A 72,089-nucleotide genomic window follows, 5' to 3' on the forward strand; every position below is an offset into this window, starting at 1 on the left:
CTGACAGAGTATTAGCTGTAATGCCCGTGTGAACCATGTGTTCTTAAATAAAGTACCTTAATCTCAGGACTTAACCATGATAAGCAGCTCTCTCTTTATCCAGTCTGAAATATAGGCCGGTGCTTTATTAAAGAGATCAGTTCTCAGAGTTGATCTTTCTCAGTCTCTTGCTCACACCTTGCATGCTGCAATATTTGGAGAGGATGGAATCCTGGCTGTTGCTGGGGTAGCAGCTTAACTTTTCAGCTCACGAGCTGATTTCCTCAGCTACAGGAGCCAGTGTGTTGCAACTGCATCTCTTTTACTATGAAGACGACCTGATTAGACCTGGACAGTGGTGAGGTCTACTAATACGGAGCTGGGAAGAGGCTGGAGGAGGGAGCAAAGTTTAAAGAAAAATCTAAATGAACTACACTCTAAATACAGGGTAGTGTTTGAGGTACTTCCAATGGTCTCAGTACCCCAGAGGAAGGGAATTGAAAAGGTCTCGCTGTTTCTGATAGCAGTGTCTGCTGCTGGAAAATGCGTGTGGTTGTCAGGTGAGAATTGGATTGTACTCAGCTGTGATGCCATCCACGGTCAAATGGAATCATACAGCAAAGAAGGAGGCCATTCGGCCCATCATGCCTGTGTCGGCTCTTTGAAAGAGCTAACCAATTGGTCCCACTCCTGCTCTGTGCAAAAAGATTTCTCCTGCTCTCAGTCCTAAATCTTTTAAATTTAATCTCATCCACGTCCCTTCATTCTAGACCCATCAACCACTGGAAACGGCCGCGAAAGATGTCAGGAAAAACTTCTTCATACAAAGAACAATCGATATTTGATTGGTAGGGTATCAGAAGCAAAAGTCACTGATTCATTCAAGATCAAATTTGATGATGTGATGGGGTGACTGGGGCCCTAAATTTCCTTGGACCTTTTGCCATCGTAATTTTCTCGATTTCCACCCCATTTCCAACGACGCTACAGTAGCAGAGCAGCAGAAAGACCGAGGAAATTCAGGGCCTGAGTTTTTTTATTCTGGAGGAATCAGCTAATACGGCCCAACCATTATCTTGACTTATCTATTGATACGATCTGTGAAAATTGCTGATTAAGCCAAGGTGGCAGGAAGCAGTCAAGATCAAAATACTAAGTTGTTTGGAAACTACTATTGTGCAGTTAAGTGAAACCAGTTTCATATGTTGTAGCTTCTTTAGGACAGGCACAATGGGCCAAATGGCCACCTTCTGTGCTGTAACATTCTATGATATTGGTCTTGTTTAAATTTCTTTCATTCATTGACTCTATACCCTTGAATATAAAAGATTAAGGGGTGAGCTAATTGAGGTGTTTATGATGATTAAATGATTTGATAGGGTAGATAGAGAGAAACTATTTCCTCTGGTGGGGGGAGCCCAGAACAAGGGGGCATAATCTTAAAATTAGAGCTCGGCCGTTCAGGGGTGATGTCAGGAATCACTTCTTCACACAAAGGATAATGGAAATCTGGAACTCTCTCCCCCAAAAAGCTGTTGAAGCTGGATCAATTGAAAAATTTAAAAACTGAAATTGATATATTTTTGTTAGGCAAGGGAACTAAGGGTTACGGAACCAAAGCAGGTTGATGGAGTTAAGACACAGATCAGCTATGATCTAATTGAATGGCAGAACAAGCTCGTGGGGCTGAATGGCCTACTCCTGTTCCTATGTTCTTAAGATAAGAAATGTTGTCGACATTACACACACAAAAGAACATAAACCTAAGTATAGCATTCATGTCCTATTGGAGGCATTTTGTACAAGCTGAAGGTAATTATTCTCCATACGTTCAGTGGAGTCATGAAATACCGGACAACTGCCGTCACAGCTAGATATATCAACAGACACATGGCATAACTAGATAGATATCTTTGTTGAAACATTTTATATATATATATGTGTGTGTGTGTGTGTACTTGAAGTCGCATTTTACTTAACGTTCACAATATTTTCCAATCACTTTGCGGTACAGCTTTTACAGCATCTTATACTGTTTGTACTGATAGAAATGCTGTGACTTTTCTTTCAACACTCACTCTATCACTTACTGAGAAAGATGTTTAAGCCCCAAGCAGTGAAGGCATCCAAATGAAGATGTCCAGAGTTCCTGAGTTAGTATTGGTGAACAAGTATTGATGGTGTGACAGCACGCTCCTCGTTTCTCATGCCTACCTTCATAGCTAGGGGAAAGCATTCATGTAACAATCTTCCTCTTTTTATTGGCATTATGCATAGCTGCATAGCAGTCGATAAACCAGCTCACGAGAACCTGACCGCAATCTATATATCATTATATAATAAACAGTAATGAGCTAGCAGGTATCCATTGTGTCATAGCTGAAATTTTGGCTTCAGAAATGTCACAAAATTATGATTGGCTCAAACAGCTACTTATCCAAACATTAGATTGATAAAATATGAATCAATCAAAGGCAGCAAGAAGTACCAATGAGTTACAAGTGAAAACCAAGCTATCAAATCTCTTTTCATCATCGTTACCATTTACTAAACCAGAAAATGCCATAAAGCTGACCAATCGAATTACTCAAATGCACTCTTTTCATCCACCATTTTTTGTCTCACTCAGCTGAGTTTTTCAAGCTAGAATTATATTTTCGAACATAATAAATGATTCAATTATTATTGAAAAATAAACTTACCCATGGAATTGGTGTAATAAATGCCTACAAGATGTCCCCCCCACCCCACCGCCACAACCCCCACACATGCTTGCCCTTCTATCTGGAGTCCGACTCCTCCTGGTACCACAAAAATAAGTTTTAAACTTCCCTGAGAGGGCCTTCACTGGGTTCTCCGTCAGATTCTACTGCAGTGGACGTTCCACTCCGTAGGCAGTCAACATTGCATTGGGGTCCTAATGACATCATAGAACCCTGAATTACATGTATTCATGAGGCTCCTGCCTGAGTCAGGCAAGTACCTCAGCCACCCATGAAAACAGTGGCGTTAAAATGGACACGGGGTGGGAAATGAGTGGTTGGGTTTTGGACCAGGAGCCCATTTTCCGTCCGGGGGAGGGAGTTAAAATTTGCCCTATTGTGTTGCCCTAACTGTGTACAGTTCTGGTCACCCTATTATAGAAAGGATATTATTAAACTAGAAAGAGTGCAGAAAAGATTTACTAGGATGCTACCGGGACTTGATGGTTTGACTTATAGGGAGAGGTTAGACAAACTGGGACTTTTTTCCCTGGAGAGTAGGAGGTTAAGGGGTGATCTTATAGAAGTCTATAAAATAATGAGGGGCATAGATAAGGTAGATAGTCAAAATCTTTTCCCAAATGTAGGGGAGTCTATAACGAGGGGACATAGATTTAAGGTGAGAGGGGAGAGATACAAAAGGGTCCAGAGGGGCAATTTTTTCACTCAAAGGGTGGTGAGTGTCTGGAACGAGCTGCCAGAGGCAGTAGTAGAGGCGGGTACAATTTTGTCTTTTAAAAAGCATTTGGACAGTTACATGGGTAAGATGGGTATAGAGGGATATGGGCCAAGTGCAGGCAATTGGGACTAGCTTAGTGGTATAAACTGGGCGACATGGACATGTTGGGCCGAAGGGCCTGTTTCCATGTTGTAAACTTCTATGACTCTATCAGTAAATGTGCTGTATTCCAGTAATGGATGATCTATTGTCACAGTTGGGCTGAAGTGCATTCCAGGTCCCTGATTACCAATGAGCAAAGTCACATAAAAACATAGGAATGTGCAGGGCTGGAAAAAGACCTTTACAGTCTATCTGCCTGGTCCCAGCATCTCGGAAATATCCCATCCCTTGATACTTCTTAAACCCCTCCATCAAAAATTTGGCTGAAGTATTTGAGAGTCAGAGGGACCAGATGTATATTTATTTGGCAAAGTTCCCAGTAATATGATCATTCTGACACTCCAGTTGATTCTGCAATCTTTGGGTACATTACTGCTCAGATAAAGAAAGTCAGAAAGTGCCTTACAACCTAACACTTCATCAGCTGTTAGAGTAAGGTATGACAGTACTGGGCTGGCTAGGCATCCACTTTCATGATGCTTGTCTTGTTTGCATCAATCATTACTGTGCTACTTTAGTTCCAATGGGTGATTGCCTGCAGATCTCCCTATGCACTTGGTAGACGCGTTCAATCATTGAGATAGCCCAGCCATCTCAATCAGTTGGCAGGATAGCACCAGCTCTGCTGTCACTCTGTTTACAAAGCCTGCCTCTGGTATCCAAGTCAATAGTGGCTTGAAAGAGTACTAGTGGAAGATTTGTCAGACACTGAAGAAATAAAAATTGTTCCAACTGCCTGAGATGATGTACAGGAAAACTATTGCTTAGACAATCAAGAAAGTTAAGACAAATAAGCTTCCAGCTAACAATAACTTGAGCAGAACATCACTAAGTGCAAGAGATGCAATAGTTAAAAAAGGGATGAATCTCATTTCCTATTTTGCCTGACAACAATGAGTAAAAGGAAATGCCATCATTCTATTAAGAAAAATGGTATCGTCCCAAAAAGTGAGGGCATTACTCTTACAGTCCCCGTGGCTACCAGCTTCACCTTTGGGAAAACAATTTCTTGTAAGGGAAGGACCTCAGGGAGCAGGTGAATCAAGCATTTGGTGTAAGGGACAGATGAATGAGACTCCTGTCAGACTATGTCAGGAGACTTTAGAGTTTATTTTCATCTCTTTGAATTCGTTCAAAGGGATGGCCATATATAGTAGTACAGAATCTCCAACAGGGTCTTAAATATTTGGAATTTTCTACCCCAGAAGACTGTGGATGCTCAGTCGTTCAGTATATTCAAGACTGAGATAGATGGATTTTTGGACACTAAGGGAATCAAGGGATATGAGGATAGGTTAGGAAAGTGGAGTTGAAGAGCAGCCATGATCTTATTGAATGGTGGAGCAGGCTCGAGGGGCCATATGGCCTACTCCTGCTCCTATTTCTTATGTTCTTATGTTTTTATGTAACACCACCACATAGCCCAACCACTGCTAATCCCAAATGCCCACAACATGCTGAAAAACTAAACACATCAACCTGCCTTTTGCACTAACAGCAGGTTTTCATCAAGTGATAACAGAGTGTAGAGAACACAGTCTCTGGGGTAGAGAATTCCCAAGATTCACAACCCTCTGAGTGAAGAAATTTTTCATCATCTCGGTCCTAAATGGCTGACCCCTTATCCTGAGACTATGCCCCCTAGTTCTGGACTCTCCAGCCAGGAGAAACAACCTCTCAGCATCAATCCTGTCAAGCCCTCTAAGGATTTTATACATTTCAATGAGATCACCTCTCATTCTTCCAAGAGAGTATAGGCCCATTTTACTCAATCTCTCCTCATAGGACAACCCTCTCATCCCAGGAATCAATCTAGTGAACCTTCATTGCACCCCCTCTAAGGCAAGTATATCCTTCCTTAGATAAGGAGACTAAAACTGTACACAGTATTCCGGATGGGGTCTCACCAGAGCCCCGTATAATTGCAGCAAGACTTCCTTACTCTTATACTCCAACCCCCTTGCAATAAAGGCTAAAATACCATTTGCCTTCCTAATTGCAAATCCCTCTCACTACCAACATTTCTTAGTCTCTCACCTTTTAAAAAATATTCTGCTTTTCTATTCTTCTTATCAAAGTGGATAATTTCACATTTCCCCACATTATACTCCATCTGCCACCTTCTCATTTAATCTGTCTATATACGTTTGCAGTCTTTTTTTGTCCTCCTCACAGCTTACTTTCCCATCTAGCTTTGTATTGTCAGCTAACTTGGATACATTACACTCGGTCCCCTCATTTAAGTCAATAATATAGATTGTAACCGCTGAGGCCCAAGCACTGATCCTTGAGGCACCCCACTGGTTACAACCTGCCAACCTGAAAATGACCCGTTTATTCCTACTCTCTGTTTTCTGTCCGTTAACCAATCCTCTATCCATGCTAATATATTACTCCCAATCCCATGAGCCCTAATCTTGTGTAACAACCTCTTGTGTGGCACCTTATTGAATGCCTTTTGAAAATCCAAATATACTACATCCGCTGATTCCTCCTTATCTATCCTGTTAGTTACACCTTCCAAAAACCCTAATAGATTTGTCAAACACGATTTCCCTTTCATAAAACCATTTTGATTCTGCCTAACCATACTATGATTTTCTAAGTGCCCTGTTACTACGTCCTTAATAATAGATTCTAGCATTTTCCCTGCTACTGATGTCAGGCTAACTGTCCTATGGTTCCCTGTTTTCTCTTTCCCTCCTTTCTTGAAGAGCGGGGTTACATTTGCTACCTTCCAATCCACAGGACCTTTTTAGAATCTAGGGAATTCTGGAAGATCAAACCCAATGCATCCACTATCTCTGCAGCCATCTCTTTTAAAACTGTAGGATGTAGGCCATCAGGTCCAGTGGATTTGTTGGCTTTTCATCCCATTAATTTCTCCAGTACTTTTTCTTTACTAATCTTAATTACTTTAAGTTCCTCACTCTCATTAGACCCTTGGTTCCCCACTATTTCCGGTATGGTTTTTGTGAAGATAGGTACAAAGGGGTAAATTTTAACATACCAGCAGGAACTCAGCGAGGGGGGTTAATATATCCGTGGGAAACCCGGAAATTTTTTTCCTGCTTTTTTTTGAGCGATCCTGTCTCAACTGAAGGCCCTTAATGTGATTTCTGGGTTTTGTGTCTCCAAGCTGTGCAGCAGGTGTACTGTGCATCTGAATGACATACTGAGACCTGGATTATTTAAAGGGCCAATGCTGCCATGGATTTTGAGGGAGAAAGGAGAAATCTGAAGATATGGAGCAGCAAAGGACGAGGTCAGCACCCTGGTTCAATAATTCCTCGTTGGAGTTGCAGTTAAGCAGTGTTAGGAGCAGGTGGGAAACATTGTCCCTGGCTGACAGGAGGAAATGCCCTGCCTCTGCCACGGAGATGTGCCTCCTCCTCAGAGGTACTGTTGAATAAATCCATTACGCCCCCAATCACCCTGATGTTGTCAGTTTGAGGGGCTCCAAAAAGTAGGTAAATATTTGTGAACACAAGAATTCTGAGTGTGAACAAAGAAATCTCAGTCTCAACACAAAGAACTCCCAGCCAAAGGTTTGTCTGAGAGAACTGATTGCCCTGCTGCAAAAACTCACCTTTTATTCACACGTGTCAATCACTGGTTTAAAGGTCCAAATAAGGGTTGGCTACAACTCGCCTGCGTTTCCATGGCGTCTTTCAGAGGCCATGGGAGACATGTTCAGAACCAGTTAAAATGGCTTGTATAGGTCAAACCACAAAAATTTAATATCTTTAAGTACCTCAATTAGCCCTTTAAATCCGGCAGGACTTCTGTGTGTCTGAAGCGCACGCACCCAGGCACGTCTGGGTCAAACCTAGAAGTCGCACGTTACAGCCGGGATGCAGTCCCGCTCCGAAATCGGAGAATTTTCACTGCCCCCCACCCGCCCCAACCCACCCATTCTTCGGAGTTAAAATTTCCCCAAAACATTTGTTTAACGTCTCTGCCATTTCCTTATTCCCCATTATAATTTCTCATATCTCTGCCTCTAAGGGACCCACGTTTACTTTCGCTAATCTCTTCCGTTTTACATATTTGTACAGGCGACCAGTTGAGCTCCTTAGGACTTCTCTTGTTTGGAAACAGCAGGAGATTATAAGAAATCTCTTCCCAAGAACTGCGCGAGTTACCTTGACTTTGTTTGCTTATGTCTGCTAATCTGGTAATGGATCTGTTTGCTTGTGGGTGAAAAATAGTGCATCCAGAACAGCATTTAAACCTAAATCTTTTTTATAAACATGAGATCCGTTCCAGTGTACAGGCAATTATACTGTGCCTTAGCAGATGCTCCTTTTAACTGAACAGTTCCATTAATATTACTGTGCTGCATTGCCTTAAACCACACTTTGGATTTTAATTTCTTTCTTACATTCAGTATCACTTCTACTGCTGATGCCAATTAAATGTGTGCAAGTGACGGTGATCTGTGGAATTTTTTAATGGCCCAGAATTTGCTGTCAAAATAATGGTGAGGATAACGGCACTCACCGTTATTTATGCACAAATCGAACAGGCGAGGGCAGATGCGTGGTTAAACGCTGTCCGAGATACGCTGCTCGGCCGTTAACGGCATCTCGTTGTCTGTCTCACCATTCAAATGCATTGAATGGCGTGAAGTTCCTGTACTTTCACGGTAGATAGGAACTAAACTCATCACGAAAAGTTAGGGCTTGTCCATTTCAGTTTAAGGACCTTTTTAATGGCGTGCTAAGTGTTAATTATTGCCAAACAAACTCTCTGGCACTGAAAATTAACTATCACAAGTGTGGAGATCAAGGATCGGGCAGGACAGTGGCGTTGAGGTCGAAGATCAGCCATGATCTTATTGAATGGCGGAGCAGGCTCGAGGGGCCGTACGGCCTACTCCTGCTCCTATTTCTTATGTTCTTATGTTCTTTCATGTTAAAAATTTATATTACATTTTTGTTTGCTTTTTCTTTCTGTCTCTTTTTTTCTCTCTCTCTTAATCTAATCTTTCTTTCCCTCTCTTTATTTCTCTTTCTGTACCTGATTTGTTATTGGATTCACTATTCTAACTTACACTTCCTGGTTCAGACTCTGCGCTGTTCATTTCACAATCCTTCGCTCTGACTGCTTAAGGAGATACACAGTTGTTTGTCCTATTCACTCAGATCCCAAATACCCTGTAGAAGGCAATGTGCTGTTTCCATCTCCAGCAACGTCTAGTGTATGGTCTCATAGAGATTAAATGGGCAAGAGCAAGTCTAACTAACCGGATACAGTAAATTCTAGCCCAATGTCTTTTACATAGCTAATGATGAGCTCATGAACCAAATTGAGAGTTCAAAAGGGTAAATTTTCCAATTGGTTACGTCTGATTAATGGACTTAAAGTAACCAATCGGAAAAAAGTTCAAAGATGAGTTACATCAGATATCTGCACATTTAATGTTCCATACCAATTTTCTGGTTTCATCTTAGACTGGGACCAGAAATGTCTGTTAGTTTGCCGTTAATTTTATTAAAATGATGATGGGATTCATACTTCCACACAAAGTCCCGTGTTTGAGCTGGAATAATACTCAGTCACATACCTGCTTCAAAGAAATAGATGGCAAAATAGATCAGATTGCACCAGAGATGGACTGCACCCACACACCGGAGCCTTCCCACCAATATTTACAGGCAAAGACGTACCTACCAGGCAATGACCATGCGTAACTGGTTGCCCATTAGCATTCTTTCCTCTGAGTCAGAAGATTCACCATTGGCACCCGTGCCTTCAGCTACACTCTGGAATTCCTTCTCTAAACCTCTCCACATCTCTACTGCCCTCTCCTCCTTTTAGACACTCCTTAAAACCTGCCTCTTTGACCAAGCTTTTAGTCACCTGTCCTAATATTCCCACATGTGGCTCGGTGTCAAATTTTGTTTGATAATCGCTGCTGTGAAGCGTTTTGGGACTTTTTACTACATTAAAGGCGTTATATAAATGCAATTATTGTTGTTGTTGACTGTGGGTTCAAAGTCTTACTGCAGGCCTTGAGCATACAATGCAGGCTGACACTCCAATGCAGTACTGAGGGAGTGCTGCAGTGTTGGAGGCGCTGTTTTTTGAGACCCCCCTCCCCCCGCCAAATTTGCCTGCTCAAGTGGACATAAAAGATCCCACGGCACTTTCGCAAAGCGTTCTCCCATTCATCAGCATTCGCCCACCAGCCAACCCCACCAAAAAGCACATTAACTGGTCATTCGTCCCACTGCAGTTTGTGGGGCCTTGCTGTGCGCAAACATGCTTGCAGTGTTTGCCTACAAAAAAAACTGTGACTACATTTCAAAAGTAATTTTTTGGCTGTGGAGCAACTTTGTGACCATTGTGAGGACGTGAAAGATGCTACATAATGCAAGTTCTTTCTGTACCTTGGCTTCGCGTCAGCAGGCACTCAGAAGCAGAGTTGTGCCATCTGCTACAAAGACACGTGTAGTTAACGCATACCATAGGCCTACTCCTGCCAGTAGCAGTAACAGTCCTCTTTCACTGCCTGCTCCCATGCAAGCTGTAGTGTTAGCCTTTGTGGAGGTTGCAAGCAGTGGCAAATAAAGCCAACCTCTTCCCTAAAAAAGAAAGAATTTGCATTTATACAGTGCCTTTCACAACCTCAGGACGTCCCAAAGTGCTTTACAGCCAATGAAGTACTTTTGAAAAGTAGCCACTTTGCGCACAACAAAAAGCAATATGATAATGACCAAAGAATCTGATTTAGTGACGTTGGTTAAGGGATAAATATTGGCCAGAACATCAGGGAGCACTCCCATGCTCCTCTTCGAAATAGTGCATGGGATCTTTTACGTTCATCTGAGAGGGCAGACAGGGCCTCGGTTTGACGTCTCATCTGAAAGACGACACCACTGACAGTGCAGCACTCCCTCAGTACAGCACTGGAGCGTTGGCCTGGATTTTGCGCTCAAGTCTTTGCATTGGGACTTGAACTTACAACCTTCTGACTCAGCAATGAGAGTGCTATCTACTACCTCATTTTGCATCACCTGCACTTCGCCAGTCTTCAAACAGGGAGTTGGAGTACTGTGCTGCTCCATTACTTGGCCACAGACTCGGTTTCCTGTTTCTACAATTATTGTGCCAGATTTTGCCAAGGATTTTTGATAAACAAAAAGCCTTTACAAGGACTGAAATGTACATTAGAAATATTAGCAGGCCATCTTTATCTTCATGCACTGACAGTTACATTTAATTGGTTGTGGCCCTTTAAATGTGCCCATTATCCTAAAGTCCAGAAGGGTGTGTTGCCTACCTGGTGCAAAGGTAAAGGATTTCTCAGAGTAACTGGAGAGGAACTTGGAAAAGGTGGGGGAAGATCCAGTTGTCGTGGTCCATGTTGGAACCAATGACATAGCGAAGAAAAGGGAAGAGGTCCTGCTAAGGGAACATCAGCAGGTAGGAACTAAATTAAAAAACAGGACCTTACGGGTGGTAATCTCAGGATTACTACCTGAACCTCATGCTAATTGGCATAGGGATAGGCAGATCAGGAAGGTGAATAGGTGACTAAAAGACTGGTGTGGGAAGGAGAGTTCCATTTCATGGGACATTGGCACCAGTATTGGGACAGGAAGGAGCTGTACAGCTGGGATGGACTCCACCTGAACCGGAATGGGATCAATGTTCTAGCGGAAAGGATAAATAGGGCTGTGGATGGGACTTTAAATTAGTAAGACAGGGGGAAGGACCTGGATAAAATAATATAAGTCTGAAGATAAAAGAAATAGGAGATGAGAGTAATGGTCAGACCAAGGTAAGGAACAAGGATGACATAAACGGTCAGGGAACAAAGATAGTTAGAGAACATGAGTACAAAACGACTGTTAAAAATAAAGTGAGGGGAACAATTACTAAAAACAAATTAAATTGCCTGTAATGCAATGTGCACAGCATCTGAAACAAAATGAGGGAACTGGAGGCAATAGTTTGCAGCGAGGAGCCAGATGTTATAGGGATAACTGAAACATAGCCACGCAAAGAACAGGACTGGCAGTTAAATATTGCAGGATATAATGTATTTAGAAAGGATAGGAAAGGAAGAAGGGGGCTGGGGTAACTGTACTAATTAGAGACAACATAATCATAGAATCATAGAAAGGTTACAGCACGGAAGGAGGCCATTAGGTCCATCGAGTCCGCACCAGCTCTATGCAAGAGCAATCCAGCTAGTCCCACTCCCCCACCCTATCCCTGTAGCCATGCATTTTTTTCATTTCAAGTACTTATCGAGTTCCCTTTAGAAAGCCATAATTGAATCTACCTTCACCGCCTCCTCTGGTAGTGCATTCCAGGTCCTAACCACTCGCTGTGTGTAAAAGTTTTTCCTCATGTCACCTTTGGTTCTTTTGCCAATCACCTTAAATCTATGTCCTCTGGTTCTTGACACTTCCACCAAAGGGAACAGTTTCTCTCTATCTACTCTGTCTAGACCCTGCATGATGTTGAATACCTCTATCAAATCTCCTTGCAACCTTCTCTGTTCCAGGGAGAACAACCCGAGCTTCTCCAGGCTATGCACGTAGCGCAAGTCCTTCATCCCTGAAATCATTCTAATAAATCTCTAAGGCCTTCACATCTTTCCTAAAGTGCAGTGCCCAGAACTGGACAGAATATTGCAGTTGTGGCCGAACCAACGTTTTACAAAGGTTCATCATGACTTCCTTGCTTTTGTATTCTATGCCTCTATTTATAAAGCCCAGGATCCCGTATGCTTTTTTAACAGCTTTCTCAGCCTGCCCTACCTTCGATGATTTTTGTACATATCCCCCCAGATCTCTCTGTTCCTGTACCCAATTTAGAATTGTGCCGTTTAGTTTATATTGCCTTTTCTCATTCTTCGTACCGAAATGTACCACCAAGCATATTTCTGCATTAGATTTCATCTGCCACGTGTCCGCCCATGCCACCAGCCTGCCTGTATCCTCTTGAATATTACTATCCTCCTCCCTGTTCACTACACTTCCAAGCTTTGTGTCATCTGCAAATTTGGAAATTGTGCCCTGTACACCCAAGTCCAAGTCATTAATATATACCAAGAAAAGCAGTGGTCCTAGTACCGAACCCTGGGGAACACCACTGTACACCTCCCTCCAGTCTGAAAAACAACCATTCACCATAATGGCAAAAAAGGGACTTAAGTAACATTAATATAGAAACAGAATCTATATGAATTGAGACAAAGGATAAGAAGGGATTGATCATGTTAATAGGCATATTCTACAGACCACCTAATAGTGGAAGTGAAGTGGAAGAAGAAATATGTAGACAAATCTATGAAATGAGTAAAAAACATTGAATAATAATCATGGGAGATTTCAACTACCCCTAAATAACTGGCAAGAGGTCAGAAAAGGGGAAAGGGGAATGGAGTTTTTGCAGTGTTATCAGGACTGCTTTCTTACTCAGTATGTGAGAAGCCCATCAAGAGAGGAATGACTGATGGATCTAGTAATGGGAAATGAACAGGAGCAAGTAAGAGAAGTAAGCGTAGGGGAACATCTAGGCAATAGCGATCATAACATAATAAGGTTTAAAATAATAATTGAGAAAGACATAAGCAAGTAAGACAATGACCAAAGTAATTGATCAGAAAAAAAGCTGATTTTGAGGGGATGAGAAGGATGGAAAAAAAATGTCGACAGACAAAGAAATAGAACAGCAGTGGGAAATATTTAAGATGGTGATCAATAGAGTTCAGGAAAAATACATTTCTCTAAAAAACAAGAAAACAATAGCCAATAATGAAACACCATGGATAAATAAAGAGATAAGCAATTGAAATTTTAAAAAAGGCATACTGGCATACTCTGTAAGTACATAGACAATGAAGGGGAGGATGACAAAAGAGAATAAGTAGAGGTTAGGAAGGATGTCAAAAAAATCAATTAGTAAAGCAAAGAGGAACTGCAAAATTAAATTCTCAAGAAATAGTAAAGTATTCTACAGACACATGAATAAGAAAAGAAAAGTCAGGTTAGAGATAGGGTCACTAAGGATGCACAAAATAAACTAACAGGTAATGACAGCGAAATGGCAGAAATATTGAATAGTTACTTTGCCTCACTACTTACCAAGGAGATTAATAAGGTGGGCATGACATTAGAAGAACAGAACAAAGAAGGTGTATTGACATTTAAAATAGAAAAGGTGGAGATAATTGATAAACTAATCAAACTTAGAGAGGATAAAGCCCCTGGTCTGAATGGATTGCATCTATGAATATTAAAAGAAGTTAGGGAAGAGATAGCAGAGGCACTATTACATATATATAAAAAATCATTAGAAAAGGGATTAGTGCCATCGGACAGGTGGACAGCTTATGTTATTCCTATATGTAAAAAGGGAGATAGAACAAGTTCAGGGAACTAAACACCAGTTAATTTAACATTGGTGATAAGAAAGATAATGGAATCTTTACTTAAAGACGTAATAGAAAAACATCGAGAAATTGAAAATATAATAAAGAGTAATCAGCTTCGATTTCAGAAGGGAAAGTCATGCTTGACCAAACTTACTGAATTCTTTGGGGAAATAACTGAGAGAGTAGTCAAGGGTAATGTAGTAGATGTAATATATTTGGATTTTTAAAAGGCCTTTGATAAGGTACCACACTGTGGACTCATGACTAAGGTCAGTCAGGGGACAGGTGGCAGAATTGTTACAAACTGGCTAAAACAATACAGAGAATAGGGATTAAGGGTAGCTACTCAGACTGGCACAAGGTGGGAAGTAGTGTTTCACAGGGACTGGTGCTGAGACCACTGTTGTTCACAATTTATATCGATGATTTGGACTCGGGAATCAGAAGAACATTTTTAAAATTTGCGAACGCCACGAAATTGGGGGCTATAGTTAATACAAAGAATTAATGCGTTAAAATCCACAAAGATGTTAATAAACTTGCAGAATGGCAAATGAATTTCAATATAGATAATTGTGAGGTGTTGCATTTTGGTAGGAAGAATAAGGAGGTCACATATTGCTTGGATAATAAGACTCTAAATCATTAAAAGTAGTGATGCAGGTTAATAAAACCATAAAAATGGCAAAGTACTGGGGTTCATTTGCAGAGGGATAGAATTGAAAAGCAAAGAAGTTATGTTAAACTTGTATAAAACCTGGAGTATTGTGCACAGAAGTGGTCTCCATATTATAAAAAGGATATACAGGCATTGGAGAAGGTGCAAAAAAAAAATTCACAAGGATGATACCAGAACTGAGAGGATATATTAATCAGGAAAGACTAAATAGGCTGGGGCTCTTTTCTCTAGGAAAGAGAAGACTGAAGGGTGACCTGATAGAGGTCGTTAAGATAATGAAAGGGTTTGATAAGGTAGATGTTGAGAAAATGTTTCCACTTGTGGGGGAGTCCAAAATTAGATGTCATCAATATAAGATAGTCACTAATAAATCCAATTGGGAATTCAGGAGAAACTTCTTTACCCAAAGAGCGGTAAGAATGTGGAACTCGCTACCGCATGGAGTAGTTGAGGCAAATAGCATAGATGCATTTAAGGGGAAGCTAAATAAGCACATGAGGGAGAAAGGAATAGAAGGGTATCCTGATAGGGTTAGATAAAGTAGGGAGGGAGGAGGCTCATCTGGAGCAAATGTTGGCAAAGACCAGTTGGGCCGAATGGCCTGTTTCTGTGCTGTGGACTGAATGTGATAATACCCCTACAAGCAGCCTTTTAAAGGCTAATTACATGCACTATCTCCTGCCTCCACGGTGAGCACCCAACACCAGGCTAAAACTCACCCACTCTATCTAAATTAAAGTTGACCCACAGGTCCCAGAATGTTGGATCTTCTCTTCCATGAGAAGAGTCGAGGACTGTGAGAGATGGAGCCATTAGGTCCATCATCAATGCTCTTAAGTAACATGCTACAATTAAATAAGAAGAGTCTGGTTAAAGGGCAGTATAAGAAGAGCCCAGTTAAAGGGCAGCACAGGAAGAGCCCAGTTAGAGGTGTCTAGAACAAGCTCAGTTAAAGGATAGTGTCGAAAGAGCCCAATTAGAGCTGTCTAGAACACGTTCAGTTAAAGGGCAGTACAGGGGAGACCAGCTAAAGGGCAGCATAGCAAGAGCCCAGTTAAAAGGCAGTATGGGAAGAGCCTGGTTGTAGAGCAGCAGGCTCCATGTTTGTGGTCGTTGCTGAGGAATGGAAAATGATGCAGAGGGAACCTTTAAAGGGAAGATGGAGAAGTGGGAAATAACATTTTGAAGAAGCAGGTGTTGCTATGTAACAATAGCACCGAGCATTCCCAGATTATTTAAAAAGTGGCCTGAAGCATTGCAATTTGTAGCAGATGGGTGGAAAACTCTCCATATGTTACATTCCACTTGATGCTAAATTTAAACTAGGTACAAATTAATACCACAGCACATTTATGGGGATGGTGATTTAATAGCATGGTGCATGAAGTAAATAGGACACTGTAAATGCTGAGAGATCATATTCAACAGAGATTATCCTAATCCTCTTTGTATGAACCGAATGAGCTTTCCTCCTGTAAAGGATGTACAAGGCTCTTTGTAATATCCAAGATATACTGCGCATTACACCAGGCCAATCTGTAAAGGCAGGACCTTTTCATGTCTTGAGTACATTTTGCTGCACTTAAGGTCTCTGATCAAATGCACCACCCACAAAGTTACACTCGACAGGCCCATCTTCAGCCAACGGGGAGTGGATGTAATGTGGGCTTATTATTGCTTACTTGTACTTTAGGGCTTGGTGTAGTCATTTATTTAATAGATCATTACAGGTTTTAAAAGCCACTGGGTTTTTCAGCTTTAATGTTGCTGGCACAAGTTGGAAGTCCATAGAAGGGAATTTCAAAACATGATTTTCTGATTGTTCAACTTCAAAGGACTGGAAAATCCCAGGTTGGAGTGCAGAAATTCCCAATATTTCCTCCCAGTCTGTGTTAGGAGTGCTGAAGCAGAAAATCCCAATAGGTTTATCTATGTTAGATTTTAAGGACATGTCTACTTTTATGACTATGCTACGGCCTACGCAATACAATGAACTGCGAGCTCATTTCACACCCGACGTCATCGCCCCCTGACCCCGCTTTCATTATCAAGTTCACGAGGTCGATTTTCATAGCCTCTGCCAGGCAACAGCATGGGGTAAACGCTCTGAAAATCCGTCCCATTCCCAATCCACCCACCGCCATTTTGTTTGGGACCTTCATGCAAATCAGGGTCCAATAACTTCTATAGGATCCTCACATAATTATGAGATACCAATGGGTCGAGTGTGCAAGGGACTGCTACAGGCTGCTCAGAAGAACAGGGAAGCTAAGTGTTTGCCAAAAAAAATCTTCTCACCCACTGTTGGCCCCTCCATGTCCTTGTCCCACGATTGAAAAGAAAGACTTGCATTTACATAACGCCTTTCACGATGTCAAGATGTCCCAAAGCACTTTACAACCACTGAAGTACTTTTTGAAGCGTAGTCACTGTTGTTTTTTTTAATTATTCATTCATGGAATGAGGACATCGCTGGCAAGGCCAGCATTTATTGCTCATCTCTAATTGCCTTTGGGAAGGTGGTGGTGAGCCGCCTTCTTGAACCACTGCAGTCCGTGTGATGAAGGTTCTCCCACAGTGCTGTTAGGTAGGGAGTTCCAGGATTTTGACCCAGCAGCTATGAAGGAACGGCGATATATTTCCAAGTCAGGATGGTGTGTGACTTGGAGGGGAACGTGCAAGTGGGGGTGTTTCCATGCGCCTGTTGTTCTTGTCCTTCTAGGTGGTAGAGGTCGCGGGTTTGGGACGTGCTGTCAAAGAAGCCTTGGTGAGTTGCTGCAGTGCATCTTGTTGATGGTACACACTATAGCCATGGAGCGCCGGTGGTGGAGGGATTGAATGTTTAGGGTGGTGGATGGGGTGCCAATCAAGTGGGCTGCTTTGTCCTGGATTGTGTCGAGCTTCTTGAGTGTTGTTGGAGCTGCACTCATCCAGGCAATTGGAGAGTATTCCATCATACTCCTGACTGTAATGTAGGAAATGTGGCAGCTAATTTGCTCACAGCAAGGTTCCACAAACAGCAACATTATAATAACCAGATAATCTGCTTTTAGGTGTTGGTTGATGGATTAATATTGGCCAGGACACCGGGGAGAACTCACCTTCTCTTCTTCAAAATCGTGCCTTGGAATCTTTTAACATATTGCTTCCTGCTGGGACCGCACCTTCTGCCACCCACCCTATGTCCCCCCAAAGTTGAAATCGGTCCACACAGGCCTAATGTGAAGCTAGAGATGTCCGTGTGTAAATATCCAGAATTATGGATCTGTACCTGGAGATTTAGACACAATTCCATGTCCTCACCAGATAGAGTAAATAGGGAGAAACTGTTTCCAGTGACAGGAGGGTTGGTAACCAGATATCTCAGATTTAAGGCAATTGGCAAAAGAACCAGAGACGAGATGAGGAGAATGTTTTTTTTTTGCAGCGAGTTGTTATGATCTGGAATGCACTTCCTGAAAGGGAGGTGGAAGCAAATTCAATAGTAACTTTCAAAAGGGAATTGGATATATACTTGAAGGGGAGAAAATTTGTAGGGTTATGGGGAAGGAGCAGAGGAGTCGGTCCAATGGATAGTTCTTTCAAAGAGCCGGCATGGGCATGATGGGCCGAACGGCCTCCTTCCGTGCTCTATGATTCTATGAACAGCTCACCTCTACAAAGGTGTAAGAAAGAATCAGGTAAATGGGCTGCTGATTCCCTGTCACCCATTTTGAGCTACTGCCCAAGACCAACCCCCCCCACCCCCATAAATATTTAATGTTGCATGCCCAAATACAGGCAGGCATATTGTGATCATGTGGAAACAACATCAAACGGGGCTGAGAGGCCTGTTGCATCGATTTTCATCCCTCCACCCTCCCCTACCACCCCACCCCAAGGTAAGCTCCCTGACATTATAGAGAATTACAATGGGAGCAGGCCAAATTTTATCTTAATGAGCATGACCCCAGGAATTCAGCTGGGGTCAGGGTGGAGGCCAGGGTGGGCAGAAGCTCTGCCTTGCTAAAGTTGCATCACCATTCCACTCAGGAGAGAAATCAGCCCTGCATTGTCCAACTCGGCCTCTTGCTTTATAATTCTGATTCTGAGTTTTGACTTTAATTTTCTTTCTTTCTCTAATTGGAGCTCATTTTAACTTGGGGCGATGGTGTAAAATTGGTGCTATCGAATTGGCCGGGCCATTATGCAGTCCGCCCAATTTTTCTCTTCTGTTGACTGCATATGGTCCGATTTACACCATCACGTAAAGTTAAGATTACCCCCATTGTGCCTCCATTGCATTCTCTATTCATTTGATCTAGGTAGTAGAAGTATGCACATGTTTACTAGGTGCAGTGAGCCATCCTTTCTTAGTAGGTAGGTTGTCTACTGGTAGGCAAGGACGTATTTTGTATGAAATATAATGGGCTCGATTTTAGCACTCGCGATCGGGTGTGTTCCTGGCGGGGGGACAACGAAAATCGGGGATTCCCGGGGCGAGTTGGGAGCCCGGCTCCAACCCGCCCTATTTCCGAGTACCCCACTGACGCGCTGACATGCTTGCGCAGCCCCCGCATGTGGGACTCCCGCCGGCAATTAAAGCCAGCGGGGTGCCACTTAAGGTATTTATTTAGGTATTTCAGGTCGTTTAGAGACCTGATTAACATGATATTTTAGGAGGGTTGGGATTTTGCAAACAACTGGGACTGTTTCCCGTCCTGGAGGAAACACTCCCAGTTCAAATGGACGTGTTGCAGCCATCAGCCTGTGGCAGTTGCAAAGGTCCATTTGACAGGTGTGGGGGGGGAGACCCTCACTCATTGCAGGAGGCCACTCTGTCACTTTGGACAAAGTTTGGCCTCCACCGCCCTGCTTCTAACAAGAAAATTCACCAACTTGCACACTTAACCCGGTGTCCAGACACATGTACCTACCTTGCGGACCCCCTCAGATGTACATCTTCCAGGTGGGGGCTGCCGTAGCTGCAGTCATGACCTCCTCGGAGTGCAAACAGCATCACCTGCCTCGCCGGCCACGCCGTCCACATCTGACACGTGGAGCTCCACAACACAGTGCTGTGACACATCCACCTGCACAGCAGGAGGGAGGGCAACCGCAGAGAGAGATGCGTCGCAGAGGGCACTACCCTCGCCACAGGGTCCAAAGACTGAGGCTCAGCTTCCTGGACCTCTCTGAGCAGCAGTGCACACAGAGGCTCAGGGTCACTCGACATGTAGTCGTGGACATCTGCAGCCTCCTTCATGCCGAGCTGCTCCCAGCTGGCCCGAGCACCATCTTCTTACCTGTCGCTGTCAATGTCACCACTGCCCTCAACAACCTCTCCTCCGCATCCTTCCAGGGTGCCACCAGGGACATTGCCGATGTCTCTCAGTCGTCTGCACAAAAGAGCCCTGTAAATACACCTACACCCATTCTGCAGTGACACAATGGGTGGCAACAGGTGTGGGTCTTCATTGTGATCCTCAGGAAAGGGCATTATTGCACAAACCAGACAAGATTCGCAAAGACGTGGCAGTAGTGGTGCCAATATAATATGTAATGTGAGTTGATCAGAAATTAAATCTAAGTAAAAACCATGACAAACCCTCAAACACCCTTGTGCATCCCCTTCATGCTCACGACACGTTTGCCTTACGCTGCCTACTGCACATATGTGATGCATGCCCTGTGGCTGTAGCACAGGTAGTGGCAGGTTGAGTGAGGCTGGCCATGAAAGAGATGCATGAGAGGGTGAGTATGAGATAGAGCCATGAGATTGTATGAGGATTGGGTTGAGTGGTAGTGGTGGGATGAGTACTGGCGAGGTGAGTAGGTGCAGGTAAGATGAGGATGAGCTTTGAGTGGCTGTGAGTAGTGATGTGACAGAGTAGTGTTGGCTGTGCAGAAGGAGATGTGGGGTGGGGACGGTGATGTGGCAGATGGAGTGTAGGGGAATGAGTAAGTGTACTCACTTTGGCTGACCTACTTAGGTCATTGCAGCGCCTCCTGCACTGTATGCAGGTGCGCGATATGTTGGTGGTGCAGGTGACCTCCTCTGCCACCTCGAGCCAGGCCTTCTTGGTGGCAGAGGCAGGCCGCTTCCTCCCGCCCGCCGGGGGGAAGATCTCTGTTCTCCCCCTCCTCCTCACCCCATCCAATAAGAGCTGGAGTGAGTCATCATTATACCTGGGAGCAGCCTTTCCCCTGGGCTGCTCCATGCTGTAATTGTTCCTATTTCTTGCAGCATCAGTCAGTGGAGGACTGCCCCTTTAAATAGAGCTCCTCCAGTTGACAGACCTTACTGCGCATGCGCAGCCCGCCCGCCGTGCAGCTCAGCAACGGGGAACCCGGAACAACAGGTAAGTGGATCCAATCAGCCTCGATTGCGTGCGGGGCAGACTGATTTCACCGGGCGCGTTACCCACGCGCCCAATCGCCCCCTCGCCGCGAACCCGCCGCCCTGGTAATATCGGGCCCAATATTTCAATCTGGAAACACCTGGATTTTAAAATTCTCATCCTTGTTTTCCAATCTCTACATGGCCTTTCCCCTCCCTATCTCTGTAACCTCCTCCAGCCCAACAACCCTCCGAGATCTCTGCGCTCATCTAACTCTGGCCTCTTGCGTATCCCCGATTTTCATTGCTCCACCATTGGCGGCCGTGCATTCAGCTGCCTCGGCCCTCAGCTCTGCAATTCCCTCCCTAAACCTCTACGACTCTCTCCCTCTCTCTCCTCCTTTAAGCTGCTCCTTAAAACCTACTTCTTTGACCAAGCTTTTGGTCAGCTGTCCTAATATCTCCTTATGTGACTTGGTATCAAATTTTATCTGATAACGCTCCTGTGAAGCACCTTGGGACATTTTAACTATGTTAATGGTGCTATATCAATGCAAGCTGTTAATGTTGTTAGATTTTAATTAATTTATTTCAGTTTTGCTCAGTTCGGTGAATGGTGAAGCCTGCTGAAGTAGGATTATGTAGGGAATTGAAGTGTTATTTGGGCTAAGCACGTGAGCTGAAGACTAGTTGCTGACCTGTTTTCTGTGTCTTAATGAGCCATTTCTGTTTTACTTGCACATGTCCAGCAGTCCTTCCAAAGCTGATAATGAAGAATGAATTTGGCTATTCCCCAAGAGACTCGGGTCGTGAGACGTTAGGACCTCTTTCACATAATGAAATATCATTTCCTTTTCTCACTTTGCTGAGCTTCGAAGCTAATGGATGACTCATGACTGGTGTGGTACACGGACAAACAAATCTTGCCTCAAATCTTAGCCTAAATACAAAAATTGAAGCATCTTTGCTGACACAGACAACTCACTTGTCGATCCCACAATTTGCTCACCCAGGAAATATAAATGCTGCTTTCTGTTTTAATTGTCCCTACGAATCATGAACTTTAAAAGAATTCCACAAATCCTGATACTTGTGAGTGCTGACAGGTGATGTTCAACTTCCCTCTATCTGGTGGTTGCATGGATCCTAAGTAAAAGGTGTTTGGATTGTCTCAATCCTTTTTTTAAATGGCAGTGGGGCTACAACATTATTATGTGTATAATTCAACACTAATTCAAAAGTCTTTGTCAGAAAGACCATAAAGATGACTGTGTGTGCAAGTACAATGTAGTGTGTGAAAGTACAATGCAGTGTGTGAAATTACAATGGTGTGTGTGAAAATACAATGGATCATGTGAAATTACAATGGTGTGTGTGAAATTACAATGGATCATGTGAAATTACAATGGTGTGTGTGAAATTACAATGGATCATGTGAAATTACAATGGTGTGTGTGAAATTACTGTCCTTCTGCTATTAATATTCAGGTATATTGGGGCAACATGCACATATCTGTACATGTCTGTCGAGTTTTACACTGCATCTAACCTGTTCCATACCTAATCTAAAAATGCTTGATGGGTTCAAGCAGGTTAAATATTCTGCTTCCCAATGTTGATGTGACAATCCAAAAATCACAAGAAGAAGCTGTTGGAATTTCTTAAATTCCTACGTTTTCATATTATGATTAGTTCTTATCACTCAATCATTGTTTTGTTGCCGAGAAATCCCAGCTACTAACTAATCTATTTGGCCATGTCACTCCTCTCCCGATTGATTTATTGGAATGGTTCACTCAGTTGCCCAATTGCCATTTGGGGCTCGATTTTAGCGTCGGGTTTCCTGCGGGTTTCCAGCGGGGGGGCCCCCGAAAATCCCGATATCCGGTCACGTGACCGGATCGCGCCGCGATCCCGACCACTTCCGGGTTCCCCGATGACGTGCGGGGCTGCGTGCGTGGCCCCCGCTAGCGCGAATCCCGCAGGCAATTAAAGCTAGCGGGGTTCCACTTGAGTGTACTTACCTTGCTTGTTGAGGTCATTTAATGAGGAAGTGTGGGATTTCACCTTCATCGCAGAGTGTTTCACACACTGGGGGAAACAGTCTCCCTCCAACCGGGCGTGTTGCAGCCAGCAGCCTGTGGCAGGTGCCAAGGTGCACTCCACGGGGGAGAGTCCTCACCCACGCAGGAGGCCACCGCGTCACAAAGGGCAACCCCTGCCCCCCACCACCCCCCGCCAAGCCAGAGGACAGACTGACACGAAACCGCAGCCCCAGTCCGAGGAACCACCCACCTACCCTGCACAACCCCTCAGACCAACACCTGCCAGATGGGTGGTGCGTGGACACCCTCGGAGGACGAACAGCATGACCAGCCCCAGCAGCCTCGCAGTCCACGCGGTCCGCCGCAGAGACGTGGAGCCCCCCAACACGGTGTTGTTGCACACCCACCTGCACAGCAGGAGGGAGGGCTACCGCAGAGAGAGACGCATCGCAGAGGGCATTACCCTCGCCACAGGGTCCACAGACCGAGGCGCAGCTCCCTGGACCTCTCCGAGCAGCAGTGCACACGGAGGCGCAGATTTGCTCGACATGTAGTCGTGGAGATCTGCAGGCTCTTTCATGCCGAGCTGCTCCTGGCTGACCCCAGCACCAACTGCTTACCTGTCGCTGTCAAAGTCACCACTGCCCTCCACAACTTCTCCTCCGCATCCTTCCAGGGTGCAGCCGGCTACACCGCCGATGTCTCTCAGTCGTCTGCGCGGAAGAGCCCTGCAAATACACCTGCACCTACTCTGCAGTGACACGATGGGTGGCATCAGTGGTGGGTCCTCATAGTGATACCCAGGAGCGGGCATTATTGGACACAACAGACAGGATTCGCGGAGACATGGCAGTGGTGGTGCCAATATAATGTGTGATGTTTGTTGCTCTGAAATTCAATATAGGTAACACCCATGGCAAACCCTCCGACACCCTTGTGCACCCCCTTCATGCTCACGACACGTTTGCCTTACGCTGCCTACTGCACATATGTGATGCATGCCCTGTGGCTGCAGCACAGGTGGTGGCAGGTTGAGTGAGGCTGGCCGTGAGGGAGATGCACGAGAGGGTGAGTATGGGATGGAGCAATGAGATTGTATGAGGATTGGGTTGCATGTTAGTGGCAGGATGAGTACTGGTGAGGTGAGTAGGTGGAGGTAAGATGAGGATGGGGTTTGAGTGGGTATGAAGGGTGATGTGACAGAGTAGTGTTGGCGGTGCCGAAGGAGATGTGGGGTGGGGGCAGTGTTGTGGCAGACGGAGTGTAGGGGAAAGACTTTGTGTTCTCACTGTGGCTGACCTACTGCGGTCATTGCAGCGCCTCCTGCACTGTATGAAGGTGGGCGATATGTTGGTGGCGCAGGTGACCCCCTCTGCCACCTCGAGCCAGGCCTTCTTGGTGGCAGAAGCAGGCCGCTTCCTCCCACCCGCCGGGTGGAAGATCTCTGTCCTCCCCCTCCTCCGCATCCCATCTGATGATACCTGTGATGAGGCATCATTAAACTGGGAGCAGTCTTCCCCCTGGGCTGCTCCATGCTGTAATTTGTTCCATTGGTTGCAGCATCTGTCAGTGGAGGACTGCCCCTTTAACTAGAGAGCCTCCAGCTGACAGATCGTACTGCGCATGCGCAGCCCGCCCGACGCGCAGACCAGCAGCGCGGAGCCCGGAGGAGCAGGTAATTTATTCCTATTAGTGTGTTGCCTGCTACGATCGCGCGGGCAACCCACTAATTTCAACGGGCGCGGAGGCCACGCACCCGAAACCCAACCCGCAGGAAACCCGCAGGCCTGCTAAAATCAGGCCCTTGGTTTCTTTGACCCTTCAGATGCTATGCCATTATGCTAAAATGATCATATTACAGCTCTATTCCTCCCCACCTGATCACCGAAACAATTTGGCCTCATTTACTTGATGCCACGGCTGTCAGTATTTAATGTGGTATACTGACAATATTCTATATTGAACTTTCATAGTAACAGAGTAATGTTTCGGGCAGAAGAAAATCCATCCAGCCCACACTTTCACATCTCCCATCAAATTGCTTACCATGATACTAGAATTAATATCTCTGTTTTGCCTTTGCTAATATGAATTCATCCAGCTCTTTTACACCTTGCCATGGTTTTCAGTTCCATCAGCCCTATTGGTAACCTATTCTTCAATTCTGTCTTCCCACTCACTCAAAAATGTCTACACTTCCTATTTCCTTTGACACTCTCCCCTCAAGATCTTCCCTGAAGAGCTGAATAAATTAGAGGCATTTTAACTTTAAAGTCTGCCCCAGTCCTTGAATCCTGAGCCTGACAGGATACATTTCCAGATTCCAAATTCTCCATTCCCATGGAAATCTTAAAGACTTATATATCAAATCTCTCCTCATCTTCTCAAAGGGTAGATAAATTTACCTGGCAATTCAACCCCCTTAGTTCAAGGATCATATTGTAGCCCTCCTCTGGACTCCTTCTGAGAATCCAACATCTTTCTGTAATACAGAGCATTAAAATGAATGAACACTGTACTCCGCATAGGATTTCATCAAGGCCAGATACCAATTCAACATTTCTAACCCAGTATTTGTGAGGCCCAACAAGAGAGGAATCACTGCTGGATGTAGTAATGGGAAATGGACCAGAGCAGATAAGAGAAGTAAGTGTAGGGGAACATTTTGGCAATAGCAACCATAACATAATAAGGTTTAAAATAATGATTGAAAATAACATAAGTAAGTCAAAGATCAAAGTAATAGATTGGAAAAAAAATAATTTTGAGGGGATGAGAATGGAACTAGGGAAGGTAAACTAGAAAAAGTGTTGACAGACAAAGATATAGAACAGCAGTGGGAAATAGTTAAAATGGTGATCAATAGAGTTCAGGAGAAATATATTCATCTAAAAAGCAAGAACAAACTAGCCAAGATTGAATTAACATGGATAAATAAAGAAGTAAGAGTAAAATTGATGCAAAAGGGAAAGGAATACTTGAAGTAGATAGACAATAAAGGAGAGGATGACTAAAGGGAATATGAGGAGGTTAGGAAAGAAGTTGAAAAAACAATTCGGAAAGCAAAGAGGAACTATGAAAAGAAATAATAAAGTATTCTACAGACACATAAATATCAAAAAAAATATCAGAATAGGGATAGGGCCACTAAGGGATGCACAAGATAAACTCACAGGTAATGCCAGCCAAATGGCAGAATTATTGAATGGTTACTTTGCCTCAGTATTTACCAGTGAGACTAACAAGGTGGGAATGAAATTAGTTCAAATAAGGTAGAAAAACATTTAAGATAGAAAGGGGGGAGGGGAGATAATTGATCAACTAATAAAACTTAGAGAGGATAGAGACCCTGGTCCAGATGGATTGTATCCACAAATATTAAAAGAAGTTAGGGGGGAGATAGCAGAGGCACTATTACATATATATAAAAAATCATTAAAAAAGGAAATAGTGCCAGAAGACTGGCAGACAGCTAATATTATTCCTATATTTAAAAAGGGCGATAGAACAAGTCCAGGGAACTATAGACTAGTTAACTTAACATTGGTTGTAGAAAACATAATGTAATATGTACTCAAAGATGCAATAGAAAAACATCTAGAGAAAGAAAATATAATAAAGAATAGTCAGCATACATTTCAGAAGGGAAAGTCATGCTTGACCAACCTTATTGAATTCTTTGAAGAAGTAATAGAAATAGTAGACAAGGGTAATATAGTAGATGTAATATATTTGGATTTTCAAAAGGCCTTCGATAAGGCCCATGACTAAGATCAGAGCATGTGGAGTTGGGGACAGGTCGCAGAATGGATAGCTACAAAACCGAAAACAGAGAGTAGGAGTTAAGGGTAGCTACTCAAACTGGCAAAAGGTGGGAAGCGATTTTTCCACAGGGATCGGTGCTGGGACCACTGTTGTTCACAATTTACATTAACGATTTGGATTCAGGAATTGGAAGTACAATTTAAAAATTTCCGGACGACACAAAATTGGGGAGGTATAGTTAATACAAAGGAAGAATGTGACAAAATGTAAAAGGACATTAATAAACTTGCTGAATGGGCATGTAATTGGCAAAGGAATTTTAAAATAGATAAGTGTGAAGTGGTGCATTTTGGAAGGAAGAATAAGGAAACATATTGTTTGGATAATAAGAGTCTAAATGGGATAGAACATCAAAGGGATTTAGGCGTACAGGTACACAACCGCTAAAAGTAGTGATGTAGATTAATAAGGCCATAAAAAAGGCAAATCAAGCACTAAGGTTCATTTCTAGAGGGATAGAATTGAACAGCAGAGAAGTTATGTTAAACTTGTATAAAATTTTGGTTAGACCACACTTGGAGTATTGTGTACAGTTCTGGACCCCATATAATAGAAAGGATATAGAGGCATTGTTGAGGGTGCAAAAAAGATTCTCAAGGATGATACCAGAATGGAGAGGATACACTTACCAGGTAAGACCAAACAGGCTGGGGCTCTTTTCTCTAGAAAAGACAAGGGTGACCTGATAGAGGTCTTTAAGAAAATGAAAGGGTTTGATTGGGTAGTCGTAGGGAAAATGTTTCCATTTATAGCGGAGACCGAAACTAGAAGTCATAATTATACTATAATAGTCGCTAATAAATCCAATAGAAGAGACTTCTTTACCCGAGGAGTGGTAAGAATGTTGAACGCGTTACCACAAGGAGTAGTTGCAGCAAATAGCATAGATATATCTAAGGGGAAGCTAGATAAGCATACGAGGGAGATAGGAATAGAAGGGTATGCTGGTAGGGTTAGACGAAGTAGAGAGAGAGGAAGCTCGTGTAGTGCATAAACGCCGGCATAGACCAGTTGGGTTAAATGGGCTGTTTCTGTGCTATAGTTTCAATGTACCTCAATATAAAACAGACTTCAAAGAGAAGAGTAGGAAAGACAGATAGAAAGAAAGACTTAGGAACATTGGAACATAGGAACGGGAGTCAATCATTTAGCCCCTCGAGCCTGTTCCACCATTCAATGAGATCATGGCTGATCTGTGATCTAACTCCATATACCCGCCTTAGACACATATGCCTTAACACCTTTGGTTAACCAAAATCTATCAATTTCAGATTTGAAGTTAACAATTGAGCTAGCATCAACTGCCATTTCTGGAAGAGAGTTCCAAACTTCTACCACCCTTCATGTGTAGACGTGTCACTCTGTCCTTAATTATAAACTTTAATAATTTCCTGACAACAGATGTTAGGCTAACTGGTCCATAATTCCTTGGTTTCCCTTTTTCACCTTTCTTAAATAACGGAATGACATGTGCAATTTTCCAAACTAAAGGAGTGCTTCCTGAATCGAGAGAACTTTGGAAGATTAGAGTAAGGCCATCTGCAATGCTCTCACCTACATCCTTTAAAACCCTGGGATGAAAACTATCTGGTCCTGGGGATTTGTCATTCATTAGTGCCATAATTTTCTTCATTACTGTTATTTTGCTTACGTTAATTAAGGTGAGTGCCCTTCCCTGATTCAAAGTTTGTTTCCTTGGGTCATCTGGCATGCTATCTTCGTCCTCTACTGTAAATACTGACGCAAAGCAATTATGTAACTTGTCCACCATTTCCTTATTTTCATTTACAATATCATCATTTTCAATTTTTAAGGGGCCCATACTAGGAACATAGGAACATAGGAACAGGAGTAGGCCATTCAGCCTCTCATGCCTGCTCCGCCATTTGATAAGATCATGGCTGATCTGTGATCTAACTCCATATACCTGCCTTTGGCCCATATGCCTTAATAACTTTGGTTGCCAAAAAGCTATCTATCTCAGATTTAAATTTAGCAATTGAGCTAGTATCAATTGCCGTTTGCAGAAGAGAGTTCCAAACTTCTACCACCCTTTGTGTGTAGAAATGTTTTCTAATCTCGCTCCTGAAAGGTCTGGCTCTAATTTTTAGACTGTGCCCACTACTCCTAAAATCCCCAACCAGCGGAAATAGTTTCTCTCTATCCACCCTATCTGTTCCCCTTAATATCTTATAAACTTCGATCAGATCACCCCTTAACCTTTGAAACTCAAGAGAATACAACCCCAATTTGTGTAATCTCTCCTCGTAACTCAACCCTTGAAGTCCGGGTATCATTCTAGTAAACCTACGCTGCACTCCCTCCAAGGCCAATATGTCCTTCCGAAGGTGCGGTGCCCAGAACTGCTCACAGTACTCCAGGTGCGGTCTAACCAGGGTTTTGTATAGCTGCAGCATAACTTCTTCCCCCTTGTACTCTAGTCCTCTAGATATAAAGGCCAGCATTCCATTAGGCTTCTTGATTATTTTCTGCACCTGTTCATGACACTTCAATGATCTATGTACCTGAACCCCTAAGTCCCTTTGGACATCCACTGTTTTTAACTTTTTACCATTTAGAAAGTACCCTGTTCTATCCTTTTTTGATCCAAAGTGGATGACCTCACATTTGCCTACATTCAATTCCATTTGCCACTTTTTTGCCCATTCACCTAATCTATCAATATCGCTTTGTAATTTTATGTTTTCATCTACACTGCTTACAATGCCACCAATCTTTGTGTCATCGGCAAACTTAGATATGAGACTTTCTATGCCTTCATCCAAGTCGTTAATAAATATTGTGAATACTGCTCTTGACTATTGTTGATTTTGATATCCCTTGAAAGTTTCTTTTCATGCACGCTTTTTGCAGCTCTTACTATTTGTTTTGACACCCTTTGCTGTTCTTTGTATCTCTCCTAGTTGGCAGGATCTGCGCTTTTTAAAATTTTTCTAGGCTTTTTCTTTTAGTTTTATGTTGCCCCTTACCTGTTTTATCAGCCATGGCTGTATTTTTTGGCAAGTGGAGCTCTTGTCCCTTAGGTGTATAAACTGGTTTTGTATCACATTAAGTTCTTTTTTGAACACCTCCCACTGATCTTCTGTCGTTTTACCCATTAACAGATTTGCCCAGTTTACTGTGGACAGTCTCTGTCTCATCCCATTGAAGTCAGCATTATCTAAATTTAGAATCTTAGTAGCTGATTCAGGTTTCTCCCTTTCAAACACACCATTGAACTCAATCATATGATCACTATTAGATAAATGTTGCCGCATCTTTAGGCTGTTAACTAAATCTTGCTCATCACTCATTGTTAAATCTAATATGTCCTGCTCTCTGTTTGTTCTAGGACACATGCATCTTTCATGACCTCTGGACATCCCAAAACCCTTTACAGCCAATGAAGTACTTTTTGAAGTGTAATCTCTGCTGCAATGTTAGAAACGTAACATCCAATTTGCGTAGAGCAAGGTCCCACAAACAGTAATGAGATAATGACCAAATAATCTGTTTTCGTGATGTTGGTTGAGGGATAATTATTGGTCAGGACACCGGGAGAATTCCCCTGCACTCCTTCGAAATAGTGCTTTGGGACCTTTGACATCCACCTGAAAAGACAGGTTTAACGTCTCATCGGAAAGATGGCACCTCCGAAAGTGTCAGCCTAAATTATGTGCTGAAGTCTCTGGAGTGGTGCTGGAATCCATGATCTTCTAACTCAGAGGCGAGTGTGCTACCACTGGGCCAAAGAATCCAGTCAAAGAGCAATGTAGGAAGAGACTGGTTAAAGAGCAGAATAAGAAGAGATTGGTTAAAGATCAGTGTGGGGAAAAACTTTTTTGTCACATCCCTAGCTATACATCCCATTTTATTTGCTGTATTGATTGCCTATGAAAGCTGAATTAGCAGTTTTAATGACCATCCCCAGATCTCTTTTTTGCTCTTTCCCCCTGAGCAGGTTATTATTTAATGTGTGCTCCACATTCTCAATCCTTCTATCTAATTTCTCCTTACCTGTGTTGATCTCCTATTTGCCCATTGACGTGACCCATCCTAATTCTTTTGGATTATCGCACAGTGGTTAGCAGCGTCATCCACTGCACCCAATTTGGTGTTATCTGCAAACTCGGATGTCTTGGACAATATCCCATCTTCTAAGTCATTTATAAAAATTCCTAACAACAGCTGCCCCAAAACGATCCTGCAGGATTACATTGGCAACCGGCCACCACTCTGATACCTCCCCACATATCGCCGACATTTTGCTATCTACCTTTTAGTCATGTATCGATCGAGCCCAATACTTTGACATCTATTCCATGAGCAAGCACCTTATGAATTGATCTGTTATTTTGGACAGTGTAAAATACTTTCCTAAATACAGGTATATAACATAGAATGCTTCATCCACATTTGAAAAGAAAATTATATCGTACTATGAGAGAGGCAAGTCAATAAAATTGCATATATTTTATGCTAAAATATACTTTGGAATAAACTTTTTTTTTCTTTTTTTTTTCTTTTCTTTTAGAATGATACAGCACAGAAGAAGGCCATTCGGCTCATCATGCCTGTGCCGGCTCTTTGAAAGAGCTACCCAAATAGTCCCATTCCCCTGCTCTTTCCCAATAGCCCTGCAAATTTACCCCCTTCAAGAATTTATCCAATTCCCTTTTGAAAGTTATTATGGGATCTGCTTTCAGGCAGTGTATTCCAGGTCATAACAACTCACAAAGCTCGACATAAAAAGATAAAAGTTAAGCATGGTAAGCTTTGTGTTAATTGCTTTATTTATTTATGTGCCCCTCCTTCGCATCCATTTCAGAATCTGTACTGAACATTTAAGCTAATTCTTCTTGAGCCAGCAATATGTTCTGCAAGTGTAGGTCTCCCCTCAAGAGCTGAATAAATTAGAGGCATTTTAACTGTGCCTTTACATGCACATAGAAATCTCCCCCTTGCTCGGAGAGACAGATGGTGTTGATGGCTATAGTCGAGGGATAACATCAGACCATCTGTTTCTCTTTGGCGATCCCTAGATTTTTAAATCTTCAAACCTCTAGGAGAAAATATGACAAAATAACATGGACAAGGGTTATCGTAATAAGAAGATACAGCTACCAGTGATTGTTGAAGATTATTCCACGCTCATGCTGGCTATCCATGACACATATATAACCTGTAATACAATATGATGCATCTGACAATGGCATGATTATATAATAAGATGGGGCAATAAATAGCATGTTATCCTCTAATTCCCGTATGTTACGTTCCCAATCTGTGCTGTGGAGAAGAGAAAATCAGAAGACGCCAACCATATCCCTCCCAATGCTTGGTTAAAGACTGATATTAGCACAGATCGGGCTAAGTTGCCTGCCTCTTTTGATTAAGATATGGTATGTGGCAAAGGAAACACCAAGAAAAGCACAAGGGGGCTATATTTTGTGAAACAATGAGGTAGCATTTTTTGTGGTTTGTTTGTTTATGTTAATACTATGCAAGGCAAATATCTTCGTGTGGAACTATTTTATCATATACCATCTGTTACAGCAACTTTAGCCAGATGTTGAACACTGGCACTGCTGAATCATTTATTGTTAAGAAGTGCTTGGTTATTAAAGAAACGTGTTTAGTCCAAACTCTAAAGGGATAGATGGATGGATCGTCAGTGCAATGGACACAGATTTTTACTGCCACTAATGAAAGATTAGTACCAGTCACATAATGCCACAGGCAGGAGATGCTGATATTTATCAGAGGTCATTGTAATGAGAGTAGCAAGTGCTTTGTGTTCAGCAATATACCTGTGCTTTGGAAGTGTACCTTGTCAAGTGATAGTTCGGTAAATTTACTGCTGGGAGTTTAGTAAACAGGGATGACAAAGCCTGCATGACAATTCAGTTTATAGGTCAGTTATATTACCTGTTTAGTGTCAATCCAAAATGATTTTGGATACACACGGGCACGGAACCAGAAGTGTAACTCAGATCTCATTTCAACCATTTGACTGCGGACAGCAATATGGCAAGAGGTGAGAATCAACCAAGTCTGCTATCACTTGGGTTTCACATTGGCTGAAGTGAAAGGGCATACTTGTACAACACCAATTATAAAAGAACTTCTCAAGTGGGATTTTTCGAAATTCATTTTGAATGATAACAGGGCAGCAACAGTATCTGATTTCAGAAACTGGTGCAAGCACACACATGATCAGCCATGATCTAATTGAATGGCGGAGCAGGTTCGAGGGGCTGAATGGCCTACTCCTGTTCCTAATATTCCTATGTTCCTGTACAGAACTTGGTTGTCTCTGAGCACAGAGCCAGCAGCATAACTTGAACTTGTTGACCTCACATCAGAGGTCGTATAACGATGCCCTTAGTTGAACTTTGATCCACGTGAGGTGCAGCACATGAGATCATATGCATCACCCTATACTGCACAACACTAGATTAAGAGTTGAAGTCGTCCTGTAGCTGAATATCTTGTCGCCTGCTTCTTTATCCCTTCTTGCTTTTTGAGTAATACTCAGTGAATAAATAGGATCAGGCAGCAAATTGTTTTGAAACAACTAATTAAGCAACATTCATGCATTCATGTAGATCTCTTCACCACCCACCACCACCACCACCCCCCTCACTCAAACCCAACATAAATTATTTAATTTGTAGTGACATGCTCTGCACAGATAATTACATGGTACTGACTGTGTATTTGCTGTTACTTTAAGGTAAATGCTGAGCAGAATTTGTGTGTTAAATTCTATGACCTTGGGTGTCTGCAAAAAAATCTAATTGGTTGTTTACCAATTGATATAAAGGTAGCAGGCCATGAATGTTTGATTTTATAATGAGCATGGCATTTTGGTTCCTGGTCCATTGTGCATTATTAATCCAAGTCTCAGTGGGTTGTGGTGAATGAATGCTCTAAGTTATCCATCTTGAATGAGAAATAGAAAGGAGTAAAGGAAGGAGCTAACCTTTTTAGTGAAACTGGGGGTTGATTCTCCTCTCTGGATGACAAAAGATACAGCATACCTGAGCTCTGCTGCACCTTTCAGGGGAGATCTTTCTGACCCCGAGCCATCTGCATGGCTGAGGTGCACTTGTATTTCAGGCCGAACCAAGGCGGCATTGTGGGCTGCAGAGGCCGACTGTGTCGAGTCTCCACCCTCGTTTCTTCTTCGCTACGGCCTGGGAACTGAGAATTCCCCAGGCACAATAAGGAGGAAAGTCTTCGTGGGGAGGTGAATGGTCAAGGCCAATGGTGCAGAACACCATGAAAGTTGAAAAGAGTAGCGGAGAGGATGAGATAAGTGATGCTAAAACAGAGGAACATAGGCTTTCTAATCAGGGTTATTTTAACACCAGTATTAGCCCAGGAATACCAAGGGAAGATTTCTTCAATGTACCAATTGTGGTAAAATTGGTCAACCTATTTATGAAAAGCACATTTATGATCTTTTTATATCAGCACACAAAGGATATTATCACCCAAAGTTTTTAGCAGGGAATAATCCAATTTAAGAATACGTACTCCCTTTCCACGCACTTGGAATCCAACCTCATGGTTGGCTCAGATCAGATCAAGTTGATCTTTGGACTTCATAGATCACCCCTCCCCCTCAGTATCATGTAAATTATTTTAAGGCCATAGTTAATATGGAATGAATGATTAGGGGAAGCACACTGTAATATCAGCTACAGCCAGTGAGTATGAAAAAGTAGGAATGATATAGGAAGGCCACAGCAAGAGTGTCCTCAAAGCTTTGCTGGGTAAGCAGTGGGATGGCAGAGCTTGATCAGGGCCCAGTGTTAGCTTATTAATACCTGCTGTTTTGTTTGCTAGGCTTTAGCATGTAGCCCTATGTAATTTGTAGTTACAACCGAGAAACAGTCTCCTATGGACCTTCTGATGTGTAATAAGCTCCATTAATTTGTGGCAGGGCTGTATAAATACTGCAAAGTGTTATCAAGGTATTTTAACGCCTATGCAATGCTCATTTGGGACTGTCCTAATTACTGGCTTGTTTTAAGAGTAGATCACTCTATGAGTAACAACTACTAGAAATCATGATTTTAGTTCAGTCCTTGTATTTTCCTTTTCATTATTATTTTTTAATAAACAGTTCTATCTACATGGCTATGTCATTGAAATTTACACTGAATTTTACAGCACAGAAGGAGGCCATTTGGCCCATCATGCCTGTGCTGTCTCTGAGAGGGCTATCCACTTAGTTGCATTCCACAAAAAGCAGGACAAATCCAATCCGGCCAATTACCGTCCCATCAGTCTACTCTCAATCATCAGCAAAGTGATGGAAGGTGTCGTCGACAGTGTTAACAAGCGGCACTTACTCACCAATAACCTGCTCACCGATGCTCAGTTTGGGTTCCGCCAGGACCACTTGGCTCCAGACCTCATTACAGCCTTGGTCCAAACATGGACAAAGAGCTGAATTCCAGAGGTGAGTTGAGAGTGACTGCCCTTGACATCAAGGCAGCATTTGAACAAGTAGGGTTTACAAGGACCCGAGTAAAATTGAAGTCAATGGGAATCAGGGGGAAAGCTCTCCAGTTGCTGGAGTTATACCTAGCACAAAGGAAGATGATAGTGGTTGTTGGAGGCCAATCATATCAGCCCCAGGATATTGCTGCAGGAGTTCCTCAGGGCAGTGTCCCAGGCCCAACCATCTTCAGCTGCTTCATCAATGACCTTCCCTCCATCATAAGGTCAGAAATGGGGATGTTCGCTGATGATTGCACAGTGTTCAGTTCCATTCGCAATCCCTCAGATAATGAAGCAGTCCGTGCCCGCATGCAGCAAGACCTGGACAACATCCAGGCTTGGGCTGATAAGTGGCAAGTAACATTTGCGCCAGACAAGTGCCAGGCAATGAGAATCTAACCATCTCCCCTTGACATTCAACGGCATTACCATCACCGAATCTCCCACCATCAACATCCTGGGGGTCACCATTGACGAGAAACTTAACTGGACCAGCCACATAAATACTGTGGCTACAAGAGCAGGTCAGAGGCTGGGCATTCTGCAGAGAGTGACTCACCTCCTGACTCCCCAAAGCCTTTCCACCATCTACAAGGCACAAGTCAGGAGTGTGATGGAATACTCTCCACTTGCCTGGATGAGTGCAGCTCCAACAACACTCAAGAAGCTCAACACCATCCAGGACAAAGCAGCCCACTTGATTGGTACCCCATCCACCACCCTAAACATTCACTCCCTCCACCACCGCGCACAGTGGCTGCAGTGTGTACCATCCACAGGATGCACTGCAGCAACTCGTCAAGGCTTCTTCGACAGCACCTCCCAAACCCATGACCTCTACCACTTAGAAGGACAAGGGCAGCAGGCACATGGGAACAACACCACCTGCACATTCCCCTCCAATTCACAAACCATCCCAACTTGGAAATATATCGCCGTTCCTTCATCGTCGCTGGGTCAAAATCCTGGAACTCACTACTTAACAGCACTGCGGGAGAACCTTCACCACACAGACTGCAGCGGCTCAAGAAGGCGGCTCACCACCACCTCCTCAAGGGCAATTAGGGATGGGCAATAAATACTGACCTTGCCAGCGATGCCCACATCCCATGAATGAATAAAAAAAAGGCACAGAATGTACATAGATGCCAGACTGGGCTTGAGATAGGTGGTAAGAGAATCAAGATGATGGAATAACCTATTTAACCTCATCCTTACCAATCTACCTTTCGCAGATGCATCTGTTCATGACAACACAGGTAAGAGTCCTTGCACAGTCCTTGTGGAGACCAAGTCTCGTCTTCACACCAAGGACACCATCCATCGAGTCATGTGGCACTACCACCATGCTAAGTGGGATATATTATAAACAGATCTAGCAGCTTAAAACTGGGCATCCAAGAGGCACTGTGGGCCATCAGCCGCAGCAGAATTGCATACCACTACAACCTGTAACCTCATGGCCCGGCATATCCCACATTTCACCATCACCATCAAGCCAGATGACCAATCCTGGTTCAATGACGAATATAGAAAAGCATACTGGGAGCAGCATCAGGCATACCTGAAAATGAGGTGCCAAACTGGTGGAACTACAACTTAGGACTACATGCGCTGCTAAACAGCAGAAGCAGCAGGTTATAGACAGAGCTAAGTGATCCGACAACCAATGGATCAGGTCAAAGCTCTGCAGTCTTGCCACATCCATGAATGGTGGTGAACAATTAAGCAACTAATGGGAAGAGGCTTCATGAACATCCCCACCCTCAAAGATGGTGAAGCCCAGCACGTGAATGCAAAAGACAGGGCTGAAGCGTTCTCAACTATCTTCAGCCAGAAATGCCGAGTGGATGATCCTTCTCGGCCTCCTCCGGAGGTCCCCACTGTCACAGATGGTGAGTCTTCTTCACAGTTTTCAGCCAATTCGATTCACTCCATGTGACATCAAGAAACAGTCTATACTCTATGGAGTTTAGAAGAATGAGAGGTGATCTAATTGAAACATATAAGATTCAGAGGGGGATTGACAAGGTTGATGCTGAAAGGTTGTTTCCCCCGGTTGGAGAGTCTAGAAATAGGGGATATAGTCTCAGAATAAGGGGTCGGCCATTTAAGATGGAGATGAGGAGGAATTTCTTCACTCAGAGGGTTGTGAATCTTTGGAATTCTCTACCCCAGAGGGCAGTGGATGCTGAGTTGTTGAGTATATTCAAGGCTGAGATAGATAATTTTTTGGACTCTAGGGAAATCAAGGGATAGGGGGATCGGGCGGGAAAATGAAGTTGAGGTCGAAGGTCAGCCATGATCTTATTGAATGGTGGGGCAGGCTCGAGGGGCCGTATGGCCTATTCATGTTCCTATTTCTTATGTCCTTATGTTCTTATGCACTGGAAACAGCAAAGGCTATGCGTCCCGACAACATCATGCTGTAATGCTGAAGACCAGTGCTCCAGAACTAGCCGTGCCTCTAGCCAAGCTGTTCCAGTACAGCTACAACACTGGCATCTACCTGACAATATGGAAAATTAACCAGTTATCTCCTGTCCACAAAAAGCAGAACAAATCCAACCCGGCCAATTACTGCCCATCAACCTATTCCCAATCATCAGTAAAGTGATGGATGGAGTCATCAACAGTGCTAATCAAGTGGCACTTACTCACCAATAACCTGTGCACTGATGCTCAAATTGGGTTCTGCCAAAATCATTCAGCTCCAGACCTCATTAAAACCTTGTGCTAAACATGGATACTAGAACTGAATTGTAGTGAGGTGAGAGTGAATGCCCCTTTGACCGAGTGTAGCAACAAAAAGCCCGAGCAAAACGGAAGTCAATGGGGAACAGGGGGAAATCGTTCCAGTGACTGAAGTAATACCTGGCACAAAGGAAGTAGATTGTAGTCCTTGGAGGCCAAACATCTCAGCCCCAGGACATTGCTGCAGGAGTTCCTCAGGGCAGCGTCCTAGGCCCAACCATCTTCAGCTGCTTCATCAATGACTTTTCCTCCATCATAAGGTCAGAAGTGGGTGCTGTTTACTGATGATTGCACAGTGTTCAGCCCCATTTGCAATTCCTCAGATAATGAAGCAGTCCAGGTCCACATGCAACAAGACCTGGGCAACATCTAGGCTTGGGCTGATAAGTAGCAAGTAACATTTGCACCACACAAGTGCCAAGCAGTGACCATCTCCATCAAGAGAAAGCATAAGCACCTACCCTTGAAATTTAATGGCATTACCATTGCCATGTAGCCCACTATCAACATCCTGGGGGTTCACCATTGACCAGAAACTGAACTGGACCAGCCATATAAATAATGTGGCTACTGGAGAAAGAGGTTGGGTATTCTGAGGCGAGTGACTCACCTCCTGATTCCCCAAAGCCTCTCCACCACCACCAGGTACAAGTCAGTAGTGTGATAGAATATCTCGACTTGCCTGGATGGCTGCAACAACACTCAAGAAGCTCAACACCATCCAGGACAAAGCAGTCTGCATGATCGGCACCCCATCCACTGGCTTAAGCATTCATTCCCTCCACCATCGTCATACCGTGTACTATCTACAGGATGCACTACAGCCAAGGCTCCTTCAGCAGCACTTCCCAAACCTGCGATCTATCAAAGACTGGAGTGGATACAAATGGGTGTTGGAATGTTGACCAAAGCCATCATCTTCGAGAACACCCTCTCTTTAATAAGCACCTAATAAAGGCGTGCATTGAATCTCATTGTTGACCAAATATGTAATTCTTGAAATGTGCTTCAGCAAAGTTTCTTTTAATCTCACTCTCTCACACACAACGTTCACTGCACTTTTCAAATTGTGCACCGGAGCCCTATGTGACTGATCTGGTTGTAACAGTAGACTTTACAGATTGTGTGGAAAAACAATAAGTTCTCCTGGTGTCCCAGCCAACATTCCTCCCTCAACCAGTGCTACCAAAAGCAAATTAAATAGTCACTCATCTCATGGCTACTCTTGTTGTCCACAAAAGGATTACCATATTTGTGTTCATAATGACAGTCACTTCCTTTCAAAGCAGTTCATTGTATGTGAAATGTTTAGAGACATTTGTGAAAGATATAAGGCATTATATAAAGACACTTTTTAATCTTTCTATCTATCTATCTATCTATCTATCTATCTATCTATCTATCTATCTATCTATCTATCTATTTAACATAAGCACAAAAGAACATAAGAAATAGGAGCAGGAGTAGGCCATATGGCACCTGGAGCCTGCTCCGCCATTCAATAAGATCATGGCTGATCTTCGACCTCAACTCTACTTTCCTGCCCGATCCCCATATCCCTTAGAGTATAAAAATCTATCGATCTCAGCCTTGAATGTATTCAAAGACTGAGCATCCACAGCCCTCTGCAGTAGAGAATTCCAAAGGTCCACAACCTTCTGAGTGAAAAAATTTCTCCTCATTTCAGTCCTAAATGGCCGAACCCTTATCCTGAGACTATGCCTCTAGGTCTAGACTCTCCAGCCAGGGGAAACAGCCTCTCAGAATCTACACTATCAAGCACTCTCAGAATTTTATATGTTTCAATGAGATCACCTCTCATTCTTCTAAACTCCAGAGAGTATAGGCCCATTCTACTCAATCTCTCATCATAGGACAACCCTCTCATCCCAGGAATCAATGTAGTGAGCCTTTGTTGCACCCCTTCTAAGGCAAGTGTATACTTCCTTAGGTAAGGAGACCAAAACTGTAGACAGTACTCCAGGTGAGGCCTCACCAAACCCTGTACAATTGCAGCAAGACTTCCTTACTCTTGTAATCCAACCCCCTTGCAATAAAGGACAACATCCCATTTGCCTTCCTAATTGCTTTCTGTACTTGCATGTTAACTTTTTGTATTTCATGTACAAGGACACTCAAATCCCTCTGAACACCAACATTTAATAGTTTCTCACCATTTAAAAAATATTCAATTTTTCTATTCTTCCTACCTCACATTTTCCCTTATTATACTCCATTTGTAACCTTCTTGCCCATTCACCTAACCTGTCTATATCCCTTTGCAGATTCCTTGTGTCCTCCTCACAGTTTACTTTCCCACCTAGCATTGAATCGTCAGCAAACATGGATACATTACACCCGTCCCTTCATCCAAGTCATTAATATAGATTGTAAATAGCTGAGGCCTAAGCACTGATCCTTGCGGCACACCACTAGTTACAGCCTGCCAGCCTGAAAATGATCCGTTTATTCCTACTCTCAGTTTTCTGTCCGTTAACCAATCCTCTATCCAAGCTAATATATTACTCCCAATCCCATGAGCCCTAATCTTATGTAACAACCTTTTATGTGGCACCTTATTGAATTTCTTTTGAAAATCCAAATATACTACATCCCCTTTATCTACCCCGTTAGTTACACTCTCAAAAAACTCTAATAGATTTGTCAAAGACGATTTTCCTTTCATAAAACCATGTTCACTCTGCCTAATCATTTTATTATTTTCTAAGGGCCCTGTTACCACGTCCTTAATAATGGATTCCAGCATTTTCCCGACGACCATTCTAGAATCTAGGGAATTTTGGAAGATCACAACCAATGCATCAACTATCCCTGCAGCCACCTCTTTTAGAACCCTAGGATGTAGGCCATCTGGTCCAGGGGATTTGTCAGCTTTTGGTCCCATTAATTTCTCCAGTACTTTTTCTTTACTAATATTAATTACTTTAAGTTCCTCACTCTCATTACACCCTTGGTTCCCCATTATTTCTGGTATGCTTTTTGTATCTTCTACTGTGAAGATAGGTACAAAATATTTGTTTAACGTCTCTGCCATTTCCTTATTCCCCACTATAATTTCTCCTGTCTCTGCCTCTAAGGGACTCATGTTTACTTTCGCTAATCTCTTCCTTTTTATATACTTGTGAGAGCTCTTACAATCTGGTTTTATATTTCTTGCTAGTTTACTCTCATATTCTATTTTCTCCCTTTTTCTCAATTTTTCGGTCATCCTTTGCTGGTGTCTAAAACTCTCAATCCTCAGGCTTACTACTCTTCTTGGCAACATTATAAGCCTCTTCTTTTAATCTAACACTATCCTTAACTTCTTTAGTTAGCCATGGATGGATCACTTTTCCCATGGAGTTTTTATTTCTCAAGGGAATGTATATTCGTTGAGATTTTTTTTTTATTCGTTCATGGGATGTGGGCCAGTATTTATTGCCCATCCCTAATTGCCTTTGAGAAGGTGGTAGTGAGCTGCCTTCTTGAACCGCTACAGTTCGTGTGGTGAAGGTTCTCTCACAGTGCTGTTAGGAAGTGAGTTCCAGGATTTTGACGCAGCGATGATGAAGGAATGGCAATATATTTCCAAGTCGGGATGGTGTGTGACTTGGAGGGGAATTATGAAATATTTCTTTAAATGTTCGCCATTGCTTATCTACCAGTGTATCTTTTAATCTAATTTACCAATCTACCTTAGCCAACTTGTCCCTCATACCTATGTAATTGGCTTTGTTTAAGTTTAAGACTTTAGTTTCAGACATAACTATGTCACTATCAACATAGTGAAATTCTATCATATGATGATCACTCTTCCCCAGAGGATCCCTTACTATGAGACGACTAAATAACCCTATCTCATTACAGAAGACAAGGTCTAAAATAGCTTTTTCCCTGGGTGGTTCTACAACCTATTGTTCTAGGAAACTGTCTCGAATGCATTTCATGAACTTGTCCTCCAAACTACTTTTGCCAATTGATTTGCCCAGTCTATATGAAGATTAAAGTCCCCCACGATTATTGCATTACCTTTGTTACAAACTCTTATTTCTTGATTAATAATCTATCTATTTATCTATCTATCCATCTGACTAACATCTATATAACTATTTATCTCCTGTTATATCTAATGTGGAAAAATCATTTATATTACGAGATACGGTAGCATAGTGGTTATGTTACTGGGCTAGTAATCCAGAGGCCTGGACTAAAATCCAGAGTCATGAGTTCAAATCCCGCCATGGCAGCTGGCGAATTTAAATTCAATTAATTAATTAAATTCAATTAATTAAATAAAAATCTGGAATTAAAATACTAGTATCAGTAATGATGGCCATGAAACTACCGGATTGTCATAAAAACCCATCTGGTTCACTAAAGTCCTTTAGGGAAGGAAGCCTGCCGCCCTTACCCGATCTGGCCAAGATGTGACTCCAGACCCACAGCAATGTGGTTGATTCTTAATTGCCCTCTGAAATGGCCTAGCAAGCCACTCAGTTGTAAAATCTTGCAACGAAAAGTCATAATAAGAATAAAACCGGACGGACCACCCGGCATCGGACCACTAGGCACCGGACACGACAACGGCAAAACACCAAGCCCAGTCGACCCTGCAAGGTCCTCCTTACGAACATCTGGGGACTTGTGCCAAAATTGGGAGAGCTGTCCCACAGACTAGTCAAGCAACAGCCTGACATAGCCATACTTACAGAATCATACCTTTCAGCCAACGTCCCAGACTCTTCCATCACCATCCCTGGGTATGTCCTGTCCCAGCGGCAGGACAGACCCACCAGAGGTGGCGGTACAGTGATATACAGTCAGGAGGGAGTGGCCCTGGGAGTCCTCAACATTGACTCTGGACCCCATGAAATCTCATGGCATCAGGTCAAACATGGGCAAGGAAACCTCCTGCTGATTACCACCTACCGTCCTCCCTCAGCTGATGAATCAGTCCTCCTCCATGTTGAACACCACTTGGAGGAAGCACTGAGGGTAGCAAGGGCACAAAATGTACTCTGGGTGGGGGACTTCAATGTCCATCACCAAGAGTGGCTCGGTAGCACCACTACTGACCGAGCTGGCCGAGTCCTGAAGGACATAGCTGCCAGACTGGGCCTGCGGCAGGTGGTGAGCGAACCAACACGAGGGAAAAACTTACTTGACCTCGTCCTCACCAATCTACCTGTCGCAAATGCATCTGTCCATGACAGTATGGGTAGGAGTGACCACCGCACAGTCCTCGTGGAGATGAAATCCCGTCTTCGCACTGAGGACACCATCCAACGTGTTGTGTGTCACGATCACCGTGCTAAATGGGATAGATTCAGAACAGATCTAGCAGCTCAAAACTGGGCATCCATGAGGCGCTGTGGGCCATCAGCAGCAGCAGAATTGTTTTCCAGCACAATCTGTAACCTCATGGCCCGGCATATTCCTCACTCTACCATTACCAACAAGCCAGGGGATCAACCCTGGTTCAATGAGGAGTGTAGAAGAGCATGCCAGGAGCAGCACCAGGCGTACCTAAAAATGAGGTGCCAACCTGGTGAAGCTACAACTCAGGACTACATGCATGCTAAACAGCGGAAGCAACATGCTATAGACAGAGCTAAGTGATTCAACAACAAACGGATCAGATCAAAGCTCTGCAGTCCTGCCACATCCAGTCGTGAATGGTGGTGGACAATTAAACAACTAACGGGAGGAGGAGGCTCTGCAAACATCCCCATTCTCAATGATGGCGGAGTCCAGCACGTGAGTGCAAAAGACAAGGCTGAAGCGTTTGCAACCATCTTCAGCCAGAAGTGCCGAGTGGATAATCCATCTCAGCCTCCTTCCGATATCCCCAACATCATGGAAGCCAGTCTCCGGCCAACTCGATTCACTCCACGTGATATCAAGAAACGGCTGAGTGCACTGGATACAGCAAAGGCTATGGGCCCTGACAACATCCCAGCTGTAGTGCTGAAGACTTGTGCTCCAGAACTAGCTGCACTTTTAGCCAAGCTGTTCCAGTACAGCTACAACACTGGCATCCACCCGACAATGTGGAAAATTGCCCAGGTATGTCCTGTCCACAAAAAGCAGGACAAATCCAATCCGGCCAATTACCGCCCCATCAGTCTACTCTCAATCATCAGCAAAGTGATGGAAGGTGTCGTCGACAGTGCTATCAAGCGGCACTTACTCACCAATAACCTGCTCACCGATGCTCAGTTTGGGTTCCGCCAGGACCACTCGGCTCCAGACCTCATTACAGCCTTGGTCCAAACATGGACAAAAGAGCTGAATTCCAGAGGTGAGGTGAGAGTGACTGCCCTTGACATCAAGGCAGCATTTGACCGAGTGTGGCACCAAGGAGCCCTAGTAAAATTGAAGTCAATGGGAATCAGGGGGAAAACTCTCCAGTGGCTGGAGTCATACCTAGCACAAAGGAAGATGGTAGTGGTTGTTGGAGGCCAATCATCTCAGCCCCAGGGCATTGCTGCAGGAGTTCCTCAGGGCAGTGTCCTAGGCCCAACCATCTTCAGCTGCTTCATCAATGACCTTCCCTCCATCATAAGGTCAGAAATGAGGATGTTCGCTGATGACTGCACAGTGTTCAGTTCCATTCGCAACCCCTCAGATAATGAAGCAGTCCGAGCCTGCATGCAGCAAGACCTGGACAACATCCAGGCTTGGGCTGATAAGTGGCAAGTAACATTCGCGCCAGATAAGTGCCAGGCAATGACCATCTCCAACAAGAGAGAGTCTAACCACCTCCCCTTGACATTCAACGGCATTACCATCGCCGAATCCCCCACCATCAACATACTGGGGGTCACCATTGACCAGAAACTTAACTGGACCAGCCATATAAATACTGTGGCTACGAGAGCAGGTCAGAGGCTGGGTATTCTGCGGCGAGTGACTCACCTCCTGACTCCCCAAAGCCTTTCCACCATCGACAAGGCACAAGTCAGGAGTGTGATGGAATACTCTCCACTTGCCTGGATGAGTGCAGCTCCAACAACACTCAAGAAGCTCGACACCATCCAAGATAAAGCAGCCCGCTTGATTGGCACCCCATCCACCACCCTAAACATTCACTCCCTTCACCACCGGCGCACTGTGGCTGCAGTGTGCACCATCCACAGGATGCACTGCAGCAACTCGCCAAGGCTTCTTCGACAGCACCTCCCAAACCCGCGACCTCTACCACCTAGAAGGACAAGGGCAGCAGGCGCATGGGAACAACACCACCTGCACGTTCCCCTCCAAGTCACACACCATCCCGACTTGGAAATATATCGCCGTTCCTTCATTGTCGCTGGGTCAAAATCCTGGAACTCCCTTCCTAACAGCACTGTGGGAGAACCGTCACCACACGGACTGCAGCGGTTCAAGAAGGCGGCTCACCACCACCTTCTCGAGGGCAATTAGGGATGGGCAATAAATGCCGGCCTTGCCAGCGACGCCCACATCCCGTGAACGAATAAAAAAAAAAATATTATAAATTTTAAAAAAGAGAAATTTGTAGAAGTGAACAACCTTTCACAGATAAATTAAAACTACTGTAGAATTCTCAGTTGTTGCTTTTGGTTGTAGAGATTCTTCTGCAGTTGCTTTTAGTTGTAGAGATTCGTCTGCAGTTCCGAAAGGATTAATAGGCATAGGGTGTGCCAACCCTCACACAGTAAAATTGTGCCAAATTAATTTCTTATTCACACTGGATATTGCACCAGAGGCGATGTGGCACCACTGTTGTTAGGGACAGCTGTTCATTCGCAAGTGTAAAATATCCCTAAGTCACAAGTGCCATGTGTGTGAATAGGTGCTAAAGTCTTTCTCACAAGTCATTTGTAATTTACCATCATTGAGTTAATCTGTTCATTTCGCAGGGGCATTGTGTGGGTCAGCTTTAACAGTGTTCTAGATTGTGCTCTGCGGTCCCGTTTTTTAAGTGGTTGGCATTTAGTTGGACCAATTATGTTTTTAATTCAGTTATGTGGACACTTATGTGGGCAATAGAAAAAAAATGTTCATTTTTACAACACAAATGGAATGTGAACCTCCAAGCTAGTGGGACCGATATTCCTGGGCAGTGCTCATTTCCCTGATGCAAAGGTTAAGAAAAAGAGGTCCAAGACCAATTTTGCTGGGTCTCTGCCCTCCATATGTTGCCACATGGGTTCCAAGGCTTTCCCACAGGTGGCAGAGCTGAGCCTGCACCCGTAGCAGGTGCAGGATCATTGCAGACGTGTAAGTAAGGAAGGAGGGGACATTCTGGGCCCCCCACCTCACCTCAGTGAGTAGCACTCTCACCTCTGAGTCAGAAGGTTGTCCCACTCCAGGGATTTGAGCACAATATCTAGGTTGACACTTCCGTGCAATACGGAGGGAGTATTGCACTGTCGGAGGTGCCGCCTTTCAGATGGAATGTTAAACGAAGGCCCCAAGTGCTCTCTCGGGTGGACGTAAAAGATCCCATGCCACTATTTTGAAGAAGAGCAGGGGAGTTCTCCCCAGTGTCCTGATCAATATTTATCCCTCAGCCACATCACTAAAAACAGATTCTCTGGTCATTAGCACTATGCTGTTTGTGGGACCTTGCCCTGTGCGAATTGACTGTCATGTTTCCCTGCATTACAACAGTGACAACACTTCAAAAGTGCTTAATTGGCTGTAAAGTGCTTTGGGACATCCTAAGGTCATGAAAGGCGCTATATAAATGCCGATCATGCTATACTACGGCAAGGCACCACAGCAATTCCCTAACTATGGAAATCAAGCTGACCCTCAGAACTGAGCTTGGGTCAGTGTGTCGGCATGTGCAGGTGCAAGTTATGGCCCATCATTGGGATTGTGGCAAACAGGAAAATCACCCTCACATGTTTAGTAGAAGTGCATTACAGGGTTTGTTTGGTTAAGAAACCAGATCATTCACTAGACTGCATACATCCTCAATTTCTTTAACACTGAACTCCAAGTCATTGGCTTCCCAACAGAATTGAAAATCAGCAGCAAGACAGATAAATCGAGAGTTACAACTGTAATTGTGTAATTCATATTTGGGTGCACGGCTTGTTATTCAACCATGATCCTATTTATATTTCATTTTCAAATACATGTTACAGCATGCACAATAGACCAGGTGATTTCTAATCCAATTTGTCCTTAAATTCCTGTGAAATATAATTATCAAAGAGTATTATCAACATTGCATTTAGGTTTTTCTTGCTTCTCCCCCATGGACGCAAAAAACTCTTGTCTGAGTGCAACAGGACAACTCCCTGAAAACGAGGTTTTCACTCTCAAAGTGATAATTTTCCTTGGTGTACTGGGGCTTGAAAGAAATTGAAGGTGAGAGAAAGAAATCTCAAAGGCAGCTGGCATAGATCTAGCAAATGGAAACAGCACCTGTGGAACACAGAGCACAGAAGTGTATCGAAATCGAGCCAGAGGTTCAGATTAGTGCAGTGACCTCGATATCAGAGACATCGAGTTACATCGAGTCTACAGCACAGAAACAGGCCATTCGGCCCAACTGGTCTTTGGCGGTGTTTATGCTCCACAAGAGCCTCCACCCACCCTACTTCATCCAACCCTATCAACAAACACTTCTATTCCTTTATCCCTTGTGTGCTTATCTAGCTTCATCTTAAATGCCTCACCAACATCTTGTGGTAGCACGTTTCACATTCTTACCACTCTTTGGGTAAAGAAGTTTCTCCTGAATTCGCTATTGGATTTATTAGTGACTATTTTATATTTATGACCATTGGTTCTGGACTCCCCACAAGTGGAATCATTTTCTCTACATCTACCTTATCAAAATCTTTCATTATCTTAAAGACCTCTATCAGGTCACCCCTTAGCCTTCTCTTTAATAGAGAAAAGAGCCCAAGCCTGTTTAGCCATTCCTGAAAAGGATATCCTCTCAATTCTGGTATCATCCTTATGAATCTTTTTTGCACCTTCTCCAATGACTCTATATCCTTTTTATAACATGGAGACCAGAACTGTGCACAATACTCCAAGTGTGGTAGAACCAAGGTGCAATACAAGTTTAACATAACTTCTCTGCTTTTCAATTCTATCCCTTTAGAAATGAACCCCAGGGGTGCTGGATTTGCCTTTTTAATGACTTTTTTAACCTATTGGCACTATTTTGAGTGATTTATATGTCTGTACCCCGAAATCCCTTTACTCCTCTACCCCGTTTAGACTCTTATTATCCAAGCAGTAGGTGGTCTCCTTATTTTTCCACTCAAAATGCACTACATCGCACGTATCTATATTGAAATTGATTTGCCAATTACATGCCCATTCTGCAAGTTTACTATATGTCTTCTTGAATTTTAAGGCATTCTTCCTTTGCATTAACTATACCTCCCAATTTGGTGTCTTCCCCAAATTTTCAAATTGTGCTTCTGATTTCTGAGTCCAAATCGTTAATGTAAATTGTGAACAATAGTAGTCCCAGATGATTGAGATAGTCCTGTTGCTGGGTACCTAGCCATGGAATCTCATTAACACCACGGTTAAAACTACTAAGCTAACCCATCCAGGATCAATGCAACCACCCTGTTGTCAGTGCAGAAAAACCTGACTATATTTAGAACAGACACCTGGCTACGTGACATTTGTCACAATAAAGCAAATGGTCTCTTTCTTTACTTTTGAAAAAGGCTGTTGTTTTGTTATTTACATTCTACATGTTTTATTTATGCATTTACAGTATTTTACTCATTTATCATGATCAACATTTGTTGTAAATGTTTGGACATGGGTAACCAGGTCCCGATGAGCATGAGCAATTAATACTTTGCCATAGCTGATATGAATTCACCATTCTCAATTAATTTCACCAATCAACATAGGAACAGGAGTAGGCCATTCAGCCTCTCGAGCCTGTTCTATCGTTCAATTAAGAACATAAGAACATAAGAATTAGAAGCAGGAGTAGGCCATACATCCCCATGAGACTGTTCCACCATTCAATTAGATCATGGCTGATCGGTATCTTTTTTCCATTTACCCGTCTTGATTCCGTAACCCTTAATGCTCTTGCCAACAAAAATCTATCAATCTCAGTTTTGAAATTTTCAATTGACCCCCAGCCTCACCAGGTTTCTGGGGGAAAGAGTTCCAGATTTCAGACTTTGTGTGAAGAAGTGATTCCTGACATCACCCCTGAACGGCGTAGCTCTAATTTTAAAGTTATGCCCCCTTCTCTCTATCTACCCTATCAAATCCTTTAATCATCTTAAACACATCAATTAGACCACCCCTTAATCTTCTATACTCAAGGAATACAAGCCTAGTCTATGCAACCTGTGCTCATAATTTAACCCTTTTAGTCCCAGTATCATCATTGTTGTTACAACATACCTGAATTGTTTGGAACATTTAAAAGAATGTATGAGATTCAAACAGAACTAGGGCAGCATATAACATTTAGGTCCAGTGCCTAAAGGAGTGAAATGTTTTCAGCCAGCGGAAGGCAAAAATGGAAAAATGCGACCAATTGACACTGGTCAGTCTCATCTGAGTTTCGTGCAGCCCAGCAAATACTAGAAAGCAGAATATCTGAACCATTTTACTTCTTTTGTGCTATCATAGGGCCTGAAGTTTCAGGAGGCCTGCTCCACCAGTGCAAGTGTGCAAGTGTGGTGGAGTGGGACTTCCATCCACGCATAGTGAAAGACATAGATCGCCTCCAAAATTGTGGAGAATGGGATCCTAAGCATACAGCACATCAAAGGCACCCACCCTCATCGGCCGGCAGAAATTGGAGTGGCTCACAGCTATTCCGTTTGAGGGAATCAGATGTCTTTCCTGGCCCAAAAATGAAATAGCCAGTTTTCATCAAATGAGAGGGTTGTCTTATGAGGAGAGATTGAGTAGAATGGGCCTTTATTCTCTGCAGTTTAGAAGAATGAGAGGTGATCTCATTGAAACGTATAAAATTCTTAGAGGGCTTGGCAATGTAGATGCTGAGAGGCTGTTTCCCCAGGCTGGAGAGTCTAGAATTGGGGTCATAGTCTCAAGATAAGAGGTTGCCCATTTAGGACCGAGATGAGGAAAATTTCTTCACTCAGAGGGTTGTGAGTCTTTGGAATTCTCTATCCCAGAGGGTTGTGGATGCTCAATTGTTGAGTATATTCAAGATTGAGATCAATAGATTTTTGGACACTAAGGGAGTCAAGAGATATGGAGATAGGGTGGGAAAGTGGAGTTGAGGTTGAAGATCCGCCATGATCTTATTGAATGGCGGAGCAGCCTCAAGGGGCCCTATGGCCTATTTCTGCTCCTATTTCTTATGTTCTTATGTTCTTATTCTGTTGATAAGGGAACATAGGGACAGGAATAAGCCATTAGTAGATTTCCACTATCCTTTGTGTGAAGGAGTGCTTCCTAACATCACCCTTGAACAGCCTAGCTCTAATTTTAAGGTTATGTCCCATTGTTCTGGGCTCCCCACCAGAGGAAATAGTTTCTCTCTATCTACCCTATCAACTCCTTTAATGATCTTAAACCACCTCAATTAGATCACCCCTTAATCTTCTATACTCAAGGGAATAGAAGCCGAATCCATGCAACCTGTTCTCATAATTTAACCCTTTTAGCCCCGGTATCGTTCTACTGAATCTGCGCTGCACCACCCTCAAAGGCCTTCCTGGAGTACGGTGCCTGGAACTGAACGCAGTACTCCAGATTCAGTCTAACCAGAGCTTTATATAACTGTACGCAACTTTGACCTTTTGTATTTCAGCCCCCTTGAGATAAAGGCCAACATTCCATTAGCCTATTTAATTATATTTTGTACCCGTGCACTAGCTTTTAGAGAAGGTGGTGGTGGGCCTTATTCTTGAACCGCTGCAGTCCATGTAATGAAGGTACTCCCACACTGCTGTTAGGTAGGCAGTTGCAGTATTTTGACCCAGCGATGAAGAGAGAACAGCGATATTGTTGCACTACAACTAACGATTAGCCTTAAGTATCTGTACTGTCCAACATAATGTTAATGTTGGTTTATGAAAATAGGTAATCTACAGGCTTTGCTTACATATGTAACCAGGGATAACATGTTAAAATCATTTATACAGTGAACGCAGAGAAACAGTACAAGATCCAACCTCAGAACTAGCAGTCTCCATGTTATTTCTTTGTTAATTTGGCACTCCAAGAGGCAAATATTGGATTTTATAGTATTCATTTAAATCAAATTTTTATAATAATAGCTTGCACATGTAAAAATGCTTTACTTAGATTAAAAGACCAGAGATTGCAAATGTACATGGAATAATGCAGGATTAGAAAAGTGTTAACTAAACTTCTAAAGGATAGAAGTAATGGGAAAGAGGGACTTGTAGGAGGGGAGTGTTGCACTCTTCCCACAGTCAAAGCAGGAAACATTGTAACAGAGGCAGTGATTGGGAACCTAAAGGGAAAACCTGGAGAGCAGCTGAGTTACAGCTGTGTGTGTGTGAGTGTGTGTGTGTGTGTGTGTGTGCTCGTGTGTGTGTGTAAATGCGGACTTGTGACGTGCCATTTTGTTAAAAGGACAGACCATCACAAATCTGAATGATCAAAATTGGCCCACAAATTAAAATGCTTCCAATATCTTAAATCTTGGCTCCAAAGATAAAAAGAAAAACTGCAAATGCTGGAAATTGGAAATAAAAACCAAAATACACAGCACCATGTGAAAAGAGGAGATTACAGCCGAATGTTTCACCCAGAGGGTGAATTTTCACCAGGGTTTGCCTGCTTGTCCATCATAACTTCGGTGAAAAGGCCACGGAAACTCTGGATAAAATGACACGAAGAGCTTTATTCTTCCCTAGTATACACGCCTCTTCTGTCAAACGGCTGAGCAGGGGAAGCCCGCCCTCCCGGGAAAATTCGTCCCCCACAGTTCTAACCAAGGGTCTACAGCTGGAATGTTAAAATAGCTTTTCTTTAAAATAGTCTTTAAGAATATGAGAGGGTTTGATAGGGTAGATGTAGAGAAGGTGTTCCCATTTGTGGAGGAGTCCAAAACTAGAGGCCATAAATATAAGATAGTCACTAATAAATCCAAGAAGGAATTCAGGTGAAACTTCTTTACTCAGAGAGTGGTGAGAATATGGAACTTGCCACCATGGAGTGGTTGAGGTGAATAGCATAGATGTCTTTAAGGAGAACCTAGATAAGTACATGAAGGAGAAAGGAAAAGAAGGCTATGTTGATAGAGGGAGATGAAGTAAATAGAGCGGGAGGAGACTTGTGTGGAGCATAAACATCGGCACAGACTGAATGGACCAAATGGCCTGACTCTGTGTTGTAAGTTCTATCTAATTCTCTTTCCAGATGCAGATGAACCTGCTCTGTGCTCAGACTTAAACCTGGGACCTTCATGTTCTGTGTGGCTCAGTACCATGGCGGACAACGCATTTCCCCACTAAGCCACCCGGGGGAGCACTGCGTTGCTTGAAACAAGAAATGCAAATGATGTGGAAAAATCTGTCCTCAAGTTCCTGGCTCCTTTACAGATTGTAATATTTCTGTCACATTTAGTCGAAGACATGCTGCTCCACACATTACAGCATTCATTTCTCTTTCTGTTTCATTAGGTACTTTCACATGGACAAGTCCTCCACAATCAGTCATAAATAATATTCATAAGACCAGCCATGCGACATGAATAGAGAATCTACAAACGAGCATTGAAAGATTGTTCTCATTTTATTCATAAAGCGAACAAAAGTACTTCACCTGGAAAATCGCTGTGCAAACTCATTACAAGCCATATTCTATTGCAAGCTCCTTGTAATAAATGTTTCATCTGGTGAATTTAGAAGCTCCATTATAACTCAGTAAAGAAGCTTAAACTTTGATGAGAGGTGGATTAGGCGACATTGTGAGTTAGACACTGGCTTTTCGCCAGTGGTTCAAATCCATCCAGACTGATGGGATGAAAGTCTCCTCTGCTGCTGGGTGTAAGGATCTGGCATGAAGTGGGGTTGGGCAGTTTCAAGTACCTTAACATAAGACAGAGAAGAAATAGGAGCAGGTGTAGGCCATAGGGCCCTGCGAGCCTGCTCCGCCATTCAATAAGATCATGGCTGATCTTCGACCTCAACTCCACTTTCCCGCCCTATCCCCATATCCCTTGATTCCCTTAGTGTCCAAACATCTATCGATCTCAGTCTTGAATGTACTCAACAACTGAACATCCACAATCCTCTGGGGTAGAGAATTCCCAACATTCACAACCATCTGCGTGAAGAAATTTCTCCTCATCTCAGTCCTAAACGGATGACCCTTATCTTGAGGCTATGACCTATAGTTCGAGTCTCTCCAGCCAGGGGAAACAGCCCTACCTGTCAAGCCGTCTAAGAATTTTATATGTTTCAATGAGATCATCTCTCATTCTTCTAAACTCCAGAGGATATAGGCTCATTCTACTTAATCTCTCCTCATAGGACAACACTCTCGTCGTAAGAATTAATCTAGTGAACCTTCCTTGCACCCCCACTAAGGCAAGTATATCTTTCATGGAATCATAGAATCATAGAAAGGTTACAGAACGAAAAGAGGCCATTCGGCCCATCGAGTCCACGCCGGCTCTTTGCAAGAGCAATCCAGCTAGTCCCACTCCCCCACCCTATTCACATAGCCCTGCAAAATTTTTCCTTTCAAGTACATATCCAGTTCCCACTTGAAGGCCATGACTGAATCTGACTCCACCACCGCACCCCCCACCCCCGCCACCCAGGCAGTGCATTCCAGATCTTAATCACTGGCTGTATAAAAACGTTTTTCCTCATGTCACCTTTGGTTCTTTTGCCAATCACCTTAAATCTTTGCCTTCTGGTTCTTGATCCTTCCACCAATGGGAACACTTTCTCTCTATCTACTCTGTCTAGTCCCTCCATGATTTTGAATACTTCCATCAAATCTCCTCTCAACCTTTTCTATTTCAAGGAGAACAACCCCAGCTTCTCCAGTCTATCCACGTAACTAAAGTCCCTTATCCCTCGAATCATTCTAGTAAATCTCTTCTGCACCCTCTCTAAAGCCTTCACATATTTCCCAAGTGCAGTGCCCAGAACTGGACACAATACTCCAACTGGGCCGAAACCAGTGTTTTATAAAGGTTCATCATGTCTTCCTTACTTTTGCACTCTATGGGCTCGATTTTTGGACGTTCGAGACAACAGGTTGGTGGCAGGGGGGGCTCCGAAAATCGGGGATTCATGGGGCAGGTCCGGAGCCTGGCTCCAACCCACCCGCTTCTGGGTTCCCCAGTGACGCGCTTAGGTGCGCACGCAGCCCCTGCATGCGGGACTCCCGCTGGCAATTAAAGCCAACGGGATCCCACTTAAACCAATTATTTACATTGTTCAGATCGTTTGCAGACCTGATTGACGTGATATTTTAGAAGGGGTGGGATTTTCAACTCAACTAAGACTGTTTCCCAGTTGAAATGGACGTGTTGCAGCCATCAGCCTGTGGCAGCTGCAAAGGTCCATTTGAAAGGTCGGGGGGAGAGACCCTCACTCATTGCAAGAGGCCACTATGTCACTTTGGACAAAGTTTGGCCTCCACCACCCTCCTCCTAACAATAAAATTCACCAAATTGCAACCTCAACCCCGATGTACAGAGACATGTATCTACCTTGCGGACCCCCTCAAACATACATCTTCCGGATGGGGGCCGCCATAGCTGCAGTCATGACCTCTTGGAGGACGAACAGCATCATCAGCCTCGCCGGCCACGCCGTCCACCTCTGACACGTAGAGCTCCACAACACGATTATGTAACACATCCACCTGCACAGCAGGAGGGAGGCAACCACAGAGAGAGATGTGTCGCAGGGGGCACTACCCTCGCCACAGGGTCTACAGACCGAGGCTCAGCTTCCTGGACTTCTCTGAGGAGCAGTGCATACAGAGGCTAAGAGTCACTTGACATGTAGTCGTGGACATCTGCAGCCTCCTTCATGCCGAGCTGCTCCCAGCTAGCCTGAGCACCATCTTCTTACCCGTCGCTGTCAAAGTCACCACTGCCCTCAACAACTTCCGGGGTGACACCGGGGACATCGCCGATGTCTCTTCGTCGTCTGCACAAAAGAGCCCTCCAAATAGAGCTATACCCATTCTGCGGTGTCACAATGGGTGGCATCAGTTGTGGGTCTTCATAGTGATCCTCAGGAAAGGGCATTATTGTACAAACCAGACAAGATTTGCAAAGACGTGGCAATAGTGGTGCCAATATAATATGTGATGTGAGTTGATCAGAAATCAAATATAAGTAAAAACTTGACAAACCCTCAAACACCCTTGCACATTCCCTTCATGCTCACGACACGTTTGCCTTACGCTTCTAAGAACAAAAGAACATAAGAAATAGGACCCCTCGAGCCTGCTCCGCCATTCAATAAGATCATGGCTGATCTGATCCTAACCTCAAATTTAAATTCATGTCCAATTTCCTGCCCGCTCCCCATAACCCCGAATTCCCTTTACTTCGAGGAAACTGTCTATTTCTGTTTTAAATTTATTTAATGATGTAGCTTCCACAGCTTCCTGGGGCAGCAAATTCCACAGACCTATTACCCTCTGAGTAAAGAAGTTTCTCCTCATCTCAGTTTTGAAAGAGCAGCCCCTTATTCTAAGATTATGCCCCCTCGTTCTAGTTTCACCCATCCTTGGGAACATCCTCACCACATCCACCCGATCAAGCCCCTTCACAATCTTATATGTTTCAATAAGATCGGCTCTCATTCTTCTGAACTCCAATGAGTAGAGTCCCAATCTACTCAACCTCTCCTCATATGTCCGCCCCCTCATCCCCGGGATTAATCGAGTGAACCTTCTTTGTACTGCCTCGAGAGCAAGTATGTCTTTTCTTAAGTATGGACACCAAAACTGTATGCAGTATTCCAGGTGCGGTCTCACCAATACCTTATATAACTGCAGCAATACCTCCCTATTTTTATATTCTATCCCCCTAGCAATAAAAGCCAACATTTTGTTGGCCTTCTTGATCACCTGCTGCACCTGCATACTAACTTTTTGATTTTCTTGCACTAGGACCCCCAGATCCCTTTGTATTGCAGCACTTTCCAGTTTCTCGCCATTAAGATAATAACTTGCTCTCTGATTTTTCCTGCCAAAGTGCATAACCTCACATTTTCCAATATTGTATTGCATCTGCCAAATCTCCGCCCACTCACCCAGCCTGTCTATATCCCCTTGTAGGTTTTTTATGTCCTCCTCACTCTCTACTTTCCCTCCCATCTTTGTATCATCTGCAAACTTTGATATCTTACACTCGGTCCCCTCCTCCAAATCGTTAATATAGATTGTAAAGAGTTGGGGACCCAGCACCGACCCCTGCGGAACACCACTGGCTACTGGTTGCCAGTCCGAGAATGAACCATTTATCCCAACTCTCTGCTTCCTGTTAGATAACCAATCCTCCACCCATGCCAGAATATTACCCCCAATCCAGTGATTCTTTATCTTGAGCAATAATCTTTTATGTGGCACCTTGTCGAATGCCTTCTGGAAGTCTAAATACACTACGTCCACTGGTTCCCCTTTATCCACCCTGTACATTATGTCCTCAAAGAACTCAAGCAAATTTGTCAGACATGACTTCCCCTTCGTAAAGCCATGCTGACTTTGTCCTATTAAATTATGTTTATCCAAACGTTCCACTACTGTCTCCTTATTAATAGACTCCAAAATTTTACCCACCACAGATGTTAGGCTAACTGGTCTATAATTTCCAGCCTTCTGCCTACTACCCTTTTTAAATAAGGGTGTTGCATTAGCAGTTTTCCAATCTGCCGGGACCTTTGCCGAGTCCAGAGAATTTTGGAAAATTATTACCAAAGCATCCACAATCCCTACTGCCACTTCCCTCAAGGCCCTCGGATGTAAGCCATCAGGTCCAGGGGATTTATCCGCCTTGAGTCCCATTAATTTACTGAGTACCAATTCCTGAGTGATTTTAATCGTATTTAGCTCCTCCCCCACTAGAGCCCCCTGTTTGTCCAGTGTTGGGATATTCTTAGTGTCCTCTACCGTAAAGACTGAAACAAAATATTTGTTCAGCATTTTTGCCATCTCCATGTTTCCCACCATTAGTTTCCTGGTCTCATCCTCTAAGGGACCTATGTTTGCCTTAGCCACCCTTTTTCTTTTTATATAACTGTAGAAACTCTTGCTATCTGTTTTTATATTTTTTGAGAGTATATTTTCATAATCTATCTTCCCTTTCTTAATCAATCCTTTAGTTACTTTTTGCTGTCTTTTGAAGACTTCACAATCTTCTATCCTCCCACTAAGTTTGGCTACCTTATATGTCCTTGTTTTTAGTCAGATACTATCCTTAATGTCTTTACTTAGCCACGGGTGGCTGTCATTTCTTTTAAACCCTTTTTTCCTCAGTGGAATATATATTTTTTGAAAGTTGTAAAATAACTCCTTAAATGAACCACTCTTTAATCTATTTTCTCAGTCCACTTTAATCAATTCCGCTCTCATACCATCATAGTCTCCTTTATTCAAGCTCAGTACGCTTGTTTGAGAACCAACCTTCTCACCCTCTAATTGGATATGGAATGTAACCATGTTATGGTCACTCATTCCAAGGGGATCCTTAACTAGGACATTATTAATTAATCCAGGCTCATTACACAGGACCAGGTCCAAGGTTGCTTGCCCCTTTGTAGGATCAGTTACATACTGCTCAAGAAATCCATCCCTAAAACACTCAATAAACTCTTTCTCAAGGCTGCCCTGCCCAATTTGATTTGTCCAGTTAATATGATAGTTAAAATCCCCCATAATTATAGCTGTTCCCTTATTACATGCCCTGACTATTTCCTGATTAATACTTCTTCCAATTCACAAGCTTTCGGAGGCTTCCTCCTTCCTCAGGTAAATGTTCAGGAGCTCCTCGAAGCCTACGCATTTATACATATAGAACAATACATGGTGTTTACAGAATGCCCCTGCAACTGCCCGTTGCCAAGGCAATCACCGTGTTCAGACAGAGAGGTGTCACCTGCAGAACCCCCGAATACACATTCAACAAAAAAACAAACAGGAAAAAAAAACAGAGAGAGGCAGAAACATCCGGAAGGCAGAGAAAGCCAGCAAATGACCCATTATATTAAAAACAGATAACATTTGTTCGCTGGTGGGGTAACGTGTAGCGTGACATGAACCCAAGATCCCGGTTGAGGCCGTCCTCATGGGTGCGGAACTTGGCTATCAATTTCTGCTCGACGATTTTGCGTTGTCGTGTGTCTCGAAGGCCGCCTTGGAGTACGCTTACCCGAAGGTCGGTGGATGAATGTCCATGACTGCTGAAGTGTTCCCCGACTGGGAGGGAACCCTCCTGTTTGGCGATTGTTGCGCGGTGTCCGTTCATCCATTGTCGCAGCGTCTGCATGGTCTCGCCAATGTACCATGCACTGGGGCATCCTTTCCTGCAACGTATGAGGTAGACAACGTTGGCCGAGTCACAGGAGTATGAACCATGCACCTGGTGGGTGGTGTCCTCTCGTGTGATGGTGGTATCTGTGTCGATGATCTGGCATGTCTTGCAGAGGTTACCGTGGCAGGGTTGTGTGGTGTCGTGGACGCTGTTCTCTTGAAAGCTAGGTAATTTGCTGCGAACGATGGTCTGTTTGAGGTTGGGTGGCTGTTTAAAGGCGAGTAGTGGAGGTGTGGGGATGGCCATAGCGAGGTGTTTGTCCTCATTGATGACATGTTGAAGGCTGCGGAGAACATGGCGTAGTTTCTCCGCTCCGGGGAAGTACTGGACGACAAAGGGTACTCTGTTGGTTGCGTCCCGTGTTAGTCTCCTGAGGAGGTCTATGCGATTTTTTGCTGTGGCCCGTCGGAACTGTCGATCGATGAGTCGAGCGTCATATCCCGTTCTTACTAGGGCATCTTTCAGCGTCTGTAGGTGTCCATCGCGTTCCTCCTCGTCTGAGCAGACCCTGTGTATTCACAGGGCCTGTCCATAGGGGATGGCCTCTTTGACGTGGTTAGGGTGGAAGCTGGAAAAGTGGAGCATCGTGAGGTTGTCCGTGGGCTTGCGGTAGAGTGAGGTGCTGAGGTGCCCGTCTTTGATGGAGATTCGTGTGTCCAAGAAAGAAACTGATTCTGAGGAGTAGTCCATGGTGAGCTTGATGGTGGGATGGAACTTGTTGATGTTATCGTGTAGTCTCTTTAGTGATTCCTTGCCGTGGGTCCATAGAAAGAAAATGTCGTCGATGTATCTGGTGTATAGTGTTGGTTGGAGGTCTTGTGCAGTGAAGAAGTCCTGCTCGAACTTGTGCATGAAAATGTTGGCGTATTGGGGTGCGAATTTGGTCCCCATGGCTGTTCCGTGTGTTTGGGTAAAGAACTGGTTATCGAAGGTGAAGACATTGTGATCCAGGATGAAGCGGATGAGTTGTAGGATGGCTTCCGGAGATTGGCTGTTGTTGGTGTTGAGTATTGATGCTGTCGCAGCGATGCCGTCATCGTGGGGGATACTGGTGTATAGTGCCGAGACGTCCATCGTGGTGAGAAGTGTTCCTGGTTCAACTGGTCCGTGGGTACTGAGTTTTTGTAGGAAGTCTGTAGTGTCGCGACAGAAGCTGGGGGTTCCCTGTACGATGGGTTTCAGGATGCCCTCGATGTATCCAGAGAGGTTCTCACACAGGGTTCCGTTGCCTGATACGATGGGACGTCCGGGTGTGTTGGCTTTGTGTATCTTTGGGAGGCAGTAGAAGTCTCCCACGCGGGGAGTACGTGGGATGAGAGTGCGTAGGATGCTTTGAAGGTCTGGATCGAAGGTCTTGATCAGTTTGTTGAGCTGGTGGGTGTGTTCTTTGGTCGGATCTGCGGGTAACCGTCTGTAGTGTTCCTGGTTGTCCAGTTGTCGGTATGCTTCTTTGCAATAGTCTGTTCTGTTCTGTATGACGATGGCTCCTCCTTTGTCCGCTGGTTTGATGACGATGTTGCGGTTGGTCTTGAGAGCGTTGATGGCGTTGCGTTGTGCTCGGGTGACATTCTGGACTGTCTTCTGAGTGCGGCTGATGAATCTGGCATTGACGCATTTCCTTACAGCTTGAGCATACATGTCCAGCTGAGGGCAGCGACTCTCCGGAGGAGTCCAGTTTGACTCTTTCCTCTTCGGTTGCTGTACCGCGGATCCCTCTGTCTGCTGTTCCGGATCGTCGATTGTCTCATTGGGTTCGCTGCTGAAATCTTGGGGTTTGTGGTAGAATTCCCGGAGCCTCATTCTCCTGATGAATTCCTCTGTGTCCGCCGCGAGACTAGTGGGGTCCATTTTGGTAGTGGGGCAGAAATTGAGCCCTCGGCTGAGAACTTCGATTTCGTCTGGTTGAAGGGTGTGGTCGGATAAATTGACAATAGACTTCCCTGTGGTTGCAACCGTGGTACCAGGGGAAGCTTGGTCGTTGCTGGTGGTGATGCCGAGTTTCTCAAGCTTCCTGCTCTTGGTTTTCATGTAGGCAGCGTAGTTCCGTTGCCTCGTCTGTTTGGCGGTATAACGTAGCTGGTCTGCTGTGTCCTGAGTACAGGTTGAGAGTATGGACTCTATCTTGGTTTCGAGGTTGTGGCGTCTTCTGTAGAGTTGGTGTATGAGATGGTTGCGGAGTGTGCGAGAGGTACGGCGGCAGAGTCTCTCAGCGTAATCCGAGTTGTATGTGGACTTGAGTGGGTTCGTGATCTGGAGTCCTTTCGGGATCTTGTCTGCTTTCTTGCAGCTCTGTAAAAACTTGATGTCTGTGTCTAAATGCGCGATCTTCTTGGATATACTTTCCACTGTGAGCCGGCAGTTTGTGGTGTCGTTGGTAGTCATGATGTGGAGATGCCGGTGATGGACTGGGGTTGACAATTGTAAACAATTTTACAACACCAAGTTATAGTCCAGCAATTTTATTTTAAATTCACAAGCTTTCGGAGGCTTCCTCCTTCCTCAGGTAAATGTTCAGGAGCTCCTCGAAGCCTACGCATTTATACATATAGAACAATACATGGTGTTTACAGAATGCCCCTGCAACTGCCCGTTGCCAAGGCAATCACCGTGTTCAGACAGAGAGGTGTCACCTGCAGAACCCCCGAATACACATTCAACAAAAAAACAAACAGGAAAAAAAAACAGAGAGAGGCAGAAACATCCGGAAGGCAGAGAAAGCCAGCAAATGACCCATTATATTAAAAACAGATAACATTTGTTCGCTGTTTCATGATCCTGATCCTTTGTCCCAGTATCATTTCTCTGTATTACAGTGATTCCTTCCCTTATTAACATAGCCACCCCACCTCCCCTTCCTTCCTGCCTGTCCTTCCTGATTGTTAAATACCCTGGCATGTTTAATTCCCCGTCGTTGTCACCCTGCAGCCATGTTTCTGAAATGGCCACAAGATCATACCCATACGTAGTTATTTGTGCCGTTAACTCGTCCATTTTGTTACGAATGCTACATGCATTCAGATAAAGAACTTTCGAATATGTTTTGTGACATTTAGTTCCTGCTTTTTCCATTAACACTTTACCTTTTACTTCAAACCTTCGGTCCCTTCCTGACACGCTTTCCTCTGTCTCCCTGCTCAGGTTCCCAACCCCCTGCCACAGCTTTGAAGCTGGGTTAATCGCCTTGCGCCTTCTAGTTTTTATTTTTTCTGTCGTGCCTAAAGTACACTTTCTTTCCGCTGCTCTATGCTTTTCCCTTTCACTTGTTCTTGAACAACTGTTTGTACTATTTGTATTGTAGATTTCCCCTGGGTCTTCCCCTCTCTTGCTGCTCTCAAATTTATTCCCTTCTGACTCCCCGCTCAGGTTCCCATCTCCCTGCCACTCTTGTTTAAACCTTCCCCAACAGCACTAGCAAACACCCCCGCGAGGACATTGGTCCCGGTTCTGCTCGGGTGTAACCCGTCCCGCTTGTACAGGTCCCACCTTCCCCAGAACTGGTCCCAATGTCCCAGGAATCTAAATCCCTCCCTCCTACACCATCCCTGCAGCCACGCATTCATCCTGTCTATTCTCCTGTTCCTATACTCATTGCACGTGGCACCGGTAGTAATCCTCAGGTCACTACCTTTGAAGTCCTGCTTTTTAATTTATCTCCTAACTCCTTAAATTCACCTTGCAGGACCCCATCCCTTTTTTTACCTATGTCGTTGGTACCAATATGGACCACGACTACTGGCTGTTCACCCGCCTCCTCCAGAATGCCCTGCAGCCGCTCCGTGACATCCTTGACCCTAGCACCAGGGAGGCAACATACCATCCTGGAGTCACGTTTGCGGCCGCAGAAACGCCTATCTGTTCCCCTTACAATTGAATACCCTATCAATATATCCCTGCCACTCTTCCTCCCTTCCTGTGCAGCAGAGCCACCCGTGGTGCCCCGAACCTGGCTTTTGCTGCTTTCCCCTGATAAGCCATCTCCCCCAACAATATCTAAAGCAGAATATCTGTTTGAGAGGGAGATGGCCCCAGGGGACTCCTGCTCTACCTGCCTAGTCCTTTTACTCTGCCTGGCGGTCACCCATTTCCTTTCTGCCTGCGTAATCTTTACCTGCGGTGTGACCACCTCACTGAACGTGCTATCCACGATAGTCTCAGCATCGCGGATGCTCCACAGCGAATCCACCCGCAGCTCCAGCTCCGAAAGACGGTTAGCCAGTAGCTGCAGCTGGACACACCTCCTGCACACATGGTCGCCAGGGACACTGGTAGTGTCCATGACTTCCCACATAGTGCAGGAGGAGCATATCACGGGTGCGAGCTGTGCTGCCATGACTTGCCTTAGACTCTCAGACTCTCCTCCCGCTCTAGGTCTCTCCTTTTATACTGTGCTCACCTCTCGGACTCTCCTGCCTCACCTGTGACGTCGCACAGTAGTTGTCTCTTGTTGCAGGTCTGCTGCTGCTTTTATTCCCCAATCTCAGTCTTCTACTATCAGGTCCACTGCCGCTCTGGGGAAAAAGTTCGGAAAAGCAAGGCAAAGCAGCACCTCCTTCCCCCACTTCACCGAACTCCCACACTCACCAAACTCTCAGCAGCTCACACTGAGCTGTCCGCACACCATGCTGTTCACACTGACAGGCCCCTGTATTTCTACAGTTTGTGACTCAGATGAGTCAGGCCTGCCCCACCTTCAGGTACCAGTTTAATCTTGCTAACCAATTAACTTACTACAGCAGCTCTCTCTGCTGAAGCCTGACAGAAACTTAAAAATTTGAACTTTAAAATTAAACTTAAACAGTTGAAAGCAATATGCACTAGATTTTAAAGAGATTAACCCTTAAACTCCCACACGTACCAAACTCTCAGCAGTTCACTGTGTTGTCCGCACACCGTGCTTCCTACTGCACATATGTGATGCATGCCCTGTGGCTGCAGCACAGGTAATGGCAGGTTGGGTGAGGCTGACCGTGAAAGAGATGCATGAGAGGGTGAGTATGGGATAGAGCCATGAGATTGTATGAGGATTGGGTTGAGTGGTAGTGGTGGGATGAGTACTGGCGAGGTGAGTAAGTGCAGGTAAGATGAGGATGAGGTTTGAGTGGGTGTGAGGAGTGATGTGACAGAGTAGTGTTGGCAGTGCAGAAGGAGATGTGGGGTGGGGGCAGTGATGTGGTAGATGGAGTTTAGGGGAATGAGTAAGTGTACTCACTTTGGCTGACCTACTTAGGTCATTGAAGCGCCTCCTGCACTGTATGCAGGTGGGCGATATGTTGGTGGTGCTGGTGACCTCCTCTGCCACCTCGAGCCAGGCCTCCGTGGTGGCAGAGGCAGGCCACTTCCTCCCGTCCGCCGGGGAGAAGATCTCTGTCCTCTCCCTCCTCCTCACCCCATCCAATGATACCTGGAGTGAGGCATTATTTAACCTGGGAGCAGCCTTCCCCCTGGGCCGCTCCATGCTGTAATTTTGGCTCCTTTCTGCAGCATCAGTCAGTGGAGGACTGCCCCTTTAAATAGGGCTCCTCCAACTGACAGCCTATGATGCGGGTGCGCAGTCCACCCGCTGCGCAGCTTTCCAGCGCGAAACCCAGAAGCCAAGGTAAGTGGCTTCAATTAGGCTGCAATCGCCCCGAATTCACTGGGTCAGTCGTCCCCCCGCTGCCAACCCGCCTCCTTCCTAATATCGAGCCCTTCGCCTCTATTTATGAAGCCCAGGATCCCGTATGCTTTTTTAACCACTTTCTCAACCCGCCCTGCCACCTTCAAAGATTTGTGCACCTATACCCCCAGAACTCTCTGTTCTTGTACCCCTTTTGAAGTTGTGCCCTTTGGTTTATATTGCCTCTCCTCGTTCTTCCTACTGAAATGTATCACTTTGCATTTTTCTGCGTTAAATTTCATCTGCCGTGTGTCCGCTCATGCTACCAGCCTGTCTATATCCTCTTGAAGTCTATCACTATCCTCCTCACTGTTTACTACCCTTCCAAGTTTTGTGTCAGCTGCAAATTTGTAAATTGTGCCCTGTACACGCAAGTCCAGGTCATTAACATATATCAAGAAAAGCAGTGGTCCCAGCACTGACCACTGGGGAACACCACTGTACACCTCCCTCCAGTCCAAAATGAACCGTTCACCACTACTCTCTGTTTCCTGTCACTTAGCCAATTCTGTATCCATGTTACTACTGACCCTTTTATTCCATAGGCTGCAATCTTGATGACAAGCCTACCATGCGGTACTTTATCAAAAGCCTTTTGAAAGTCCACATACACCACATCAACTGCATTGTCCTAATCTACCCTCTCTGTTACCTCATCAAAAAACTCTATCAAGTTAGTTAAACACGATTTGCCTTCAACAAATTCGTGCTGGCTTTCCCTAATCAATCCACACTCATCCAAGTTACTGTTAATTGGGTAAGGAGACCAAAACTGCATCAGTAGTCCAGTTGTGGTCTCACTGGAGACTTATATAATTGCAGCAGGACCTCCTTACTCTTATACTCCAACCCCCTTGCAATAAAGGCTAACATACCATTTGCTTTCCTAATTGCTTGCTGTACCTGCATGTTAACTTTTTGTGTTTCCTGCTGGCCATAGGCCCATAGCTCAGAAATGTCCCTAATTGGCCATCTCACTGAGAGAGGTGACAGAATGACCGGTGTGAGGAATTGAAAAATGTCACCCTGTGGAGTGCTCTTCTGAGCTTGTGGCTAAGGCAGAGCTGAAGAGGATTTATGCTGCATCTTATCACTGTATCTGACTGGGTATGCTTGATGCTGAGGATAAGACCCAAAAAGATGAACATGCTGATCCACAGCAGCTTTTAATTGCAGAGCTGAACTATAATTTTCACACATTTTCATTTCTTAATTTACTTCACTGTTGCATTGATCCTTTAATCCACTGACTATTTATACACTTTCATACACGCTCAAACTGACAAGAGAAGTTCTCATCATGGAAAATGATGTGTCAAAAACAGTAACTAAAGTTTCTATTTGCAGTACTAGTAAAAATAACTTTTTCTCTGTGCAATCTCACTGTCAAGTAATTTTGCTTGCTCTCTAATATCCATTAACGCCTCAGCGTCTCTGCTCTAGAAATGGATCGGGGGCAGGGGGCGAAATTCCTGGTCGTTATCCAATGATTCCTACTGGAAAATGGGCATGTCGGGAGCGGACAGGATTGGGATTGGATGGGATGCCTCCTCCCTCCCACCCCCATGCTCGAATAGCTAGGCAGCATTCATTGTCTGAACCCATACCTGACTTGGGGAAGGTGACAGAGGGCTGGTTAATTTACAGTACACAAATCACACGCATGCAAGAAGGGTACAACTATGATAGATTGGGGAACTTTACTGAAAGGGATGATGGTGGATAGGCAATGGCTAATATTTAAAGAACGTGTGCAGGAATTAGAACAATTATTCATTCCTGTCTGGCGCAAAAATAAAACAGGACAGGTGGCTCAACTGTGGCTTACAAAAGAAATTAGGGATAGTATTAGATCCAAAGAGGAGGCATATAAAATTGCCAGAAAAAGCGGCAAGCCTGAGGATTGGGAGCAGTTCAGAATTCAGCAAAGGAGGACAAAGAGATTGATTAAGAGGGGAAAAATAGAGTATGAGAGTAAACCAGCAGGGAACTTAAAAACTGACTGTAAAAGCTTCTATAAATATGTCAAGAGAAAAAGATTAGTGAAGACAAATGTAGGTCCCTTACAGTCAGAAATGGGGGAAATTATAATGGGGAACAAAGAAATGGCAGAACAATTAAACACATACTTTGGTTCTGTCTTCACAAAGGAGGACACAAATAACCTCCCAGAAATGTTAGGGACCCAAGGGTCTAGTGAGAGGGAGGAACTGAAGGAAACCAGTATTAGTAAAAAAAATAGTGCTAGGGAAATTGATGGGGCTAAAGGCTAACAAATCCCCAGGGCCAGATAATCTACATCCCAGAGTACAAAAGGAAGTGGCCCTGGAAATAGTGAATGCATTGGTGATCATCTTCCAAAATTCTATAGACTCTGGAACAGTTCCTACAGATTGGAGGGTGGCAAATGTAACCCCACTATTTAAAAAAGGAGGGAGAGAAAAAACAGGGAATTACAGACCAGTTAGCCTAACATCAGTAGTGGGGAAAATGCGAGAGTCTATTATAAAAGATGTGATTACAGAACACTTGGAGAGCATTAATGGGATTAGACAAAGTCAGCATGGGTTTATGAAAGGGAAATCATGCTTAACAAATCTACTGGAGTTTTTTGAGGATGTAACTAGTAGAATAGATAGGGGAGAACCAGTGGATGTGGTGTATTTGGATTTTCAGAAGGCTTATGATAAGGTCCCACACAAGAGGTTAGAGTGCAAAATTAAAGCACATGGGATTGGGGGGAATATACTGGCATGGATTGAGAATTGGTCGACAGACAGGAAACAGAGTGTAGGAATAAACGGGTCTTTTTCCGGGTGGCAGGCAGTGACTAGTGTGGTACTGCAGGGATCAGTGCTTGGGCTCCAGCTATTCACAATATATATCAATGATTTGGATGAGGGAACTAAATGTAACATTTCCAAGTTTGCAGATGACACAAAGCTGGGGTGGAATGTGAGCTATGAGGAGGATGCAAAGAGGCTCCAATGTGATTTAGACAAGTCGGGTGAGTGGGCAAGAAGATGGCAGATGCAGTACAAAGTGGATAAATGTGAGGTTATCCACTTTGGTTGTAAAAACAGAAAGGCAGATTATTATCTGAATGGTGATAGATTGGGAAAAGGGGAGGTGCAATGAGACCTGGGTGTCCTTGTACACCAGTCGCTGAAAGCGAGCATTCAGGTGCAGCAAGCAGTTAGGAAGGCGAATGGTATGTTGGCCTTCATTGCAAGAGGATTTGAGTACAGGAGCAGGGATGTCTTACTGCAGTTATACAGGGCCTTGGTGAGACCACATCTGGAGTATTGTGCGCAGTTTTGGTCTCGTTATCTCCTTGCCATGGAGGGAGTGCAACAAAGGTTTACCAGACTGATTCCTGGGATGGCAGGACTGACGTATGAGGAGAGATTGTGTCGACTAGGCCTATATTCACTAGAGTTTAGAAGAATGAGATGTGATCTCATCTAAATATATAAAATTCTAACAGGGCTAGGCAGACTAGATGCAGGGAGGATGTTCCCGATGGCTGGGGAGTCGAGAACCAGGGGTCACAGTCTCAGGTATGCCATTTAGAACCGAGATGAGGAGAAATTTCTTCACTCAGAGGGTGGTGAACCTGTGGAATTCTCTACCACAGAAGGCAGTGGAGGCCAAGTCATTAGATGTATTCAAGAAGGAGATTGATATATTTCTTAATGCTAAAGGGATCAAGGGATATGGGGAAAAAACTGGAGCAGGGTACTGAGTTAGACGATCAGCCATGATCATTTTGAATGGCAGAGCAGGCCCGAAGGGCCGAATGGCCTACTCTTTTCCTATTTTCTATGTTTTTATGTATGTTTCCACACAGCAACATAAGAAAAATTGAAATTGGTTCATTAGCCTCCTGATGTCCATTCCACAGCCAAACTCTATGCGATTCCTTACTATTGTGTGATTAATAAATTCTGCACATACGCATCAGACAATGCTACCATTGTACTTCATTTTATAATAGGAAAGAATTGCTACAATTTAATAATAAGGGTTTTTTAAAGAAAGATAATGGAATAGCTACACTCAGGGTTAGTCAATCTGTCAATAGTACTTTAAAATCCACAGGAAATGGAGCCCAAGCCAAGGCCTTGGCAACTACAATAAACCAGTTAGGTTAATTTAAATCCATAGCAATGTACGCCAACTCTAAAAGCCACAGAGATCTTGTCATCAGCTTTCAAATGGATATAGTATTGGAAAGAATACTAAAAAAAATAAACCTGCACTTCACTTTAAAAAAATGTCATTCTCTGTGAATTTTCCTCTTGACTTTACTGGGGTTTATTGAAGAATCGTTTTGCTATTTCCTAAATTGCTCTTTTGAGGTGTTTTTTTTTCTTTTTTCCTTCAGCTTAATTTCATTTGTACGGGTTATTATACAGCATATTGGAAACACTGCCACTGCAGCAAACAAATTAATTTGTTTTCTTGTAAGATTGTATCTGCATTCAAGGTCACATTAACGCCTTTCTGGTAACCTCATTTACAGTCAATGAAAAATGTTCTTCTAGTGAAAGGGAAATTTACCTTTTCAAATGAATCAAACATTATTTCTATTGAATGTAATTGGCACTGCAAACTGGGCCTTGGCTTCGTAATGTTAATTTAAGATTTTCATCTTCAGTCTTCTCTGTTAGCAGAGTGTTGCTCCTTCCCAGTTAGGCACAGGCCGACCTACTGCCAGAAGATAGGATTCGAGCCTTTTCCCCTCTCCCTCGCACTGAACCACCTCTTCCCAATCAAGGCACTTAGCTGTGAGAACCGGAAATGGATTTTGAAGTCAACTTTCTTTAACAGGTAAAAAGTGTTCACATGAGGAGTTGACAAATTAGATCAAGACATGTGATGAAGAATGATGCAAATTTTAGTTGTCTATTAGAGGCATTGAGTTTGACAGCAGCTTTGATCATTTTAATGAGAAAGAACGAGGTTCTTCAGCAACACCTCCCAAAACCGTGACGTCAACCACTTCATAAGGGCAAGAGCAGCAGTTGCATGAGAACACCACCACCTGCACGTTCCCCTCCAAGTCACACACCATCCTGACTTGGACACATCGTTGCTTCATCAGCGTTGAGTCAAATTCTTGGAACTCCCTACCTAACAGCACAGTGGGAGTGCCTTCACCATATGGACTTTAGTGGTTCAACATCACCTTCTCAAGGGCAACTAGGGAAGGGGCAATAAATCCCTGTCTTTGCAGCAAGGCCCACATCCTGAGGTTGAATTAAAAACAAGAAATGGCAGTTCAGAAATTGCACGTTTCAAAGCTACATGTTCATGAAATTTTGTCAGTCACTTACCTAAAACGAGTATTTATTTTTGTAATACGCTGCGTATGGTGATAGTGTAAAAGATCTGAAATGGCAAGGCTCTGGTGCTGGTGCTGACCCTCCCGAGATGTGTAAGCAATCTTACAACACCAGGTTTTCGTCCAACAGTTTTATTTGAAAATCACAAGCTTTCGGAGCTTACCTCCTTCGTCAGGTGAGTGAGTGAAGGGTTTTAAAATCGCATATCATATATTAGGCTGGGAGACAATCACAGCAATCAAAGGTGTCGTTAGTGTTCAGACAGGTTAGCCACGGAAAACATTACATCCCAGTATACTGAATACACAGGGGGTCAGATTACACAGACAGAGAGAGAATGAGACCCAAAAGGCAGAGAGAGAGAGAGAGAGAGAATGTCCAGTTGTATTCAAAACAGATAACTTTTTTTTCCCCGCTGGTGGAGTTACGTGTAGCGTGACATGAACCCATGATCCCGGTTGAGGCCGTCCTCATGGGTGCGGAACTTGGCTATCAATTTCTGCTCAACGATTTTGCGTTGTCGTGTGTCTCGAAGGCCGCCTTGGAGAACGCTTACCCGAAGATCGGTGGCTGAATGTCCTTAACTGCTGAAGTGTTCCCCAACTGGGAGGGAACCCTCCTGTCTGGCGATTGTTGCGCAGTGTCCGTTCATCCGTTGTCGCAGTGTCTGCGTGGTCTCGCCAATGTACCATGCTCCGGGGCATCCTTTCCTGCAACGTATGAGGTAGACAACGTTGGCCGAGTCACAGGAGTATGAACCATGCAACTGGTGGGTGGTGTCTCTCGTGTGATGGTGGTATCTGTGTCGATGATCTGGCATGTCTTGCAGAGGTTACCGTGGCAGGGTTGTGTGGTGTCGTGGACGCTGTTCTCCTGAAAGCTGGGTAATTTGCTGCGAACGATGGTCTGTTTGAGGTTGGGTGGCTGTTTGAAGGCGAGTAGTGGAGGCGTGGGAATGGCCTTAGCGAGGTGCTCGTCGTCATCGATGACATGTTGAAAGCTGCAGCGAACATGGCGTAGTTTCTCCGCTCCGGGGAAGTACTGGACAACGAAGGGTACTCTGTTGGTTGCGTCCCATGTTTGTCTTCTGAGGAGGTCTATGCGATTCTTCGCTGTGGCCCGTCGGAACTGTCGATCGACAAGTCGAGCGTCATATCCCGTTCTTACGAGGGCGTCTTTCAGCGTCTGTAGGTGTCCATCGCGTTCCTCCTCATCTGAGCAGATCCTTTGTATTCGCAGGGCCTGTCCATAGGGGTTGGCCTCTTTGACTTGGTTAGGGTGGAAGGTGGAAAAGTGGAGCATCGTGAGGTTGTCCGTGGGCTTGCGGTAGAGTGAGGTGCTGAGGTGCCCGTCTTTGATGGAGATTCTTGTGTCCAAGAAAGAAACCGATTCTGAGGAGTAGTCCATGGTGAGTTTGATGGTGGGATGGAACTTGTTGGTGTTATCGTGTAGTCTCTTCAGTGATTCTTCGTCGTGGGTCCATAGGAAGAAAATGTCATCGATGTATCTGGTGTATAGTGTTGGTTGGAGGTCCTGTGCAGTGAAGAAGTCATGCTTGAACTTATGTATGAAAATGTTGGAGTATTGGGGTGCGAATTTGGTCCCCATGGCTGTTCCGTGTGTTTGGGTAAAGAACTGGTTATCGAAGGTGAAGACATTATGATCCAGGATGAAGCGGATGAGTTGTAGGATGGCGTTTGGAGATTGGCTGTTGTTGGTGTTGAGTACTGAGGCTGTTGCAGTGATGCCGTCATCGTGGGGGGATACTGGTGTAAAGTGCTGAGACGTCCATCGTGGTGAGACGTGTTCCTTGTTCAAATGGTCCGTGGGTACTGAGTTTTTGTAGGAAGTCTGTAGTATCGCAACAGAAGCTGGGGGTTCCCTGTACGATGGGTTTCAAGATGCCCTCGACGTATCCAGAGAGGTTCTCACAGAGGGTTCCGTTGCCTGATAAGATAGGACGTCCGGATGTGTTGGCTTTGTGTATCTTTGGGAGGCAGTAGAAGTCTCCCACGCGGGGAATACGAGGAATGAGAGTGCGTAGGATGCTTTGAAGGTCTGGATCGAAGTTCTTGATCAGTTTGTTGAGCTGGTGGGTGTGTTCTTTGGTCGGATCTGTGGGTAACCTTCTGTAGTGATGGGGACCAAATTCGCACCCCAATACGCTACATTTTCATGCACAAGTACGAGCATGACTTCTTCACTGCACAGGACCTCCAACCAACACTATACACCAGATACATCGACGACATTTTCTTCCTATGGACCCACTGCGAAGAATCACTGAAGAGACTACACGATAACATCAACAAGTTCCATCCCACCATCAAACTCACCATTGACTTCTCCTCAGAATCTCCATCAAAGACGGGCACCTCAGCACCTCACTCTACCGCAAGCCCACGGACAACCTCACAATGCTCCACTTTTCCAGCTTCCACCCTAACCACGTCAAAGAGGCCATCCCCTATGGACAGGCCCTG

Source organism: Heptranchias perlo, chromosome 14 (assembly GCF_035084215.1).
Source record: "Heptranchias perlo isolate sHepPer1 chromosome 14, sHepPer1.hap1, whole genome shotgun sequence".
Lineage (NCBI taxonomy): Eukaryota > Metazoa > Chordata > Chondrichthyes > Hexanchiformes > Hexanchidae > Heptranchias > Heptranchias perlo.